The 67484-nt window shown below is 40.9% G+C and overlaps 3 protein-coding genes across 5 annotated transcripts in view; 2 read left to right on the top strand and 1 right to left on the bottom strand.

Annotated features, from left to right (window-relative positions):
- Positions 1–9065: 9065 nt before the first annotated feature.
- Positions 9066–17437, bottom strand: LOC124279491 (E3 ubiquitin-protein ligase TM129-like). Its single transcript, XM_046715314.1, has 4 exons — positions 17126–17437; positions 16139–16616; positions 14719–14878; positions 9066–9848 (listed from the first exon to the last, which is right to left on the bottom strand). Exons 1-4 carry the CDS (start codon positions 17349–17351, stop codon positions 9597–9599), a joined length of 1116 nt encoding a protein of 371 aa, XP_046571270.1. The 5' UTR covers positions 17352–17437; the 3' UTR covers positions 9066–9596.
- On the top strand, positions 17430–40504 carry LOC124279492 (histone-lysine N-trimethyltransferase SMYD5-like). Its single transcript, XM_046715315.1, has 12 exons — positions 17430–17549; positions 19627–19875; positions 21474–21595; positions 23766–23835; positions 24358–24462; positions 25427–25489; positions 30215–30285; positions 31903–32009; positions 33271–33327; positions 38121–38215; positions 38607–38677; positions 40025–40504. Exons 1-12 carry the CDS (start codon positions 17496–17498, stop codon positions 40152–40154), a joined length of 1194 nt encoding a protein of 397 aa, XP_046571271.1. The 5' UTR covers positions 17430–17495; the 3' UTR covers positions 40155–40504.
- Positions 40505–50348: 9844 nt separating this feature from the next.
- The window catches only part of LOC124279490, a 17218-nt gene continuing 82 nt past the window's right edge, over positions 50349–67484 (top strand). Inside the window, exons 1-5 of one of the 3 annotated variants that reach the window (XM_046715311.1) lie at positions 50349–50592; positions 57930–57987; positions 59986–60061; positions 60473–60648; positions 63652–67484. The exon at positions 63652–67484 is cut by the window's right edge and continues 82 nt beyond it. In XM_046715311.1, the coding sequence (XP_046571267.1) occupies positions 57948–57987; positions 59986–60061; positions 60473–60648; positions 63652–64577 (1218 nt within the window). In that variant the 5' untranslated portion in view covers positions 50349–50592; positions 57930–57947 and the 3' untranslated portion in view covers positions 64578–67484. The other 2 variants (XM_046715313.1, XM_046715312.1) reach the window with 2 other exon arrangements.

Below are 67484 nucleotides of genomic sequence, written 5' to 3'. Positions count from 1 at the left end.
GAACCACCTCTAGACTAAGCACTTCGTGAAAACTCCATGAAAATGAGTAGCGTATAGTCATCTGCCAGTCTAGCTGCTTCGGCCAAAGTATTCACTCTTTGTTCATCCAAGTACACTTTAACCTCAGTAGGACTACACCTTCTAAACTCCTCAACCAAGATTAACTGTTTCGTAATCATGTACAACCTCATTGGATGCACACCATCTATCCAATGCAGTCTCTTTGAACCTGGCTAACTCAATATATGTTTGATTGGCATATTTCTGTAATTCCTTAACCTTTGTCCGTAAACCTCTGGTACCAACTCATAAGCTTTCAAAATGTGTTCCTCAACCAAGTCATATGCGCTATCCTTCAAAGATAAAGCTGCCTACACCTCATGAGCCCTACCAACTAGCACACTTTCTAGTCCAACACTATCTTGGCCATTTCAAGTTAGTTGTAGTTTTCTCCAAATGATGAAAATATGTGTCCACTTTATGTTCTAAAAAACAAGGTACAAACCTATGAATTTGGAAAGATCTATCCCCTGCTGATGGTGTGAAGGTCTGTTTAACTCAAACTGCCTCTCAAGTTCTAACTTATTCAACACAAATTGTCTCTGTCACTCTTTCTCTTCTTGCTCATACTCTCGTTCCACTTTCATTCTCTTGTTCTAACTTTAACTTTTCCAACTCGAACTGTTTTCTCAATGTCCAACTGAGTTTTATCACATTTCTTCTCAACTTGTATGTCAGAAGTGCTATCCATTGTAACTAACTTGATTTAGTTAAGTCAGTCAAAACAATATTCTGAATGAAACCTCTCTTTGCTGACATATCCACTTCAATACCGTAATAGTCAACTATCTAAAACAGTTTTACTTTGACAAACTTAGAATTTTTGTCCAGGTCATATACCTCACAAACTCTGCAACTTCAAACGTCGATACTCCAGAAGAGATGCATATGCCCTGAAGAGATGACAAGCAATATGCAAACAGGACTGTTGTGCTTTCCAAAGATTTTATAACACTAAGCAAATTTATGATAAAATATAATCGAATATCACAAATGGAAATATGCCTCCAGCTTAATATTTGACCCCACTTTGTTACGAGTGGAGGTGTAGTAAAGCGGTAGACCACAAATCCTCTCGCACAATTATATGGATTACACAACAATTTCACTACAGTTAAGGAAAATTTATTAACACTATCCTAATAATCTAAGTTAGTCACAAAATACTGTTTTATAAGTTAAGTGTGCATAATGAAGGTCATTCTATCAATGATTGTTATGGGTTGCAATATGGCACTGCGTGTGTATATGTGTATGTGCAGCTGCTTGTACTAGCCAGACTGAAGCTGGTTTATAGTGCTAGCCCACTGAGATACCATGCGCGAGTGAAACATGAATATTTTCTCGATGTCCAATGTTTGAAAAGCTTCCATTTTATTTTGAAGGAACCATTAGCAAAGCCATATACAATATTTTACATATGTGGGTAATGTGGTTAACGAGATATTAGTCATCACAACACATTGGGGTATAATCTTTCTTAAACAATTGCAGAAAATGAAAAACGATCTGTCATTTGGTACCTCTTGGATAATGGTATGACCTCAGATAATATCATATAAAATATGTTCAGTATAGATTGGATGACTACCCGTCTTAATTAACATTCAAATATTTGGATTGCTTGGTTTATGTTTAGACAGACTGTTTTTCAAGGACACCCCCATTTTAATCTTTCAAAAACATTGTGTCCAGCTATTCAAGCTGGCCCTGTTTAAAATATATTGAGAGCTGACACTTGTGTGACCATTCAGTATTTAGTTTGAACCCTTGGCATCATGTATGAGTATGTGAAAACATTAGAATAAGTGATGTCCTTATGATTACGTCATCTGAAAGGGGGTGGGTAGTGTCTCCAAAACAAGCTCTTCAGTAAACATGAAGTGCTGGGGGGGAGGTTGTCACTTTAACAAGCGATTGTAGTTTCACTTTCATATCTAAGTTTGATTCTAGCAGACTTCTACCTATCTCAAACACTCAAAATGTTTCTTACATATTTTGTTTCCTGAAGTTTGTGATGCATTTATGTTGATTTTGCATTTTTGGGGGGTACCAAGATAAAAAGTCAAACAAAATGGGGATCGTGAGGCTGGAACATAGCAAAACCAATTTGCTTGAGGTTGACGAAAGACTCCCGCTCATACCTCCCCTTAAATTTCATTCTAGTCAAATCATATCACCTGAATATATATTCCTCATCTGATAAGGATGAGTTTTAACATATATCTCAACATATAGACATATAACAGATTTATTAAAATGATCTGGCCATCCCTTTGTACTCCTCTTACTAATCTATTCAATTTATCCCTAGAATATTGTAAATTCCCAACAGTATGGAAGGAAGCTATTGTCACTCCTATTCATAAAAAAGGTAGTTTTAATGAATGTAAAAACTATAGACCAGTTGCTCTTACCAGCTGTTTATCAAAGGTATTTGAGAAATGTATTTTTAAACATGTGTTTAACTTTTTTTTACATAATAACGTATTAACGAATTTGCAGTCAGGATTCATGCCTGGGGATGGAACTGTATACCAACTGACATACTTGTATGATTTTATACTACATGCATTAGACAATGGCAAAGAAGTCAGGGCAGTTTTCTGTGACATAAGCAAGGCTTTTGACAAGGTTTGGCATAAGGGAATCATAGCGAAAATTAGAAACTTATGGTATTAAGGGTAAGTTACTTGATTGGTTTTCCAGTTATCTTGACAATAGATTACAGAGAGTAGCTATAGACAATTACAATTCAGATCTAAAGAAAGTCACTGCTGGGGTGCCACAAGGATCTGTCCTTGGGCCATTACTGTTTTTAGTTTACATAAATGATATCATTGAGGGTATCAGTAGTAACATTCGTCTTTTTGCCGATGATACTTCGGTATATGTTATTGTTGATAATCATGTTGTTACTGCCGCTTCCTTAAAAAATGACCTAAACAGGATCTCTCACTGGGCTGAAATATGGCAGGTTAGCTTTAATCCTGGTAAGACTGAAGCTGTTTTATTCACTCGCAGAAATACTGATAATCAATTTCCAATTCCTAAGCTTAAAATGCATGGAGTAGACATTACTGGAAGTCGGCTACCATAAACACCTAGGAGTAACCTTGCAATCAGACTGTAAATGGAACTCCCACATTGGTAAATTAGTTAAAAGGTTCTCATCCATTGGTAAATTGTCTCACGTAGTTTTAAATATAGATTATCTAGAATATCATTAGAGCAAATGTACAAGTCATATATATATTACCAACGTTCGATTACTGTTCGCGACCTTTGGGATAACTGCACTAAAAGAACAAGAAAAACTTTTCAAAAAATCTACATTTAGACGCACTCATGGACGATTTGCGGGGCAGTTAGAGGAACAAGTCATGATTTAATATATAAGGAAACTAACTCTATGCCCCTAGTTGACAGTAGACAAATTAGCAAGTTATCATTATTTTACAAAATGGTTCATCATGACACCAGTTTATTTAACTGATCTACTGCTCGAAAAAGTATCACAATTAAGTGACCATAGATTAAGAAACAGTAATAACATTCAAACTATAAGATGTCGTAGTGATTTGTATAGCAACTCGTTTTTACCTGATACAATACGACAATGGAATGATTTGCCTGAGAATATGTAACGATATTGAAACCATAGGCCAATTCAAAAATGCATTCCAATCATCAAAACCACCCAATTTTAATATATTCGATAAAAACTTTGGTACACGCTTCTGCCAAATTATCCACTCCACTTCAGACTTGGGTGCAGTAATTTGAAAGCGACGTTTGAACGGCACATTTCAGTTGATCCATTCTGTTCCTGTGGTCACCCCTATGAGGATACTTTACATTACTTCTTTACTTGTCCTAATTATTCTAACATCAGACATCGTGATGTATTTTTACTTAACATGGATATAATTTAAATTGTCCTAAATGGTAATCCAAACAAAAATGTACTTGTAAATTCTTTTCATACTACAATCTGTCCATACTTTTATAATAAAATCGCATAGGTTTGATAAATGATTAATAATGTTTAATACGCAGGTTGCTTGCTTTCCTATCATGCTGCATATTATTTAATATTTGTTTTATTCATGTATTAATGAAATGGAGAGGTATTCAAATAAGCCATTATGGCTTGTTTACCAATCCTAGTTCAATTTATTTTGAATAAAATATGTTTACACTATATAGACATATCAAACTTCTAAAAATGCCACTCAAAGAAATTTGTCCTCATCATTAAAATTTAGTCTTACCGAGGTTGACAGATAATAGGTTGAAAAATAAAACATAAATATAGCTGTATTTGTATCATTTTCTTGGTGAGGCCGACTACTTTTTGAAGCTTGTGAGTCATAGATACCTTATTTCCAAGTCTGTGGACATCATCATGATTTCCCCTTGAGTCACATAGTGTATGATTCTCCTTGTTGTCACAGTCATTCAGTCCAGAGGTGAGGTTTGTGTATTATTGAGAACATCCACATCATGGATAAAACTACTGGCAAAGTCCAAGTATACAGACTACTTCCCCACAAGACCAGAATAACACTGAGCTTCTGTAACAAACATTCAAGTTTATAATGCTTTGTCTATAAGCTAGCCTCTTCCAATTAACTTACAAAAACAACTCACCTGAATCCATCAAGTCCCAAGCTGTACATTCAATCACATAACAATAGGTTCCCTCAAGTGAATGCCCCTCACCTGAAGCTAAGTCTAGTTGCACCAAGTATGCTCATCAATATATAAAAGTGTACATTATGTTTTCAAACATGTATCATCACCCATAACACCATGATACAACTTGAACTGTTCAGTTTGATGTTAAAACCAATTCACTCACTCACACACAGAAACAAATATACTGAAATAGACCGAAACTACCCCATGCACACTGTATACATTACAGAAACACAGATGAGACTGCACATTGTTTGCTATGAGTTTTACATCCAAAACAATTGTACCAGGAATATTTTACAATCTTGATGGTTAACAAAAATTCAACCGTTCATAAAAATTCATAACAATTTTTCCCTGTTTCATCAACTTCAGTTTTATTGCTTGAAAAAAACACACAGAACTAAATGTTTTTTTTGATATGCCTGTTTATTTCACATGTAAAATATAAATCCACTGACCACCACCATGTTTGTTGTATGACTTGTTTGATTTCATCCTGAAAACAATGAAAGCATTCAGAAATACTACAAACACAGCATTTGTCGAAGAAAATCTTAAAACTGCAGACTTCATGTCTGCTATCAGTCAAAAGTCAATAACTTATTTATAAACTAAAAATAATACAGATCGACTCTCAGCAAAAACTGAAGTAAAAATAATTGATGAATCAGAGACCAATGATGAATATATCTCTATACAATCAATAAAACTGAAGTAATACCTTCAATATCTGTTTGAATTTATCATGCTGCTGATCACTGGATTGTCTGTACCAGACTCGATTATTTACAGACCGCCGCCATATAGCTGGAATATTGCAGAGTGTGGTGCAAAACTAAACTCACTCACTCGCTACAGTGAACATGTTAGAAGAGCTGTCTTTATGGCAGTCCATTTGTGTGGCACTTTTCAATGTTGTATGTCATGCTCAGAGTGCACAAAATGTTATTATCCTCGACCATTGATCAGTGTGCAGTGTGCGAAATAGTTTCAAATTCTGCTAGCCAGTTGGGCTAGCTATGCCTGACAGTTACTAGCCCACCAAATAATTCTTTAGCCTGAAATCTGAATGAAGAAACTAAGCAAAAGATTACAAAAAGGAGAAAAAGATATTGTCGGCATGACAAGGGTTTCATCATTAAGCCGTAATATGATGAACATTTTTATCAGGCCATAATCTTGCATGATTTAAAAGTGTATTATAACTTAACAAGTCGAGGAGAGTGATATATTTACAAAATGACCCCATGAAAATTTACTACCCAGTCGGGCCAGTGACTGTGGAGGTTTACTGGACTGACTGGATTTTTACTAGCCACAGGCTAGCGGGCCAGTGGATATTTCGCACACTGTCATTGTGCACTTGATTTTCATTCTCAGCTCCCTGGGCTGTAAGCTATCTGAAGTGATGGATTATTACCAGTCCCATTGATATCCCATAATACCAGGTACCCATTCAATGCTGGGTGAGCAGAGAGATATTCTAAGTTAAGAGCCAAAGGAAACACCACATGTTGTATATAAACTTCAGTGTGAGGCAGTTAAACTGCCAAACATAATCACCCATCCAAGGGTTCTACACAACCAACATTGATGAACTTCATTTGTCCTGTGACTTAAGTCCATACACGGGAACTTGTTGAACAGGTTTATATACATTTGTGAGTGAGTGAGTGAGTTTAGTTTTATGCCGCATTCAGCAATATTCCAGCTATATGGCGGCAGTCTGGACCAGACAATCCAGTGATCAACAGCATGAGCATCGATCTGCGCAATTGGGAACCGATGACATGTGTCAACCAAGTCAGCGAGCCTGACCACCCGATCCCGTTAGTCGTCTCTTACGACAAGCATGGGTTACTGAAGATCAATATTCTAACCCGGACCTTCACAGGTCTTACATTTGTTTACCATCTTTTTATCCATGTTAACCATGTACCTCTTTTCGTAATGAACAAATAACTTGTGTATGTAACACTCAGTGTGAATTACAAACCCAAATAGTTCAAAGGAACACTTTGGGTTTGCAATCCATGTGTAACAGGGCGTGGAGTCATCCCACAGATGACATCCTTACCTTGTCAGCTTGCTGATGGGGTTAACCTCTTTGGTCATAAAGACAAGGCGTTTGACTTGGGATCAGAAGGTCCGTGGTTCGAATCCCAACACAGGACTCGGAAATTTTGTAGCCGCTAAACATGCAAGGAAAACCACTAGCATGTTGTTTGGGTGGCCTGGTGACTTGGTGTTGATCCTGTGTTATTGTAACCTAATGGTCAGGGATGTTGCTGTCTGGTTCAAATATTATTATTTACATCATATAGCTTGCAGCATTAAACAACAAACAAAAAACTGACAGTGTACATAAATTCCTGAGACCAATTAGTTCAATTTTATTTAATAATCGGTCTCAGGATAAATGACAATCTTGCAGATTTCATATTCTGCCAACAGTTTTCAACAGTCAAATATCATAAATATCATCATCAATGAATATTCTGCAACAATCAAATTCCATCATCATCATGCTGTGGACACCAATCCTAATTTAGAATGCCAGGTGCCTTGTGAAAAAGTATTCCTAATGCAACAGTGCAGCACGTCTGGATGCCATGAAATATATTTCTCATACATGGATGCCATCATCAACATCATCATTAATTCATATTCTGCAACAGCTTTCAACATCATCATCATCATCATCATCATCATCATCATGCTTTGGGCACCAATCCTAATTTAGAATGCCAGGTGCCAAGCCCAATGCAGTACTCTGGATGCCATGAAATATATTTCTCATACATGGATGCAAATGTTTCAAAGATAAGATGCTACAACAGGTTACATGTCATGCCATATGCTTAAACAGGGGGCCTAACATCCTTCTAACCTCATCATAATCATGCTGTCCAGCTTTGTCACTCTCAAACAGGTAACTCCTCCTGTCAGGGAATGAATACACAATCTCACGGACATTCGCGACTCAAATGTTTTTCAAAGTTTCTGCAGAAAGCACACTACTGATCCCAGGCATATATTTCCTACCAGTTCTGTAGATATCACTCCTGCTTCTGCCTTGGAATAAAATCACAATCCCACTTACATGCCTGACTTGAATGTTTTTCAAAGTTTCTGCAGAATACGCAAACTGATCCCAGGAATATATCTCCAAACAGTCCTGTAGATATCAGTCCTACTTTGTTGTATGTGGTCAGTTTAAGTTTCACAGAAAGCTCAGCTATATATGAACCCAAACATGCACATCTGTTCAGCATCCACATTGTGGACACAGATATATCTGACAAACAGGCCCCAGGAATACGCTTGTAAATACTTGTTACAGATATCCCACTCATACAGTTCCCCAGACAATGAAATGTTTACAGATGCCTGATTGACTTCAGGAAAAACATACTTGATCATCCAGTGTAATAATATTCTATATCCATCTACGATAAATGTCCAGACCCATTCAATACTGTAGATTTGTATCAAGTTTGACATTACCATCTCCATCATATTGCAAACAGATATGTCTTGGTCATCAGCTTGAAAGACTAATAAATGTAACATGAACTGAAAAAAATATATTTTCCACATTTGAAATGAAGTTAAACATCATTCAGTCACAAAATACGGGTTGGTGGAGTAGCCAAATAGTTAAAGTGTCCGCTTTTTGCTGAAGACCCAGGTTCGATTCCCACATGTGAACAATGTGTGAAGCCCAGTTCTGGTGTCCCCTGCCATGATATTGCTGGAATATTGCTAAAATCAGCATAAAACCATACTCACTGAAAATACACTTACACAGACTCGTGCATGATGAGTGTGGCTGTTTGTTTTAATCCAGACAAATCCAGATTGTATAGAGCTAAACCTGAGAGACACCTCTACACAGCTTGACATGGAACCACTCAGACCGAGTATACTGACTCTAAGCCAACAAGGTCCTTGTTGTATTCCATTATTGCCAAGTGATAGGCAGAGTGGCAAACATTGTGGCTTTTAGTATGATGCATTTAGGAAATAACCATGTACCTTTGCAGGCACTCTATAACCGTGTACCTTTGCAGGCACTCTATAACCATGTACCTTTGCAGGCACTCTATAACCATGTACCTTTGCAGGCACTCTATCAACAGGACTATGGAAGAGTTCATTTTCCTGAGTGTAAAGACAGGGAAGTGGCCATTATGTTACAGGCCAGAGTTCCCAGCTGAGATGATACACAAAAACACAAATAGTGTCCTAATGATATCACTGAAATATTTCAACTGGATAACTATAGGGCCTGTGAGTCTCGTGAGGCGGACTTTCGGTACTGAGCTGGTTCACGACACCCTTTGCACGCCCCAACTTGTTATATGCGAGACAGGGCCCAGCTTACTTCCGTTACCAGATTTCCGGTGACAAGCGTATATTCAAGAACCAGTTCTGGTGCTAAATTGGCATATGACTTTACTATACCGGACCTAGTGTACAACCATGCTTGGCTGTCACAGCTGTTGACAGTCATAATAGTTGGCTAATTTGGGAATGGTTAGATTGGAAATTTGTTATTCAACTGACAACCATGAGACCATTCGAAAAGGTATGAAACGTTGTTTGTCATCAGAAGTACTAAGGTCTCGTGAAGTGCCTTGACCTAAGTTATGGGCCCTATTATTTGGCAAATACCAATTTTATATTAAGACATTGAATGGGTCCAGGTATTGATCACAACAGAAGTATACAGAAGGATGCAGGAATACATTTGAACCTTTAGATGTCCAGCACACAAATGTCTCTCAGGTACTCAAGTCTTCACAGAAGTCTGTTGTCTCAGGAAAGCATCAGCTAACAATCTTGCAGACGTCCAATACACAAAACTTCGAACGGCATGTTGGACACGGTGACAAACTGCTCATCCACGTTTCCGGTTCGTTCTGGTTCTGGCGACTGGCAAACCACTTCCCCATACACTCGAGACACCACATGGGTCGACAGAAGCACTGGACGCAGCTTCCCTCTGTCGGGTTGTCACACAGCTTCTGCAGCTTGACGTTGGCCTGCATCTGCATACAGCCGATGCATGCCTCCACTTCCTGCCAAAGAGAAGTACAGGTCAGTTCACACTGGACATGACAGGACAACTAGAGAAATCATCACAACTGACCATTAGAAAACAGTCACCTAGGGACTGGTCATTTTCTATAGATGGGTGGAGGAGCTGGTGAGATTGGTTTGGGGTGAAGAGAAATTACAGAGCCTAACTGGAGGAGGTTAGGTAGACTGGTTAGTTTTCTAAATTTATCACAATGAAGTATATTATTGCAATAGTTTTGGTTTGGTTTTGGAAATTTTAACTATAAATTGTATATTCATATACTTATCCTAGCTCACGGTATGCATCTTCTTATTCTTCTTCGACCATGTGTGGAAACGTGCTATAGCTAAGTTCAATCAAACCTTTCTCGCCTCTAACCACCTGACCTCTGCCCCCACTCCGACATCGACACCTGTCAGTCATCTCTATGAGCGTTCATATCGCTCAGATGATCACGTGAAGACCTATGCCTGTCATTCATTTTCTTGTCACCACACCGTGTGGACGTGTGTAGCTCAGCGATTGTAATTGTCAATAAAGTATCATGGGTAAATCTAACAGGAATGTTTCCAAGAAGCGTAAACATTGTGACAAATGTAACAGCAATTTTTCGCGGCAGATCTGCATGCTCTTTGTGTGGATTGTTTAGGCCGCTGTGATTGGTCTCATCGCTGCACTTTTTGTGCTGATTTGGACGACGATGCATTCTCGGAATATCGTTGGGTAGCTTTGAGACGTCGGACAGAGACCGTCGTAGACCCTGGAGGATGCGTCGGATTCTTATCTTAGCGAAAACCTTCGTAGATTCGAGAAGCACGTTCACAGACAAAGTTATTTATTCATTAACCTGTGCTGTGCCGTCTCCATCCATTCTCGAACACCTGGCTGTCCCTTTCTCTGCACTCCTCCCTCGTAACAAATAGTGAACTGTGTCAATATTTTAATGATAGTTTGTTAAACAACTTTATTATTTTTAGGACAAAAATTCTGCAAAAACCTCACAGAGTAGGTATGATGTTTTGATTATGATCAGTGTTTCATTGAGTATGTTATGTTTATTAGTTTTCGAGTTAGATTGCAATTCATCGGTCCGCTTTTGAGCCAAACGAACTATAGTTCCGACTTCTGCAAGTTGACCAACCAGCCTAACTGGCGAAGTAGCCGCATCGTGTACTGCATGTGTTGAAGTAGAAGGCCACGATCGGACTGTGCCTGGTTACAAACGTCGATGTAAGCTTCGAACACTATCCCCCTTGCGATGTAGGAAACTGGTTATAGGCTTTGTCACCTGTGTAAACAGCCATGGGGCCAAAGAAATTCCAAATGGGAGGACACGCCACTGATAGTGGGTGCCCTCGAAGACAAACCGAAGGAACTTGCGATGAGCCGGAAATTTTGGGATGTGAAGGTATGCATTCTGGAGATCAAGACAGACCATGTAGTCTCCCGGCTTGATGATCGTTTTAAGAAGAGCCACAGACATCATACGAATGTGAGGCGGAGGTTGTAGAAACATTTTGTTGAAAACCTTCATATTGAAAATTAGTCTTAACTTGTCGGAATCTTTCTTTTCGCACCAGAAAGATTGGAGAATAGAACCCCGGGTCGGTCGGAGCCAGGCCCAGGGACTCGATCGCAAGTTTCTGGAGAAGAGTGTCGATCGTGGAGCGTAGAACAGCCGTCTGCCCAATGGGATACGTTCTGTGCTCCGGAGACAAAGTTAGAGGAGGATTGCCGATAACAGGAAGTTGGAACCCCCTTGAGAGTATGGAAAGGACGTAAGGGTCATCCAGAATGATCCAGTTCGGGGCATAAGTCCCAAGTCTTCCGCCTACTGGGGACGCCTGGATAGGCACGACTGGGGGCGGAAGAACCCAGTTGTGCTCTAATGTCTCGGAGTCACTGCTTCTCAGGTCTCTCAGAAGAGGACTGGTCGGAGGAGGCAGCTGGTCGAGAAGCAGTGAACGCTCTACGTTGACGGTGAGAACGTCCCCTGGAGGAACCTCTCCCTCGAAAGGAAGAAGTCGAACCTGAGCGCAGATCCACTGACACCTGTAAATTAGCGTCCTGCCCCACTCTAGTGGCAACGTCTCTGATAGCACCATTGAAAAGAGACTTGCCCGACCACGGTTGCTGAAAGAGATCAGTTCTAAATCTATCCTCCCATGAGGACAAATGAAGGGGCCCCCTACGCCGCATCGCCGTGACGTAGGAAAAGAAATGGGCCAACTGATCCAGAATGGTCTGAAATAGCTCTTGTATTAGCACCATTGACGCCCGAATATACACCTCTTGATGAGAAGTTGGAAAACAGACATGGCACCTGCTTCAGTAGTCGTTAAGACCATATTGAGCGGAGTCAAAATCTTCCTGATGGCACCATCCAAATGCAGTAGCTCCCGATCCTCCAACAAGAATGGTGAGTAAGCTCTCTGTTTCGATCCCAACAATACAATATCATCATCGACCGGAAGGGAGACAATAAGCGAAGAAAAACCATGCACATGGAAGGACACTTTGGCAAAACCATCCTTCACCTTCCTCAGGTTGTCAAACGCCTCATCCAAGGAAGCAGCCAACTGGGTGATGCAAGGACGTGGCGGAAACGTGATGGAACCAATATCACCTGGCTTCATGTCAAAACAAGACAACAAGTCTGAAGGCGAAACTACAATCCACACCAACAGCTGAGGTGTGTCCACCGCGTCGATACTAACATCCGAAGATGAAGTTCCATCTGAGGTGGGAGAAGGTGTAACCAATGCTGTACTTCCTCCAAATGTTGAACTGGGGCAGTCGGGTGACCAGATGGATGAGCAAGCGCAGAAAGCTCTGGAGCCTGTTGACGCAAAGCTGAAGCAACAGTCTGCACAATGGCATCAAAGTCAATATGTTGCGAAGCAGAAACATCAGATGCCGGGTTCCAAACTCCACAGTAGTTGATAACCAAGAACCCACTGAACTAATCTCACGAGAGACAACAGAGGAGTTCGTCGAAAAGGGCACATAAGACACAAGTGGTGTACTAAGCGTCGCACTCGGGACACACGGGGCACCAGGAACAAGCGTCGCATAAGATACAACCACTGACGGCAAGCGCTGCACTGAGTGTACCAGGAACAAACGCTGATCCCAGAACAGTAGTAGAAAGCGTCGAACCGATAGTGCTAGAAGTAAGCGCCGAACCAGGGCCCTCCGAATGAAAGCGCTGGACTGGAATCTAGCGGCGCTCTGAATGAAAGCGTTGAACTGGGATCATGCTGCGCTCTGAACGAGAGCGCTGAACTGGGATCAAATGGCGCTCTGGAGGTAAACGACGCATTGGAGTAAAGTGGTGGTACATGACCAAAAGGCACAGTATGGAGTATGGAAGTCGAAAAAAAAACACTAGCAGTCATCGTCAAAGTCGGAGGAATCACAGGAGGGTGAGAAAGCGCCAACCCAGTATGATCCACTGTACCAGAAGAAAGCGTCGCACTCGACACAAGGGTTGCATGGGTAACAGACGTAGACGCAACCACCGAGGTGGAAAGCGCCGAACTGACAGCAAGTGACGCTTGAGAGGATATGTCAGGTAACACACCAAGCGCCGCACTAGAAACAACCACAGAAGGCACATAATCATGCTGGGGCACAGTATCTACAGAGGACGGACGGGACTGAACAACAGTTGAAAAAAGCACTATCACTCTAGGTGGTGACGACTCTTCTGCAGTGACAGGACTAGACGGATGCAGACAGAATAATCTACGAAGGTTTTCGCTAAGATAAGAATCTGACGCATCCTCCAGGAAATCTTCGTTTGGAGACGGTGAATTAGAACGTCTAACCGCTATTTTCTTACGCCGATCCTTGGTCGTTTAGATGACGAGGGACCCTCACATGTTCTACGACGGTCTCTGTCCGACATGCGTCTCAAAGCTACCCAACGATATTCCGAGAACGCATCGTCGTCCAAATCAGCACAAAAAGTGCAGCGATGAGACCAATCACAGCGGCCTAAACAATCCACACAAAGAGCATGCAGATCTGCCGCCGAAAAATTGCTGTTCCATTTGTCACAATGTTTACGCTTCTTGGAAACATTCCTGTTAGATTTACCCATGATACTTTATTGACAATCACAATCGCTGAGCTACACATGTCCACACGGTGTGGTGACAAGAAAATGAATGACAGGCACAGGTCTTCACGTGATCATCTGAGCGATATGAACGCTCATAGAGATGATTGACAGGTGTCGATGTCGGAGTGGGGGCAAAGGTCAGGTGGTTAGAGGCGAGAAAGGTTTGATTCAATGTAGCTATAGCACGTTTCCACACATGGTCAAAGAAGAATAAGAAGGTGCATACCGTTTAATAGGATAAGTTTAAAAATTGTTGTTTTATGCTGCACTCAGCAATATTCCAGCTATATGGTGACTGTCTGTAAATAATCGAGTCTGGACCAGACGATCCAGTGATCAACAGCATGAGCATCAATCTATGCAAGTGGGATGCGATGACATGTGTCAACCAGGTCAGGAGCCTGACCACCCGATCCCGCCAGTCACCTCTTACGACAAGCATGGGTTACTGAAGATCAATTCTAACCCGCTTGCTGACTTGACTGACACATGTCATCATATCCCAATTGTGTAGATTGATGCTTATGCTATTGATCACCTGACTGTCTGGTTCAGACTCAATTATTTACAGACAACCGCCATATAGCTGGAATATTGCTGAGTACGGCATAAAACAACAAACAAACAAACAAACACTCCTATTGATGCTCTGTATTCATTTGTGGAAGTCTGTAGATGATCTAAAATTTGACATAAACATTCTGTATTACAAATCAGTCATGATACAATGTCCAGCACATACCATCGAAGGAGGTGGAGTAAAAGGGGGGTTTCTGTGCACTTGTTGTCGGAAGGCGTCCAGGAACTGGTCACTCAACGACTGCTTGATGACGATGTTGCGTGCATTTCGCACTGGTGATTGCAACTTCTCTTTCAGGTCTCCAAACTCTGTGGCATTCAGTCTAAAGACAAAATAAGTGTTTGATTACACATTTTAAGTGAGTGAGTGAGTGAGCTTAGTTTTACGCCGCACTCAGCAATATTCCAGCTTTAAGGCGGCAGTCTGTAAATAATCGAGTCTGGACCAGACAATCCAGTGATCAACAGCATGAGCATCGATCAGCGCAATTGGGAACCGATGACATGTGTCAACCAAGTCAGCGAGCCTGACCACCCGATTCTGTTAGTCGCCTCTTACGACAAGCATGGGTTTCTGAAGGTTCATTCTAACCCACGGGTCACGGGTCTCACATTTTAAGACCTAAGAATATAAGTAGAATGTATATTCTCCATATACAAATCATCACGTAACAAGGTGATATTATTCAGTATGTCTGTCAAATAGCACACTTCTTATTGCACAGGAAGAAGGAACAGAAACTTCTTGTTTTGACACCAGCAGTTTCCTCCTGCTGATTAGGCCAGACCAATTTTATTTCTTGCTTTACGGATTTTTGTCTTCAGGAGTAAAAAAAATAAACACTGAAAATATTTTACTTTGGGGAAATTTATGAAGTGTATATGGGGCAAAACACAATCTAGAAACACTATTCTTGTAAATTTACATTTTTGACCAATAAAACATTAGGATTTTATTTTTTGAGCAGGGAAAATTAACTTCTTCTTTTTTCTTATTCTTGAAAAAATATGAACAAGAAATAAAATTGGTCTGGCCTTAGCATGGAAGAGAAGTAGGCATTAAGACATTTGGCACAATCTGGTAGAAGATAACTCTGTTTTGAATTCATCTTGAAACTAATAGTTACAGAACACCATTTGGATTGACAAAGTGTGGTGAGGTCATTTATCATGTTTATACAAAATAGTAAGACTAACATTTGAAACATGACAATATTATAGTGGGGAAAATAATGGTGCATAAATCGAAATACATGTTTACAGCAATGGTGATTTGGGTCATCTGGTACATGTGCAAGAAAGATTTCAGGGAGGTAAAGCACATCACATGCAACAGTCAGCCATCTTATCCCTACGCAGATACCATAACGAAAGCTGAATAAATATATGAACCTGATTACGACTTGTGATATAACAGTTCAAGTTATCACTTTCAGGCAAGTATATTATTCAAGTTTACACATAGCCCAGCATAGGATGACACAGATCTTTTATGACCTAGAAACCCCAGGTAGAAACAAACATTGGTTACTGGGAAATATTCTGACTAATAATTGGGACTGTATGAAAATAAAAATAATTACCTGACATTAAATGAACCAATACGTGGGTTGACAACTCCCACAGAAATGTGCAGATATTGTGATGGAATGGTATTCTCATAGGATATCTCATGCTCCTCTGACCCCGCCAATGTGAGATGAATGTCCTGTTGATGAGCTACATTCACAAAGTACGTGGAAGTTTTCATGATCCATGCATCTGTCACAATAAGTCTCCTCCCATAGGGTCCAGTTGTGAATTTGTCAAACCTCCGAAACTCAACGTCTATGGATGATGCAACTGATCTCCAACTTGAAGAAGAGTCATTGACGAGGTATGAAAGCTGCCTGGAGATTGGGTGGTTATTCCACTTGCCTCTATACCAAAATAAACACAGCAGGCCTGTCACAGTTGGGAGAATTAATGAGAATGCTAGGAATATCTGACCTTTCCAGCCAATCAACCAAGGATAGAATAGTTCCAGTTCAGGTGAAAATAAACCCAAGGTGATGTAGTAAGCTGAAACAAAATGAAGAATATTGTCAGAATGAGAGAGTAAGTGAGTTTAGTTTTGATGAAGAATCCTTAAGAGTCAGATGGCAATATTGAAACAATCTTTTATGTAGTTTTAATTTACTTACACAATTCACAAAATTATGTCTGTAGTCATAAGCCGCTTCTAACTTACGTTCAGAAAGTTGTTTGTGACAGTAATCCATTTTCATAAATGTGTTGCCCTTGACCAGTGAAATTAAATATGTCAATTGTTTTTAGGTTTCTTGACAAACGTTGCTCAAAGTTCCTCCGATGTTTATCGATAATCAATCAATACTTGATTGCATTTATTGATCGCTATGATTTATACCGACAGCCAGCCTTACACAGTTCGTAGGCAGATACTGGTAATTCTGATTTACCCTGAATACAAACGGAAGATCTTCACAACACAACGGGAATGTTACAGTCACTATTTATCAATTATCAGTTAACAAAGTACTCATTTGATAGTCTTGTGACTACAATCTTACCAAGCGGAAACAGGGAATGTACAAGAAGTGTGGCAGTCGTCCTTCTGATGTGGTAGTACACAAAATTCATCTGCTCACTGCCCAGGAAATTCGATAAAATGTTTTGAATGGTGATCCCTGCTGATACAAACTCGGTCGGTGGAGCCACCAGCAGCAGGCAGAAGAAAAGAAAAATAAGTGTAAAGAAAACATAGACAGTTGACTCGTTTTCTGGTGTCATGAACATTTTCTTCTTTTACACTTTTTAACAGAAACATCAAATGAATTTGAGGTTGACGTGTCTCTCAGGCACTCCGGACTTTTTGTAACTCTTTCGTGTGTGAAGATACGCTTGCTGTTCACTTCCGGGTCCAAGCTCCTTTCCGGTAAAATGGCGACTGCCATGGCAGGGAACGTGGAAGTCAAACAAATTTGTGCTGTAAAGGTGAGAATGGAGCCAATCAAAGCTTGTATGCAATAATTACATCATTGGGAAAGAGTTCCTTCCGTTCCCCCAACTCTAAACCAAACTCTAAACCTAACCCTAAACCTAGCCCTAACTTAAATGTTGGACTTTTAATCATTTTGTGAGTTCTCTAGTAATTGTTGTGTTAAGTTTTGTATATAATTCTAGAATATTTATACATATTATTTGGGATGGGGGAACGGGAGGAACTCTTACCCATCATTGTCATGACTGTTAACTAAGTGCATTTCAAGTCTTTATGATCACCGAATAAATCAAGATTGTTGTTAAAATATCGTACATGTTGGCCTTGTCAAAATCTCCTACTCTCCAGGCATATATTGTTCAAGTTCTTGTTTTCATTTTTTTATACACACATAGAATAAATGTCAGCTCTGGGGTCATGATGGTGTGATTTAGTTAAAGTGCTATGTCAACAATCTGATCAATAAACGTTACAGTAATGCAGGAAGTCTGAGTTTTCATTAGACCAAACTATATGTTGCATACTTATTTTCCTGGTATGTTTTATTGTCTTTACTCATAAGTGATCACCCTTTACCAATTAGCTTCAAATGATCTTTCTGTTATCCACATGTAGCACTGATTCATTAAAAGTGATTATGGTGAAATTTGTTTGACATATCTGTTGTATTACTCTTGGAAATGTCTTCACCGTTTTTGATTCCACCACTATTCATAACTTTATTTATTTGAAATTTGATTAATCAGTTTAATTCAACTAGAGCTGGAAATCATACACATATTTTGGAACACCCATTTTGTATTCTAGTTCATGTCAAGTGTTTTGTTTTCGCATAAAAAAGGAATAAAAAGCTTGAATAATCAAAGAAATGCTATACTATCACTGCAGTTTGTTTCAGTAGGAAGAGTGTGAGCAGTCTTATGACATATGCCACTGACACATCACCTGTATTCTTCTGTCTCAAGATATAGCATATTAAGGCTGTCAGTGTAAGGACTTAAAGCAGTTTGTTATAAGTTAATATAACTAATAGAATATTTAGTCTGTTTTGTACTATTTCATGCTGTATGTTACAAAAAACACCAAACTGATCAACAAGACTGAAGGGATGCTCTGCTTCGAAGAAAACAACATACCTTGATTATACTGTAGCAGAGGCCCAGATAGGCTGCGTATCCGGGTAAAATACGCATAGAAAATTTCCAACCACGCATTGAAAAATAATTGTTTGCGCACCAATTCACGATTTTAAATGTTAGATACGCGAAAATGTTTACAACAAATGCGCATTTAAATATATTTATATAAATCGCCATGAATGAAAAAGACATCGATTGCTATCAAGTCGCATCGTTAGTATAGGACAAGTGTTGTACTGTCAGTATAGGATGAGTGATTTTTATGAAATCATTTCTATTATATTTAAGTTGGTTTTGATTAGGTATGACATAACTCAGAACATACCTGCTTAGTAAACTTACTCAATGACATAATACTTAGGTGAGTAAAATGACTGAAATAAGCACATATTTGAAAGCAGTGGGTAACGGAAAATGAAATACCCACTCAACATTCATAATACCCACTCAAAAAAAATACAGTGGGTACAGTACCCACATGAGCTAAATCTTATCTGGAGCTCTGCTGTAGAGCTGTGTTGATTGTACCATGTTTTACATTTCACCTTACTAAAATGAATATTGAACAATGCATGCAGCGAAAGGTTTTACGTGATACTAATGACACTGTCAAATCTTCAGGTAACTTTGCTCTACTTTGAAACTTTACCACAAACTCTTCTGGAAATGAAATGGGTTTTGCCAATCTGACAAACAAAGACAATGATTACACTGATTAAACAAAGTATGGTTCCACATGTTCAAACATTGTTTTTCCTACATCATCATGATCGTATAGTATTTTACCTACATCTTTCCAAGGCACTGAAAGGATTTAGAAAAGCAACTTCATGTGTGGACATAATGTGGATGTACTCGGAGAAGGTGAAACAATCGTTGCAAAGTTCAATTCTAAACCGCATCTCATTATTACCTTGTACATAATTTTCAGGGCAAAGGTGTGTTTTCAAAGACAGCTTTCAAGAAAGGTGATGTCATATTCGAAGAAAAACCCTTAGTGTCGTGTCAGTTTGCCTGGAATGAACTGTATAAATACAAGGCATGTGAGTTCTGCATGCAGGCATTGGAAACGGCGGAAGAAAACAGCCGACGCCTTACAGAAAACAAAGCTATAATTCTCCCTCACCCGGAGTGTTGTGAAGTCAAACCAGAGAACCATGTCGTGTGTCCTCAGTGCCAGGTTAGTTTGCTTTATTTCCGGCATGTGATATTTCTGTCTTTCATGTCTGAGTTTTGCCCTGACACTTTACATGATCTGCCATGGACCTGGTTTGGGCTTGTGGCAAGTCATTTTGCCATCCTTCTATCACACAGCTGTTTTGTTTTTCCCAGGGTGCCGAGTACTGGAAGACGCTCTGCAGAGTTGTGTCTCTTTTTCTGATCCTTATCATTCGTCATTCAGCTCAAAGACACCCATGAATTTATGTCTTTTGTCAGTGTGGTCAGTTTATTTCATGAATTTATGTGGCTTGGTGGTTTCACCCATGTGGTAACTGTTCTTTGCTTGTTCGGATCACATATGGGTCATCAAAGTTCCAAATTTTCTGTGAAGAGTTATTGTCTGGTCCAGACTGGATTATTTACAGCCAGCCGCCATATAGCTGGAATATTGCTGTGTGCGGCGTTAAACTAAACTCACCTACTGTGCATCCCTCAAATATGCCTATCACCTGTTATCATGAATATGATTATTGTGAGTTCATCAACCAGATTCCCTTTGATTATGTTTTTAGGTTTAGGTTTCTGTATACATAATTATGCTCATTGATTTTACCAAGAAAGAGACTTAAGTACTTAGGCCCTTCCCTATATATACCGAGCATAACTGAAATACAATTCAATGCTGCAAAAACACAATTCACTCACTCATAACCTGTTTCACTTTGGCCATGATCTTACAGAGCTCCAGATAAGATTTAGCTGATGTGGGTACTGTACCCACTGTATTTTTTTGGAGTGGGTATTATGAATGTTGAGTGGGTATTTCATTTTCCGTTACCCACAATTTTCAAATATGTGCATATTTCAGTCATCTTACTCACCTAAGTATGGTGTCATTGAGTAAGTTTACTAAGCAGGTATGTCCTGCCTTATGTCATACCTAATCAAAACCAACTTAAATATAATGGAAATGATTTCATAAAAAATCTGTCATCCTATACTGACAGTACAACACTAGTCCTATACGAACAGTACAACTTGATAGCAATCGATGTCTTTTTCATTGTGCAAGCGATTTTTATAAATGTATTCCGTATGCATTTGTTTTAAACTTTTTTCATATCTAACATTTTAAATGTGTAATTGGTACGCAACAATTATTTTTCAATGCGTAAATGGAAATTTTTTATGCGTATTTTACCCGGATACGCAGCTTATCTGGGCCTCTGATCTTATAATGTTGTGATGTGCCTTAAAACCACTGATAGTAGTGGTGTTAAGCCCAAATTGGTTTCTCTTTTAGGATCAAATTTATTACTTTGATTATCATTGAGCAGCCATGAACTATCATCGTCGTACCAATTCTTTGATTCCTTAAATGTCCAAGGTGACGTTTTTTTCATTTTGCAAATAATTAAAATAATTACCAGATAATTTCCAAGTTAGTAAACATGTTTAGTTTTTGGTAGTGATTATGGTGAGTTACTCCTTCAAAAGATATCTCTTAATGTTTACTGGACAAATGTATCAGACCTTAATTGTTCTTCAGCTTCTAAGTGTTCTATCTGTGTTCCGTGTGTTCCCATGATGTATATGTTATTGTGTGATGTTCTGCAGATAGAATACTGCAGTGCACAGTGTCGGGATGCAGCCTGGGCCCAGTACCATCGTGTTCTGTGTCTCGGGATGTCCAAGGAAGACCAAGACCACCCTATAAACAGACTCCTTGAAGCCTGGAGGTGAGCACAACCCAAACCTTTAGTCAAGTGTATCTACTCACCACACATACACATCAGGCGACACACCCAGTCCATATGTCAGGTGCACCCACTCACCATTCATCACCCATCACACACATAAGGTGTACCCATCCATTCATCAGGTGCACCCATCACAGTCACACCAGGTGTACCGACACACATAAGGTGTACCTATCTCAACCATTAAGGTGGTGTAGCACACATATCTATCTCATCCATTCCATTCATCAGGTGCACCTATCCACCACAGGTGCACCCACACCAGGTGTACCGGAGCACACATAAGGTGTCAGGTGCACTACCACTCACACCATTCATCAGTACCTATCTCAACCATTCATCAGGTGCACCCATCACATCCATTCATCAGGTGCACCCACCACAGCCACACCAGGTGTACCCGAAACACACATAAGGTGTACCTATCTCAACCATTCATCAGGTGCACCCACCACAGTCACACCAGGTGTACACACATAAGGTGTACCTATCTCAACCATTCATCAGGTGCACCCACCACAGTCACACCAGGTGTGTGTACCTACCAACCATTCATCAGGTGCACCCACACATCCACAAGGTGTACCTATCTCAACCATTTCATCAGGTGCATCTCACATTCATCCAGGTCCACACCAGGTGTACCCGAGCACACATAAGGTGTACCTATCTCAACCATTCATCAGGTCACACCAGGTGTACCGGAGCACAGTGTACCACTCAACCACCACAGTCACACAGGTGTACCCGACCACACATCCACACCAGGTGTACCTATCTCAACCATTCATCAGGTGCACCCACCACAGGTCACACCAGTACCCAGACACCAGGTGTACCTATCTCAACCATTCATCAGGTGCACCCACACATAAGGTGTACCTATCTCAACCATTCATCAGGTGCACCCACCACAGTCACACCAGGTGTACCCGGAGCACACATAAGGTGTACCTATCTCAACCATTCATCAGGTGCACCCACCACAGCCACACCAGGTGTACCCGGACCACACATAAGGTGTACCTATCTCAACCATTCATCAGGTGCACCCACCACATCCACACCAGGTGTACCCGGAGCACACATAAGGTGTACCATTCTATCTCCAACCATTCATCAGTGTGCACCCTATCACATCCACATCAGGTGCACTCCAAGGTGTACCCGAGCACACATAAGGTGTACCTATCTCAACCATTCATCAGGTGGTGCATCTCCCATCACATCCATTCATCAGGTGCACCCACCACAGCCACACCAGGTGTACCCGAGCACACATAAGGTGTACCTATCTCATTCATCCATTCATCAGGTGCACCCAGGTGCACCCATCACCCACCAGGTGTACCCGGACACACGACACACATAAGTGTGTACCTATCTCATCCATTCATCAGGTGCACCCACCACAGTCACACCAGGTGTACCCGGAGCACACATAAGGTGTACCTATCTCAACCATTCATCAGGTGCACCCACCACAGTCACACCAGGTGTACACATAAGGTGTACCTATCTCAACCATTCATCAGGTCATCAGGTGCACATAAGGTGTACCTATCCACCATTCATCAGGTGCACCCACCACACCAGGTGTACCCGGAGCACACATAAGGTGTACCTATCTCAACCATTCATCAGGTGCACCCACCACAGTCACACCAGGTGTACCCGGAGCACACATAAGGTGTACCTATCTCAACCATTCATCAGGTGCACCCACCACAGTCCCACCAGGTGTACCACACACAGGTGTACACATAAGGTGTACCTATCTCTATACCTATCTCAACCATTCATCAGGTGCACCCACCACAGTCACACCAGGTACATTCACCACACCAACATCTGGTGCACATACCCCATCCATACGTCAGGTAAACCAGTAAATCGTTCATCTGAATTGCTTGCGTACTATTATCCAATTTAACTGCTAATGCCACACACTATCATCTGCTTTACAAAAACATAATTACTGCTACGGTTATGAGATGCTGAATAAAATCAAAATGATTACCAATGCAATGCATTGAATGCAGTCTGTGCATGAGAGCAATGATAATTCCAGGGCTGATAGATATGTGTGTAGAGATCCTTCCGTCAACATGGTCTATGTTTAAATTGTTGTCTGTGTGATCTGTTTCAGGAATATCCACTTTCCCCCAGAGACAGCCACAGTAATGTTGCTAGCCAAAATGATTGCCACAGTCAAACAAGTAGGTAACAGATCCACTAGGATCACTTTCATTTTGGCAGTAACATTTCAGTCCAGTAAAATAACAGTTTTCTGATATGAATGACAACAGGATCGGGTGGTCAGGCTGGCTGACTTGGTTTACACATGTCATCGTGTTCCCCATTGTGCAGATCGATGCTCATTCTGTTGATCAGTGGATTGTCTGGTCCAGACTCAATTATTTACAAACTGTCGCCATATAGCTGGAATATTGCTAAGTGCGGCGTAAAACTAAACTCACTCATTCACTCATATAAAGTTCTGTTGAAAGTCCTGGCCAAAAGACTCCCTTCATCCCACTGATGCAGTTTGGCGATGCAGTTGATGCAGTTCTATCCAAAATTCTTATCTGATGGTTAAAAGGACATCAGTTAAAGTTGTTCATATATTATGTCATGTCATCTGTTTGGAACACCTAGTTCACCTTCAGATGAAAGTATTGGTGTCATTGTAAGCATGGTTACAGAACGTGAGTATATCATTATTATTTCTTGATCCTCAGGCTGAAGACAAAGATGCAGTTCTGGGTTTGTTCTCCTCATTTGTGCAGAGCACAGTTAACGAAGAGGAGCAGATAGTACACAAGCTGCTAGGGGAGCAGTTCCAGGTGTGTGCTTTGTTGTTGTTTGTTTGTTGTTGTTTGTTTGTTTGTTGTTCAACTGCCGCACTCAGCAATATTCCAGCTATATGGCGGCGGTCTGTGAATAATGTAGTCTTGATCAGACAATCCGGTGATCAACAGCATGAGCACCGATCTATGCAATTGGTATATGATGACATGTATATACATATACCCTACCCTCGTCACTGTTCCCATGTATAAAGCATAATTTCTATGTATACACTGCTATTACTTTCCATTCTATACATTTATAAATACGTCTCTATACATTTCTAAATCAATCAACAATTTTGTATAAGTATCTGCACAGTTCTAAATTGATCCATTAATTTTGCAGTAAAAGACATCTTATATATTCATAATAACATGTATTCTATTAGCCATGTCATCTGTATCTATTGACCACCTCATGTATTGCGTCGTCATAGCATTGTGACGTCATAAGCATTGTGACGTCACGGCCAGAGTTAACAGTTACTGTTCAGTTTTTACCTGATGATGGGGCCAGAACAAGCCCTGAAACGTTGTACTCGAGAATAAAAAGAAGATGTAACCCAGAAAAAATCTCTATGTTCATCGTGTATCAACCTAGTCAACAAGTCTGACCACACAATCCTGTCCGTCGCCTCTTATGACAAGCATAAGACAAGCATATGACCAAACCTAACCCTGATCTTCACCGGTTCCAAGGTTTGTGGTAGCCACTTGCCAACATCAGGCATATAACTGACTGAAAATATGAACACACACCACTGGCTTTTGGACACTGCTGACACTATTTGAGGCTAATAAATGTGTAAAATTTAGTAAATCACTTTGATACAACATACATCAGCAAAAGGTTTTGATTGTCATATGGGTTCTTAGCATTTTATCACAGGTGCATAATGTTGAATGATTCAGTGTCAGAAATGTATCCACTTAGTGTGAATGTTGTGTGTTGACTCAGGATCCTTTGGAGTTGCTGTGGAGACTCACATCTGAAGCATTGTATGAGGAAGCAGCACAACAGGTGAGTGTCTAGTACAGCAGGTGAGTATCTAGTACAGCAGGTGAATGTCTAGCACAACAGGTGAGTGTCTAGTACAGCAGGTGAGTGTCTAGTACAGCAGGTGAATGTCTAGCACAACAGGTGAGTGTCTAGTACAGCAGGTGAATGTCTAGCACATCAAGTGAGTGTCTAGTGAGCACAACATGTGAGTGTCTAGTACAGCAGGTGAATGTCTAGCACAACAGTGAGTGTCTAGTACAGCAGGTGAATGTCTAGCACAACAGGTGAGTGTCTAGTACAACAGGTGAGTGTCTAGTACAGCAGGTGAATGTCTAGCACAACAGGTGAGTGTCTAGTACAGCAGGTGAATGTCTAGCACAACAGGTGAGTGTCTAGTACAACAGGTGAATGTCTAGTACAACAGGTGAGTGTCTAGTACAGCAGGTGAATGTCTAGCACAACAGGTGAGTGTCTAGTACAGCAGGTGAATGTCTAGCACAACATGTGAGAGTCTAACACAACAGGTGAGTGTCTAGTACAGCAGGTGAATGTCTAGCACAACAATTGAGTGTCTAGTACAGCAGGTGAGTGTCTATTGTTTGTAAACAAACTCGCATTTTCTGAAATAATAAGACCATCCTTATGCAAGGCTTTCAATAGGCTTTTCATATTGTTTTGCATAATTATATAGATATGCTGCTTCAATATAGGTGCATGACAATATATATCTACAGGGTTTTTACATGACGTGCAAATGTGCGTCAAGTACGCACAAATGTAGAGAATGGACACTGAAAAATAATTGACTGCGTCCAGAGGGACTCACAATATTATTCACTGTACCTTCAACACATCTATGACTTTGCTAAGTGTTTGGTTGTTTCTTTCAGAGCAGTTACTTGCATCATTTCAATGATTCATTCCAAGCTCTAAAGAAATTATTTGAACATACAGTTCTCTAAATTGTTACTTCATAGGACCCTCATATTGCCTGCAAGGACCTTTAAAACTAATGACTAGGGGTCCATGTTACTGCAATATTTATGAGTCACGGTAAAACCCTGCATCTATTAATCAAAGTGACCCTATTGCTAGGTCTTCATAGGGCCATGATGACAGGATCCGGTGAGGTTGAGGTGTCGGGATCGAGCCCACCTGTGACCGGGTGTAAAAACCTTGGAGTCGACTTTGTGTTCAGACTCTTTCAGCTTTGTCACAACCCCTAGTGTACAGAACACAACCCTGTACACTTAAAAGAACCCACAAATCCGTTGGTATATGACCAGATGGTGGCCACATGAATACGTGCAAACACCTAGTTGCGAGTACAGCAATGTGCAGTGATCTTGGACAAAGTACTGTGACTATGTGTCCCAGTCCACCATGTGTACCTTGTTAGGATGTGAAAGCCACAATAACTCTGTGCGCCTAGTGGCTGCAAGAGTTGTATACTCCCCAGGGAGTTGAGATTGATAATACGATGTGCTGTTGAGTTTGACATCCAATGATCGAGGGAAAAAATACCAGCGCCTTGAGCATGCACTAGTTGCCTGGATATGTGCGCTATATAAATATCCTATAATAATAATAGTATAAATAATAATATTAAGGACTTGATGATGTACGCCTCTCCGTGGTGGGCCTAGATAGGGGAATTTTATTCCCTGAACTAAACGATACATCACCCAGTTAGGGCTGACCCCCCGAAGCTGGTTTTCTTGCTGGGTTACAGACAAACAAGGAGCAAACCATCTTTTAACTCCTCAGCCCAGTCAGCCTTCCTCCGGTAGTGAAACCAACCACACTGGAGATGGGACTTGCCCCAGGGAAGGCACAGAACCCGGCCAAGAATATCTTGGTCAAACCATCTTAACACCACACTACTTGAGTGTGTGAGAGCAACAGGCTGGCCTGCAAATCCATGCATCAATGGCAAGTTGCTTAAGCTGCATTGGGACAATGCCATGCCCATGTATGCTTTCCTAACGGAGCAAAATCTCCGAGATCAATTCCCGCGGCTTAAAAATCTCATGCCCCGTGTAGCCCGTCAGGAACCTTTGCATGAGCAGAATGCTCAAGTGGCAGCAGACCCAAAACTTCTGATGGACGTCCGCGCTAACCTCTCTCCTCTTCCTGATGGAAACTCTTCTAGTACAGAGCCAATTGGCCCCGGAATTTCGGACCCTCACTCTCCCTCTTCCTCAGTTGCAGATCTTCCTGAAAATCCTGTGGATGTTTTGTTTCATTTTATTTATGATGAAATATCTGACATACCTTTAGAAAAACGGAGGCCAATCAAACAAACAAGTGAATCTTTTCCCAAAAATGAAATTAATTTATTAAATGACATTATTTCTATGACACTTTCTGCGGACTGTTCATTACATGAAGTTAATTGCTGTGTCTATGCTGCCGCTCGAACCTTGGAGGAACTTCACACGGTTTCCAATGAAAACTCATCTAATACTAAGAACAATACACCAAAAAAACTGGTTTCAAGTAAAACTGACGGAAACTAGAAAATACATTTCCTGGATAGAGCTGTGCCTTAAAATAAGATCATCAGGCAATCCCATGTCTAAACGACAAAAGTCAATTTGGAGAAAATTAAAATTACAGTATAAGACAACCAAAGAAAGCTACTTCTCCAAATTGTCCATTCCCTTAAGGCAAAAATAAAGGTTTGGACTGAGAGAAAAAAAATGGGAAAAGAAAATTAAATTCATCAAACAAAATAAACTTTTTAGAAATAATGAAAAACACTTCTACAGGCAACTGAAACAAACGGTGATGGTGAGCATGATAAGCGGCCTCCCATGGATGCCAATGAGAGGTTCTGGAAACAGTTGTGGTCTGTACCCGGCAACTGTAACCTTGAGGCACCATGGGTCCGTGATTATGACCATGCAATGCATGAGAAAATAACTAGGTCGTTTGTCTGCTACATCTCACCAGATTGCCTGAAAAGTGTTATAAAAAAGTCCAAATCTAATACAGCTCCAGGGCCTGATGGCATTCGAAACCGGTACTGGAAACTATTTCCCTGTGTCCAAACACCATTACTTCACTGTTTCAATTCTCTCGTGGACACAGGTGATGTTCCTCCATGGTTCTGCAAAGGTCGCACAATACTCCTTCCCAAAAAAGGAGACTTGACTGATCCCAAAAACTTCCGCCCAATCACATGTTTGAATACACAATACAAATTATTCACAGGGTGTTTGACAAACCTCGTGTCATCATACTGCTCTGCTAATGAAATAATTTACAGAGAGCAGAAGGGAGCAAGAAAGGGTTGTTGGGGGTGCAAGGATCAACTTCTTGTACAGAAAATGATTTTGGAAGAGGCTAAAACATATCACCGCAACCTCTCCATGTGCTGGATTGACTACAAAAAAAGCATACAACTCTGTCCCTCATGAATGGATTCTGAAGTCTCTTCATTGTATTGACCTCCCAGAGCGACTCTTTGATTTACTCAAGTCTTTAATGAGTTGCTGGTCGACTCAACTTGAGATGTACTCTCAAGCGCAAGGGCAGGTGCAGACTTTGGAATCTATTCCAATCAGAAGGGGAATTTTCCAGGGGGACTCCTTCAGTCCTTTGCGTCCCTAAATCCTTTGAGCTTTCTGCTCAACAGAGAGGAGGGTTACCATCCCAAGACATCCAGAGTCTTGACCGCCTGACCAGAAGGATCATGTCTGATAACAGAGCCCACAACCCACGTTTCTCTCTTAACCGTTTATATATGACAATCAATTCTGGAGGTTGGGGTTTGATTAATGTGGAGGCTCTTCATGATAGAATTTTATTGTGTACTTTTGCACATATTTATTTATCGGATGATCCTCTGGTGATGCATGTCAAGACTCATGATGAAAGCAAGCAATTCCACAGCTATTTTAAGCCTGCCAAGGTTGTTGGACAGAATCAGAAATATGAGGTTGATTTTGTTGATGGCGATGTACTGCTGGACGGTACAGCGATGGGAGCAAACCAGGTGAAGTCCTTCACCAAGTCTGCCCAGAGTCGGTCTTTTGTGGAGAAGCTTTCTGAGAAACCATTGCATCGTGTGTACATGCAGTGTGTGGAACAGAATAGCAATCCCATTGACTCCTTTGCCTGGATGAAGTCGGCTGGTCTTAAATGTGAAACTGAGGGCTTCCTTTTTGCTGCTCAGGACCAGTCACTTCCCACTGTAATCGCCAAAATGTGATTCTTAAAGAAAATATCAATATGAAATGTCGACTATGTAATGAATTTACAGAGACTGTCCAACACCTTGTCAGTGGATGCCCTTCCTTGGCACAAACAGCATATCTTAAACGACATGATGGCATGGCTCGCTGCTTCTGACTGTGCCAGGATCACCCAAACCCTCTCTGCTGCATTTTCATCTTTAATCTGTAAAACATAATAATAATAATAATAACTGTACAACCAATATAAAAGATAACAATGCAAGTGGAAATAGTTTAAGGGCATATTATCAATCAAAGTTAGACATTCTCATACTCCTCAAATGTAGAGATAACATCATTATCATGTGGTTATCTTGATTTTTGGACTTATCAAAAATAATGCCGAAGAAAAACTTATGCAACAATGGACTGTGTATGTTGTGACTAAACATCACATTGCAGGTTGCCGCTGGCAGAGGCACTATAACATCTCTCTGGTACTAGAGCTTAGAGATCCCTTAAATGTCATAATAAACTTTCAGTGGTGTTTCCTGCTCTGTTCCAGTGGTTCACACCGGAGGGGTTCAAGTCTCTGTTTGCCCTCATAGGGAGAAATGGCCAAGGCGTCGGCAGCAGGTGAGTGAGGACTAAACGTTCTCTTCGTGATAAGGCTTCCTCAGTCTTTAAAAATAAACCTAAACCTTTTAATGCTATCATATATATTTGTTTATTAACAACCCCCAGCACTGATTATATTTTTAAAGTATTCAGAAATAGTCAAAAACTTGGATATGTTTTGAGCAACAACTTCCATAACACTGTTTGTGTTTGCGGTCCCAAACACGGCAGTCTACCCATGTTTTGATATGATAATGGTGTAGGTTATTTGAATGTGATCTGGTTTTGAATATGTACCTCAATGCAATAAAAGTATAATTGTATATCTATACTTCCTTTCAAAAGTTTAGACTCACTTAAAACACTCACTATATGTTATTTATATATATATGGTTACATCGAAGATTAATTTCTCAACTAACTTGGGGGAACCAACTGCAAACCTTATGCAGATGAATTGCACGAGGATCATGCATCAAATTGCTGAAAAGCATCTGCAAATATCGTGCATGTGAACAGCTGCGTTTTGGTGTAAAGTTTTGTTAAGAATTTGCCAATTTTCACTGATTTTTATCATTTATTGAACTCATGACAATAATCTTTACAACGTTACGAATTTGTTTTACAATACATCTGTTCATGTGTAAACAGTACCTTTAAACAGTATGGAATATGAAGAACAGGTGCCTGAAGTAAGTGGCTATGTTTACACTAGTGAGTCTAAACTCTTGATAGGAAATATATATTAGAGATAAAACAAGCTGCATAAGACATATACGTATTGATAATCCACAATACATGACTGTACCCCACCCTTCTACTCCACTACCCCACACTTCTAAAAATCCTACCCGTGAAGATCCGGGTAAGAATTGGTCTTCAGTAACCCATGCTTGTCGTAAGAGACGACTAATGGGATCGGGTGGTCAGGCTCACTGACTTGGTTGACACATGTCATCATATCCCAGTTGCGTAGATCAATGCTGATGCTGTTGATCACTGGATTATCTGGTCCAGACTCGATTATTTTCAGACCGCTGCCATATGGCTGGAATATTGCAGCGTTAAACACCAAACAAACACTTCTAATCCACCACCCCACACCTCTATGCCAGCACAGCACTCTCCCAGTCCGCCTCCGTGGTGTAGAGGTTAGAGCGTCTGCCCGGATAGCGGAAGGTTGCGAGTTCGATCCCCGACTGCATCATACCAATAGACGTTAAAATATGGTACTTGTTGGTCCCTGCCTGGTGCTCGGCATTAATGGGTACAACAAGGACTGGTCGGCTCGGAGTCAGTCTAATGTGTCTGAGTGGGGTATTCCAGCTTAACTGCGGCATGGTATCTCAGTGAGCTGGCACTATAAAAAAAGCTTAAGTCTGGGCTAGTACAAGCAGCCACACATACACACATATGCAAGTCACCATATGAGCAAAATAATCTTAAGTACAACGTAAAACCCAATTTCACCTCACCTCACCTCTTCCAGTCCACCACCCTACCCTTCTAAACCACCACCCTACCCTTCTAATCCACTATACTATTCTTCTAAACCACCACCCCACCATTCTAAATGACGACTGTGCTTAAGGTATCTACTACATGACGAGGAGACATTGTGTTTGTGGTTCGCAGTTCAATCAGCGTGTGGGTGAGGAACTGCGAGGCGCTGGACCACTCCGCAGACGAGAAGGAGAAGATGGAAGAGTACATTGATCAGCTGTACGAACAACTGGACCGAGGTCAGTACCCAACATAAAATACAACAGTCGTACACCTCACCAGTCAGTAGTCGGTGAAACATACCTTTAAAAAAGGGTGCTTTGCTTTCACCACTCTTGACATCAAATACCTGTTACATGACTTTGGCCATTTATGAAATGATGCTGATGCAGGAAGTGGCATCCTTAGTTATCCAGTGTATTATTTCTCCTTACTGTAAGTCTGGGAGGGTAGCCAAGTGGATAAAGCATTCACCCATCACGCTGATGACCCAGGTTTGATTCCCCATATGGGTACAAGGTATGAAGCCCATTTCTGGTGTTTTAAGCCATGATATTGCGAGAATATTGCTAAAAGTGATATAATACTCCACTCCACTCCACTCCAATCCGCTCATGAGTACAAGTGCAATCTGATTTAACAGAGAGTGTTAGAGGCATGAATTCTCCCTCCACTCCACTCCACTCCCTCCACTCACCTCCCTCCACTCCCTCCACTCCACTCCCACTCCTCCACTCCGCTCCCCACTCCTCCACACTCCACTTCCTCCGCCTCCCACTGCTCCCTCTCTCATGAGTACAAGTGCAATCTGATTTAACAGAAGTGTTAGAGGCGTGGATTCTCCGGCTCTGCTCCACTCCACTCCTCTCCTGAGTGCAAGTGCAATCTGAATTAACAGAGAGGGTTAGAGGTGTGGATCCTCCAAGAGGACAGGGTTTCTATCCCAGCAGAATGGAGATTTAATACACTAGATACATGAGAGTGAAGGGAACATATGTCACTATTTCTGAATATTTTGTGTACATGGTGCATCTCAGAAATATAGTGAGTCATTGAGTTGGGTTTTACACAGCTTTTAACAATATTCCAGCAATATCACGGCAGGGGACACCAGAAATGGGCTTCACACATTGTACCCATGTGGGGAATCAAACCCGGTCTTTGGCGTGACGAGCAAATGCTTTAATCACTAGGCTACCAGGCCGCCCCACAGAAATATAAATAGTTCTTATGTGTGTGTATTTCTGTATCATTAATATCATACGTTAGGCATAAAAATTGTTTTGTGCAATTTTGGGGGAACCATTTAGAGAGTGTTGTTGGATGTACAAAAATATAATGATATTGAAATAAATGAAAAATTAGCAATATTTCTGTTTGTAAGTACACTTGGTTTATATTTATACCTTTAAAGTTCCATAAATCATTCTGTTAAGATTTGGTGGCTCAAGCCTTTTATGAACACTATGTTATTTATACAGTTTCATTCATATTTTACAGTGGCTGGAATGTTCCTCAATGTTGAAGGGTCCGGACTTTACAAATTACAAAGCACATGTAAGTCATCTATCTTAGATCAGCCACAGTTTTCTTGACAATTAGTGGCCTCTGGCAATATCGGCCTCTGTAAACACCGGCACTCTGTCTACATTGGCACAAAGTTTCAGTCCCGGCAGAAATGCACTTAATTATCATTTAGAAACATCTGCAAACATCGGCATCTGTCTACTCAGGATATCGGCATTGTTTTTCAGTCCCAAAGAACAAGTTGTTAAGAAAACGAATCTGTAAAAACCGGCACATGAAGGACGGCGCAACCCTTTGATGCAGTTAGGTCCAAATGATGTAACAACACAATTCGCGGTTACTTACGAGATTATTCAGAAATGGGAAGTGTCAATCAGTTTCTTGTTAATTAGTGAGTGATACGTGTCACTTACATAGAGTAATTAATAGTGGGCAGTTTGACTGTAAAAACGAGCAAGAGTTTACATGTAGTTGATTCGAGGGTATTTAAGGTAAAATCATATGATGTAACAACACGATTCGCGGTTACTCCCGAGATTATTCAGCCCTGTATCGTGATTGGTTGGATCAGGAAACATGTCTTCTGTATCATGTGCAGAACTTAGAAAGTGCAGCTGAGGACAGTGCACTCGAGGCATCGGCACACAAAAGACAAAATAAGATCAGTGACTTTTTCACAAAGTAAACAAAATATACCTTGTTTTTATTTGAACGAATAAACATGAATGTGCATTCAGACACTGCCTTGTTTCTTATTCAAACATGTTGTTAATGCTAACGTGACAGTACAACAGTGAACTTCCCGTGTGCGCCGTTGTCATAAGCGAACTTGCAACCTGCCTAAACCAGCACTCTGTCAAAACGGCTTTTTTATTTGGTCTAGAGTGATGCCGGTATTGACAAGAGTACACTGTATTTTCTAATATGTTGCAAACTGTGCTATAGTCGTATTTTAATTCCCCTTGTACGTCTTGTACAGATTCCTGTTATAACAAATCTTCAAAACATACACTGTTTTGGTAAACTTTAGTCATTGACAGATTACAACAATTTATAATTAAATTAACAATGTCTTTATAGTTTTAACTAAATGTTCATAATCCAATGCTATGTACCACCATACATGAATATACAGAATTATGCCCATTGGCATACAGTAATAACTGAAATAAACAGATGTAATACATATTATTAAAATTTAGCACCAGACAATAACAACTAGTCAACGAGAGATTCCCAATAAGGGAAGGGAGATAACTCTGTGTAATCTGCCTGACTACAATTTATGGGATATTTTGATCAGGTGGTCAGGCTCTGTGACCGGGCTGATTGTTACTGTACCCAGATAGTTTGCATTGTTGTTCTTAATATCAATCACTGTTTTATCCTGGTCTATTGTTTATTATATTAATTATAGGCTGATATTTTAAGCTGGAACATTGCTGAGTGCAAAGCTGAACAACAATCAAATTTGACCAATGTGATAAGAAGTTATGCCATTCCATTGCTATCACACATAGAGACACTTTGATAACAAGAGACATATAATATCCCAGTGTCAGGGGTTTTCGACGATGTAAGACAAAAACGTAATTTTTATCTGTAATATCATTTAAAGTTTTTATTTTACCAACCTCAACTGATAAAGGATAAATTCATCTATTTCACACAAACATATCAAGTGTTTCCTACATAAATAGCGTTGATGACATCGTATCGGCGAACTGTTGCCGCTCGTAACATCCGGGTATTTTGTATGGTAACATCCGGGTATTTTGTATGGGTTTTCGACGATGAGCCATACTTTTTGCTCCGCACTGCGAGGGAGTGTTGTGATCACGTGGCTTCCTATTTATATATTGCCTGTCACCAGCAGACGACTGATCTTACTGAATTTTCGCTTGCTATTTTTTGTTATAAAGGCAACTGATTTTGCATCTGAAGTGGTATTAACGATCTCGGGTAAATAATATTGATGTTTATTTGCTATTTATATAACTTTACTTCCCGATTTCCATTGTCAATAAAACTTCTCACGACAGCGACTGGCACCCGCCCTACCAGTGAAACTGTTTGTGCACTCCGATCGCACACATACTCACCCGATATAGCGCGAGAAATGCAATCGTCGAAATCACCAGAACGTCGAATTCAGCTCGTGTTGGGATATTACACAGATAGCATGGGTTGTTGTTCATCATATCAATCACTGTATTTTTTTCTCAGTTTTTTAATTTATTTGTATGCTGGCATTCAGATCTGTAACTTTGCTGAGTGTGGCATTAAGCAACAAACATCTCTCTTGCTGGTTGAAACTAGAGCCAAGAAACATAAAAAAATATGGATGGCCGAATAAGAGACTCATGATACTGAACAGATAGCGTTGATTGTTGGTCGTAATATCAATCACTATTTTTCTATGCGATTTTAAACATTGAATGTTGTTCTTCTTTGATTGGCATTCTAGAAGTTGGGTAGATGAAGAATGACGACTATTTTTATGGATATACAACCATATTCTCCATCTACGCAACTTCTAGATAACCAATCAAAGAAGTCATACGTAGTCTACATGGAGATGTGGCAGTCACAACACAGAATAAAGAAGCTAACATCCATAGAAGTAGTCCTCATTCTTCATTGTTGTTGTATTCATTGAAAGAAAGAAACCCTGTATCAAGGACTTATACCCCTGCCTTGCTATACAGATAGCTGTCTCACTGTCCCTGAACCACATTATTTATTTCAACATGTCCTTTCTGCAATGCTAAAGCCCTAAATGAAGTATGTCTACATTTCCTAAGGTTCAGGATTCTCACTGGGACTACTTTTCAATTTAAATTTAATTATTTATTTTCTTATAAACCTCCAGTGACATCACTCTATTGAGTCACCAGGTTCTCCTTTAAAGGTCACATGCAACCAAAAAATCAAACATAATTAAAACACAATTATCACTTATTCATGACATATAATATACATTGCTGGTTATGAAAAACATATAAACAAAATTATAAGCGTACAATCACAAATCAAAAGTGCAATATTGTGTACTTGGGTTTACTTCCCAAGAAACGAAGCAGCCGGGATGCCGAACCCAGTCAGAGCGGGTGGGTGTGCACTCAAGTGTAACGGCTGGTTCATTAGCATATGCTGCCCTCACGGCTCATTGTGTGTGTATATATAGAGATGTTCGGTTTTGTAAATACATGCTCATTTTTTGTGTATAACATTTTGCAATCAACAGACATCATAACATGTCATGTGTTCAAGTATCCCACCTGCCTGTCTGTGTAATTACATAATGTGACAGAGACCGAACTCGGGCCATAAATCAATGCATTTTGTTTATGGTGTATAGCCTGATTGGTGTTAAGTTCAAATTGCATGTGGTCAGTGATCGCAGTTGTGTATTGAATATTGTCATTAGCAGACAGGCAGACAGGCAGACAGGCAGGCAGACAGGCAGACAGGCAGGCAGACACACAGGTGTCAATAAAACAAGACATTGAGTTTTGTCTGTGACAACGACATATCTATATCACAGTTAGAAATTCTGTCAACGCTAAATAATGACATTGCTTTTAAGTATCGAACTGAGAAAGTGACTCGGTAAGAAGAACGTGTGGTGAAATAGACAAATGAAATTATACAAACAGTTTATTTACTTTCATAACATATAAAAAGCTCGCGCCTGTGAGATATCAACAAAACATTAGGAAAATAGCTCACACCAAAGCCTTCACCGAGTATTCACCGGACAGCCCGCTTCCAAGTTGCGCGAACCTATTTCACTGCACAAGTGCTATGAGCGCAGCCCAGCTGTTGAAACCAGTTTTCCCCCGAAAAGTCGGGGGAAAATTAGTGAATCATTTGAACTCCGATTTCGCGCGGTTTTTTTCATTGCGTTATTTTTCAACTTTATAAGTTGAATTTGCATTTTTGATGATTTGTTTCGGTAAGTCCATACCGAAAGGTATCAGAATCTGCAAAGTTGTGTTTTACGTTGCATGTGACCTTTAACCGAGCACACCTCTACAGGCAGTTTCGCAGGCCTTCTCCAAGAAATCCCGGGGATTTTCTTCAGAATTGCCCGCAGACTTTCTGAGGAATTGCCCTTGACTTTGAATTATTTTACTTGCACAAGGTTTGAATACGATAATAAAATATCACATTATTGAAAACTTCCAAGACATTGTGCCGATGCCTGGTTTCGAACCTGAAACCCTTCGCTTACTTGCTTGGTGGTTTTATCCACTAAGCTATGAAGGATCGTTGTGAAGTAGGTTATTGTTTGTCAGCATGAACCGTGTGTTCCTCACAAGACGGGTAGTGCGAGCAGTGCATGTGCAGGACACGGGTAGCGCATGCAGAGCACCTGCATTGCGCATGCAAGTCAAGGTATCGACTGCTTGTCGCATCCCTGTTGATTTCAACAGTAAATACATACTTTTTAAATTATATCTAAAGTATATCTTCAGTCGGTTCATAAGTTGGATCAAAACCTCGGAGTCGGTTTTGATCCTTCACATATATTGTATATATAATCAGAGACTAAGAGTTTGTCTACCATACAGACACCTTCAAATAATACTGAACAGAAGAGCTCACTGAACAGGCCTGATGGGTGTTTCTTGCCTTACCAGTTTACTGACATGCTTATCCATGAGACACTGGCAAAACAAGTTATTCTTCTGTACATCTGCAAATGTTTTCTCAGGGCTGGCTGTAGTAACTGGTTTAAAATTAAAGAGTCTCTCTCAAATCAATATAAAACTTGCTTAGAGGGAGCGACACACCTAACGACTATGCTATTCCACCAGGTAATCACAGCTGTGTCCCCAACGCTGAGATAACATTCCCCCACAACAACCACACCCTGGTTCTGGTTGCCTTGGAGGCAATAGAGCCTGAGCAGGTAAATGAAATCATTCTGTAATATCTGATGTTTAGCTTGTCTGGCTGAAAGGGAGTGAGCTCATTTTGTGGCCTGTTTTTATGAAACATCTCAAAACCACCATCTATATTGAAAAAGCTATCTATGGCCATTTTTGTCCAAAACAATGAAATTTGATGTATTATAGGTATTAGTTGGGCTTAACATATTTGTTCTGCTTTTTGTGTTATTTTAGGCTTTATTTTCAAGGATTTGATTTATTTATATTTGAACAAAATGTAAGGAATTAGATCATTTAGATCAATGTTGCACAGGTGTTAGATATCAAACATATTTTATGACTGAAATTTAGATGGTGTTTCTAATTAATGAAACAATTTGTTCTAAGATCTGCATTGTCTGTGTATTTCAGGAGATTTGTATCAGTTATCTCAGTGAGTGTTCTCTGGACAGGAGTAGGCACAGCAGACAGAGGATCCTCAGGTGAGTGTAGAGCGAGTGAGTGTTCTCTGGACAGGAGTAGGCACAGCAGACAGAGGATCCTCAGGTGAGTGTAGAGTGAGTGAGTGTTCTCTGGACAGGAGTAGGCACAGCAGACAGGATCCTCAGGTGAGTGTAGAGTGAGTGAGTGTTCTCTGGACAGGAGTTCTCTAGGCACAGCAGACAGAGGATCCTCAGGTGAGTGTAGAGTGAGTGAGTGTTCTCTGGACAGGAGTAGGCACAGCAGACAGAGGATCCTCAGGTGAGTGTAGAGTGAGTGAGTGTTCTCTGGACAGGAGTAGGCACAGCAGACAGAGGATCCTCAGGTGAGTGTAGAGTGAGTGAGTGTTCTCTGGACAGGAGTAGGCACAGCAGACAGGATCCTCAGGTGAGTGTAGAGTGAGTGAGTGTTCTTCTGGACAGGAGTAGGCACAGCAGACAAAGGATCCTCAGGTGAGTGTAGAGTGAGTGAGTGTTCTCTGGACAGGAGTAGGCACAGCAGACAGAGGATCCTAAGGTGAGTGTAGAGTGAGTGAGTGTTCTCTGGACAGGGGTAGGCACAGCCAATAAAGGATCCTAAGGTGAGTGTAGGATAAGTGAGTGAGTGTCTTCTGGGCAGAAGTAGGCACGGCAGACAAAGGATCCTCAGGAGAGTGTTGAATGAGCGAGTGAGTGTTCTGTGAACAGGAGTAGGCACAGCAGACAGAGGATCCTCAGGCAAGTGTAAGATGAGTGAGGGTTCCTTGGACAGGAGTAGGCACAGCAGACCGAAGACTCAAATGTGTGTAGCTGGATTGAGTGATGGAGCAAGGAAGCTATCACACATTATATTTTCTCAGCACTGCAGACAACTGGTCATGAATTCATGAATTTAAATTACTTAAACCATTGGTTTCAAGTATTACACCAACCAGCCTTTATTGAGTAAACTGGCTCTGGTGAATGGAATAGATCAATTGTCATGTTGTCACTTTTACGATGCAAACATGCATATTCTATGAAAAGAACCATTCCTAAAATGCAGGGGATTTAAGACAGAGGTTTCCCGTCAAAATATAAAAAGACACCACACATGTGATAAGAGGCATTGATAGTAGTTTTGACCAATTTGGTTGCAGGATCTGATAATCGTAATTGTGAAGTATATTTGCCTGATTATGATCCCTGCTTCATTGGTACCTGTTCCGTGAATTTCACCAAAGTGAACTTCTACGACATGCATCATGTTGAGCTTTCCTAAAACCTTTCAACCTTGAAAGCATTTTTGTGTATATCCTGTATATAAAAGATCCTGAAGACCTCTGAAAGTCTTGTCTCCTTGATGACCAACATTGACCTTGCTGGTTTCAGAGACAACTACTTGTTCAGTTGCAACTGCCCCAAGTGTCTCAGTCAGGTTGATGACCCTGATGTGACATCCGAGGAAGAGATGGATGATGAAGAGGAAGAGGAGGAAGAAAGAGGAACTGGCGCTGGCTAGAGTAGAAATCTTAGAATAGACTTCTTTTAAATATTAACGGCAATAAATGTCTTTCTGCTCAAAATCGGAATTGTATTCTGTGTCAGCTGGTCGAGATATTAGAGAGGTGAAACGGACCAAATACCCTTACTTCAATAAACAAAGTGCTTTGCATCCTGATCCACAAGGAAGGGTTATTATACTCTAAATTGTGTGTACAATATTGAACAAACTTTAGAGTTTGTGGATAAAAACTTCTTTTACTTCTTGTACCGCTGTCAAGCAGTTATGAAAAATGAGGAGGAGGGGATGTATATATACTGAATGTAACAGAGAAACAACATAATTAAATAAATATTTCTAAAATGCCATTCAAGGAAGTATTGTGTTCATATATTTTTGATATAGCGAGTCATTACAAAGATCCAGAAACGAATGACTTTTCTTTTAAGCCATAGTTGACAATGATCCAGCCATATCAAGATTGTAAATGTTCTACTCTTGGCAATATCTTCAGAGACGACCAACAACGTACGTGGAATAACGGATCATGCCCTTCTGAATGAATACTGTAATGGCTCACCAAAGCCAAAGATTGTCTGTCGCGACTGAATGAATGGTTTAAGTCTTGAGCCTTGGCAAGCATACAGCATTCATTCACAAGGCAGATAATCCATATAGCCAACATACGAGCAGGTTCTATTTATCATATAATGGATGTTGTCGATACCATAACTAATCCGATGAACTTGGTATCGCGGTCCGATAAATATGCAAATAAGATCACGGAGCAATACTACTTTTAAACTCTATACATCAGCGCGATACAATGTCTTCTTATCAAATACATTAATTGAATAACGTTCAGATCGGTTCAGACTTGATTTTGCGGGTATTTCTGTTGTATTATATTCATACGGTTTCAAAAGTTACTTCTTGGAGTGAAAATACGTTTTATGTTTGGTTTCCTATGTTGGTACTTGTTCAATAAAAGACCCAAAGAAGTAACTTTTCCACATATAATCTAAAATCATTTGGCTCAAGAACCTTTTCATATGCAGCAGCTTCTCTGTGGGACTCTCTCCCAATCGAGTTAAAATCATCTCCTTCCCAAAGTACATTCAAAACAGGACTCAAAACTCATCGATTTCTCCGCTACAAGTGACTTCCAATCATCTGTACCTGCCAGCTGTATATAGTTTTAACTTGAGCTCAGGAAGCGCTTTGAGCATATCCCTGTGACGTGGAAAGACGCTATATCAATGGCATATTATGTTTTACAGATTAAAGATGAAAATGCAGCAGAGAGGGTTCGGGTGATCCTGGCAGAGTCAGTCTGGTAAGGCTCATCATCAGCTCAGGGCCCTTGCCCCCTCTACACGCAGCCCAGACAGCGAATGGGACTTCTCCAAGGAAACGCTGCCTAGCCGAACCCACCAAGAACTTTCCGGAGAATATGAAGGCTCCCCAACACTGCAGCCTTCTGCATTACCCAGAGTGTCAGAAGGGCTGTACTCCCGGTGGAGAACCCGGGCACTCTCCTGATCTGCGCCAAGAGATCAGGAGGTACCAAACCAAGGGCACCGAGAACAATGGGGAGCCTGACGACAGTGTACTTGGAATGCAAGCAAGACATTTCAAAGGCGAGGACCGCATACTTAGTATGCTTTTCCTGAATCTTGCCAATCACATTGGTGTCAAAAGGGACAGAAAATTCAATGATATAAATAAATTCATTGGCTTTATCAAAAAGGACAAGATCAGGTTTGTTGACTGGAATTCTTCTGAGGCTGTATATGGGCCTATTCCAGAGAAGTTTGAAAGCATCATTTTCCATGACGCCCTGGACATGTTCAGGGTCGTACCATGGATGGACCTCGGAGTCAAAGCCACAGGCATGTCGGAGACGGTAGTAAAAGCAACGAGCCATGCCATCATGTTGTTTGTGCCAAGGAAGGGCATTTATTGTTATTATTATTATTATTATTATTCCTCTGGCAGCTTACCATCAGGAGGTCAAGGAGGAGTTGTGGGGTAGTCTAGAGGATAAAGTGTTTGCTCCTCATCCGGAGGACCCGGTTGACCCACATGGGTACATTGTAGTAAGCCTATTTGTGGTGTCATGCCCTGATATTGCTGAAAACTTCCCTGGATATTGCTGCAATATTGCTAAATCAACCCAGTCTCTTTAGATGCCTTATTTCCCAGAACAGAACTGCTTCTCTGAGGCATGCCAGAATCCTGTGACCCTGGGGTTGAATACCACACACACACACGCACGCACGCACGCACGCACGCACACACACACACACTCACGCAGACACACACGCACGCACACACACACACACACATCTTATTATGGTTCTTGAATTTTCAGGACAATACGTGTGGATTTCGCGGAGGTGGTAAACGTCGAGGGCCTTTATTTCCCCCTATATTAACCTAACACGCTGTCATGTAACTGAATAAAATTATTCAAAGCAAACCACACACACACGTTCATTTTTCCCACAGTACATCTCTCTTAATGCTTAGATACAGTAGGATTATATCTTGTATTTTCTACCAGTATAGATTTATCTGATCGACCATCATTACGACTTAATTGTGTGAGGTCTAACATCAACTTCTTACATGAATATTGCGTATACATTTTACTAAACTGGGTACATATTGTCAGATATTTGTCGCAAAAATAAACAGTAAACTACATTTATAAAGAACATGATTTTAGTCCCGGTTATTTTTACTATATTTTAGTGGAAATACGTATAGCGAACTACTTACACTAGTTGTCTCTTTGAGTTCGCCACAAGCATCTATAGTTACATTCTAGACCATAGAATAGACATTTTAGCTGCAACTGAAACCTGGCTGAAGGAGAATAATGATGTGGTCATCAATGATCTTGTACCTGTGGGATACAACATTCAACAGATTTGTAACAGATTTGATCGACAAGGAGGCGCATACACAAATTGTGCCTCGATGTGCAGCCCTCAATTCAGACTCAACATACTTTCTACAGGCTGTAATATTTGGACTTAAAAGATTGTAATCAATGGCCTAACAACCAAACTCATAGTTGTGTACCGACCCGCAATCAAGCAAGAATAACGTAACATCGGATGTCATCATAGGAGATCTTCGTCTACTGATAGACACTACAATGTGTACCAAATAACACGATAATGATCGGTGACTTTAACATCCATGTCGACGACAACTCCAACGCATTATCATCTAGATTTGCGGATATTCTGTATGAACTAAGCCCCAAACAGCATGTCACATCTGCTAAGTACAAAAGTGGTCACATTTTGGACTGGTCATCACCAAACAATCATATGACATTATAACCTCTGTAGCTGTCACTGATCATGGCATATCGGACCACAGTACTGTGATCTGCATCTGCGCCGAGGAGAGTCATCACATACAGAAACACCAGAACCATTAACATCGATCAATTTCAGAAAGACATTGATGCTAGTGAAATCCCTCTCCGATCATCATCGACGTCGACCGATGTGAGCGTTTTAGCCGACACTTACAACCAAGTTCTACAGGAACTCCTGGACAAGCATGCTCCACTCAAGACTCGCAGTGTTGTAGTAAGACCAGACACCAGCTAGATGACCGATAAGTTGAGACTGCTAAACACGAGCGTCGACGTGCTGAGAAATCGTGGCGGCAGACTAGACTAGAGGTCCATCGTCAAATATTTCAAGCTGCCAGGAACAAGGCCAACATCCTCACCCAGGGGGCTAAGATCAACAATATCAAGCAGTCAGTTTCTGAAAACAGGAACAATCCAAGACAACTCATTGCTATTACCAACCGACTTACGAAACCAAGAACAGCAATCAAGGAACAATCCACGAAGCTATCAGAGGACCAGGCAAATTCCTTAGCAGACTTCTTTACAGCCAAAGTTACGCGACTTCGACTTGAATCCCTTTCCACATCAGATGTGTCCTACTCGGCTCTACAGGACGATTTACCATTCTCAGGGAAGCCACTTCGGAGTTTGCAAAAGTCAAAGTTACAGAGGTGACTGAAATCATCAAGAAAGCACCTGCTAAGTGTTGTGTCCTGAATCCTATGCCTACATGGCTTGTCCAAGGATGTCTTGGAAATCTACCTGTGACCATGACCATGCTGATTCCTTAACAATGGGGAGGTCCCGTCATGTTTCAAGAGAGCTGTCATCACTCCAATCTTGAAAAAAAAAAAACCTTGGATCCAACAGTGTTGAAGAACATCCGCCCTGTATCAAATCTTCACTTCCTATCTAAAATCTTGGAGAAAGTTGTGCTGAAGCAACTCAATGGCCACCTGTCTAGCTGTAGTCTACATGAGGCGTTCTAATCTGCATACAAGGCGAAGCACAGCACCGAGACTGCTCTCGTGTGAGTGCAGAATGACATCCTTCGCAGCATTGACAATCAGGAAGTGATGTTGATGGTTCTACTTGACTTGTCAGCAACATTTGACACGGTGGACCACGAAACGCTCCTCTGAAGACCACAGCACACCTTCGGTATTCGCGAAACTGCTTTCTGGTGGTTCAGGTCTTACCTGTCAGGTCGAGTCATGCAGGTAAAAGTGCACGAGGCCTACTCGAAGACACACCCTTTCAAATTTGGCGTGCCCCAGGGATCAGGGCTTTCTCTATCTACATCTCACCACTAGGGAACATCATCAGGAAGCACGGCCTGCAGTTTCATGGATCGATGATAACCAGTTGTACATCAGTGTGAAACCAACCGCTGTTGCAGGATCCAAGATGAGATGACAAGATGTATTCAGGACATTCGCAAATGGATGTCAAGCAACTTTTTAAAGTTGAATGACGACAAGACCGAGTGCATGGTCATCGGTACCAAACAGCAGCTGAACAAGGTCCCAAGTCAAGAACCTAGGAATGATGTTCACGAACACCATGTAATCTAACCAGCAAGTGCTGAACACCTGTAGAGACGCTAACATCCATCTACGCAACATCGGCATGATACGGAGATTCCTAGACACCGAGACAACTAACCTGTTAGTCCACTCCTCGAGACTTGATTATTGCAATTCCCATGTAAATCATAATATCTAGAAGTGCAGTGGAGCTTCGCATATATAGTATGACCAGAAAATATTGAGAATTTTAGGAATATGTTTAATTGGATTTCTAGTATAAACAACCTTGACCAGCTATCAAGTGCTTGGTTTCATTCAAGAGAGACAACTCCGTTAATCCTTTTTCATTGGTTTGTGAAGGGTTATCCCCCTTTGTTTACTTGCTAGCAGACGACATTTTCAGTGATCCTCAGTATGGATGATTTAGAGAAGAGGAAGTTGATTTTAGAGTATTATAACAAGGACATCAGATCAGCTAAAATGATTTCAAGTAGAACAGGCATCCCTTTGTCCACTGTTTATTGTGTTTTGAAAAATATTGCAAATGGATATGGCATTGAGCACCAGGGAGGCGCAGGTAGGCCCAGAAAATTGACTTTCGGTGATAGGAGGCGGCTTGGTATTCTTGTTTCTAAAAACAAACGAAGACGTTTAGAAAACTTAAGGCTGGATATGATTGATAGAGGAACTGTGGCTGTCTGTAAGGAGACAAATAGAACTGAGCTGCATGCAATGGGTTGACAGAAAGGTCGAGGAATTCCATCACCAATCATGAAACCTGAACAAAAGGAGCGAAGGTTGAATTGGTGCTTACAGCATAGAAATTTTAACTGGGACAATGTGATTTTCTCAGATGAAAGTTCTGTGTGGCTGTTTCCTAATACACTGAAATTCTGGACCAAACAAACTGAAAAACCTTTGTATCAGCACCCAAAGTACAGTCCGAAATTTAACGTGTGGGGTGGCATATCTGTGTTAGGGGCAACGCCCTCTGTGTATTTGAAGGGAATATGAACAGTGAGCGGTACACAGATATTCTCGATGGACATTTACTTCCATCTGCTCACGTGTTCTATGGAAATGTTTGGATTTTCCAGCAGGACAACGACCCAAAACATCGTTCAAAGCATTCACAGGCCTGATTTCGGACTCAAAATATGACATTATTAGATTGGCCAAGCTATAGCCCTGACCTAAATCCATTAGAAAATGTTTGGGGACTTATGAAGGAAAGTGTCAATAAGAAAAATCTGACAAATATTGCTGAAATGAAAGAAGAGGTGGTCCGATATTGGGACAACATGGACCACGACTTTCTAACTTCTTTGATCAGTAGTATGCCCCGCCGCATTGAAGCCTGCATTGCTGCCCATGGTGACTTGACAAAATACTAACGGTTAACCTGTCTTTGAATCTGGAGTTATGTTCTGCTAATATTCACATTTAATACGTGAGTAATGAGTGAAAAAACAAACAAAAATTACAATCTTAAATTCTCAATAATTTCTGGTTGTACTGTATATCATATGGTTACTATGTTAGAAATCCCGAATGTTAACAATCCAATGAGTTAATTTCCTGAAGTATGACAAAGTAATCACTGGTTTCAAAAAGAATTTCCAGTGTTTGCATTATATATAACGTTTTTCTTCCCCTTTCCAAATATAACGATAGCGCAAGATCAGCAAATCCATGTTGAAATGCTTAGATTTGTTTCACCGCATGTTTCCATTCTTTGAGCGAAGTCCTTTTAACCGATGTCTGATATAGCTGTCCAGAGTGAGTGAAAGGCGGATTGAGGGAATGAGATATTTTGGATTATCGTCATGTTATCAGTGTTTTTTGTGTTTTTTTGTGTTTTTTTGTTTTTTTATTGGTCATGTTATCAGTTATTTCTGATCCATCACTGCATGTCAGCTTGAGGTGGGAGAAATGCTTGAAGTTGTGTTTCAAACTGCATCACTTTGGGGAAGCACAGGCATGGTGCTAACAACCCTGGACCATGATAAAGCCAAATGTGGTATGGTGTGCGTGCGTTCGTGAGTGAGTGACAGAGAGAGTGTGTGTATGCGTGCGCGCGTATGTGTGCCAGCCGAGACACCGGGCCATCCGAGACACCGGGCCACCCGACCCCCGATATAAGTGTATTCTTCCAACTGTGACAAACGAAAGACCTGACTCAAACCTGTTTTGACTATATCCGTGAATTGCGGAGATGATCCGATACATTAGGCCTGATCCGATTACCACGACGAACAAACTTACTCATTTTGATATAAAGTAAAGTGGCCTTGAAGTATTGTTATATGAATGAATACATCCGGAGTGTAGCCTACAATTGATCGACTACTCCAATCCCATGCATTGGTCGATGTGTGTGGGTGTTTGTTCAGCCCCTGTCACTACGCGTAACAGGTTGATAACATTCACTGAAAGACTGACTGACTGACTGAATTTGGTTTAAAGCCGCTTTAAGCAATATTCCAGCAACATCACGGCGGGGGACACCAGAAAGGGGCTTCACACATTGTACCCATGTGGGGATTCGAACCCGGGTCTTCAGCGTGACGAGCCAACGCTTTAACCACTAGGCAACCCCATCGCCCCTTCATTGAAAGAACGTGGACAGGGTCATTATATCTGTGCAAGTCATGCATACATTCCCATACACTAACGACTAGTATTTGAAATATATAATTTATATTCTTTCTTTTCTGAATTTTGTAAAACAAATAGCTAAACGTTTAATTGAAAAATAACACAACGACAACACCTGCGTCATCAAGGGCTTTGACGGAAGATGATATAAGATGGTTCAGGGACTGTGAAACATTCTCGCAGTGCACTGATTGAAACTGTAAGGGTTGTGTAATAAATGACATAACAGCAATAAAAACCCTGCATAAGTCCCCAACCACAGCTTCTATGGGCGCGCCACAACGTATGTACATGAATCACAAATGATCTCTACGACAGGCCTGTATTATTACACAGACATGGAATGTTATTCAACAACCCGGTCTGTGTACACACGAGATGTGTTCATTTGAATGCACGACACTCCTTGCTAATAATCGGCTTTCAGTTTCAAAGCCGCTGATGCAAACAGAGATATTTTTCCAAGCATGGTTGATATACCCGTTTGTAATTTTGTGTAGGCCCACAAAACAGGTAGAAGTGTGAGTTAGCAACCTATCTATAGAATGTAGATTTAGTGATGTTGCGGTGTCAGTCTGAAGCGTGGGTCACGGGTTTCGTTGTTCCAGGGACACGCCTTACTATAGACTGATGTAATGTTTAAAGTAGGTGTTTCTCATCTCAGCTCATGCTGTTGATCACTGGATTGTCTGGTTCAGACTCGATTATTTACCGCCGCCATATAGCTGGAATATTGCTGAGTGCGGCGTAAAACTAAGCTCACTCAGGTAGTAGTCTAAGGTAGTAGATGTTTCTCATCTTAGGTAGTAGATGCTTCTTATCTTCGGTAGTAGATGTTTCTCATCTTAAGTAATAGATGTTTCTCATCTTAGGTAGGACGTGTTTCTCATCTTAGGTAGTAGGTGTTGCTCATCTTAGGTCGGAGGTGTTTCTCATCTTAGGTAGTAGATGTTTCTCATCTTAGGTAGTAGATGTTTTCTTCATCTTAGGTAGTAGGTGTTTTCCTCATCTTAGGTAGTAGATGTTTCTCATCTTAGGTAGTAGATGTTTCACATCTTACCTAGTAGGTGTTTCTCATCTTATGTCGTAGGTGTTTCTCTTCTTAGGTCGGAGGTGTTTCTCATCTTAGGTTGGAGGTGTTTCTCATCTTAGGTAGTAGGTGTGTCTCATCTTAGGTAGTAGGTGTTTCTCATCTTAGGTAGTAGATGTTTCTCATTTTAGGTAGTAGGTGTTTCTCATCTTAGGTAGTAGGTGTTTCTCATCTTAGGTAGTAGGTGTTTCTCATCTTAGGTAGTAGATGTTTCTCATCTTAGGTAGTAGGTGTTTCTCATCTTAGGTAGTAGATGTTTCTCATCTTAGGTCGTAGGTGTTTCTCATCTTAGGTCGTAGGTGTTTCTCATCTTAGGTAGTAGTTTCTCATCTTAGGTAGTAGTGTTTCTCATCTTAGGTAGTAGATGTTTCTTCTCGTAGGTGTTTCTCATCTTATGTTTCTCAGGTAGTTAGAGGTGTTTCTCATCTTAGGTAGTAGGTGTTTCTCATCTTAGGTAGTAGGTGTTTCTCATCTTAGGTAGTAGGTGTAGGTGTTTCTCATCTTAGGTAGTAGGTGTTTCTCATAGGTTAGGTCGTAGGTGTTTCTCATCTTAGGTATGTTTCTCATCTTAGTAGTAGGTGTTTCTCATCTTAGGGTAGTAGGTGTTTCTCATCTTAGGTAGTAGGTGTTTCATCTTAGGTAGTAGATGTAGTAGATGTTTCTCATCTTAGGTAGTAGATGTTTCTCATCTTCGTAGTAGATGTTTCTCATCTTAGGTCGTAGGTGTTTCTCATCTTCGTAGGTGTTTCTCATCTTAGGTAGTAGGTGTTTCTCATCTTAGGTAGTAGATGTTTCTCATCTTACGTAGTAGATGTTTCTCATCTTAGGTCGTAGGTGTTTCTCATCTTAGGTAGTAGGTGTTTCTCATCTTAGGTAGTAGGTGTTTCTCATCTTAGATAGTAGGTGTTTCTCATATCGAACGATTTTCCATGAATATCGGAGACGAAACTTTGAGTAAAAATGCCAAAAAATAAAACTTATTTCTATCACAAAAGTTAATGTACGATGTTATGGATAACACAATTTTCATATTGATAATGATTAATGATCTTTCCTATCGACGATCTTTCCGATTATCGATCGATTTAGACCTGTCCTAAAAGGGGTAATATTCTTGTATCAATGTCCCTGTTGCTTCCAATGTCCGGGGTGGTTGAAAACCCAAGCGATCAAAGTATTAGTTCCGCAGACCCAGGTTCGATTCCCCACATTTGTACAATGAGTGAAACTCAGTTCTGGTGCCAAATATCATCATTTGAACATTTCCTATAACAATATTCCAGCTACATGATATACCCGATCACAAACGGCCACTTGTAAGAATCTAGACCAGTTGGTCAAAGTTTCGTTATGCGTATGAATCACCTGTATACGCATATTATACTACCGATTGAAAGTTTTGAATAGTGTCCTCTACGCCTATCTATACCCGCAATAGAATCAGTCTAAGAATAGACCCTTTTCTCAGACCTGACAACACGACTCTGGCTTTCATAGGTCCGGGGATTTTTGTGTTACACCCAAGTACATACATTATGATATGCTACGAAACAATTCATAAAGCCCACACACCTCACACAACTCATTCAGCTCACCCGGAGCTGCTCCTTTGTACCCGAGGGTATTTCGGGTGTGTTAAACCGAATAGTTCAATCAGGCGTCAACAAGCCCCATGAGAACGGGTTCTAATGTCAGACAGCTTTAACTTGGAACGTATTTCTGTAGCTAATGAAGTGTCGGTGAGACAATGAAACGTGCTGGGATATACCTGGGATAAATTGTTGCCGGAGAAAAGTCAAGGTAGGTTAGAGTGGAGGTTGTGGACTTGTGGATTCTGTGTTATGCTGTTGAGAACTACATACACATGTACTGTTAGCCTGTTAGCTCGGTTGAGTCAGTCATGTCGTTACGCGTTGTTGGTAAAAGGCCACACGTCGTGCATTTAAGGTTAATATACTCGATTTGTCAGAGAGAGAGAGAGAGAGAGAGAGAGAGAGAGAGAGAGAGAGAGAGAGAGAGAGAGAGAGAGAGAGAGAGTTCGGAGAGAGAGAGAGAGAGAGAGTTGGAACAGAGAGACAGGAGAGAGAGAGAGAGAGAGAGAGAGAGAGAGAGAGAGAGTTTGGACAGACAGGAAGAGAGAGAGACACACAGAGAGAAAGTGAGAGAGAGTGAGATGCAACGGACAGAAAAAGAGAGATATGAGAGAGGGAAATAGAACGGACAGAAGGAGATGAGCAGAGAGATAGAGATAGAACGGACAGAAAGATGGGCAGGGGAGAGAAAGAGAGAGGGGGAGGGGTGGTGGAAGAGGAGGGGCATCGGTAGTCGGAAGCGGACAGGGTAAGGGAGGAAACTGTTCGTTCCACATATTCTTAAGCGACTTTCAATTGATTTAAAATTGCAATTTATGTTTGTGCTATCCAACTCAAGATCTTCATATAACGCTTTACTCAGTTCCACCCAGACAGCACATTTTTTTTCTCCACGCCAACATTCAATTATGACATGCAGTGTACACAGCTCGCCAGTCATGGACCGTTTATCTTTGAATAGCCACAATCCTGTGCACTTTTACTGTACAACGCCTATAAGGGTGGGTTCTACGTTATCGGCCCACGCCCACAAAGCTAGCAAATATGTGTATTATCATTTTATAAGTAAAGTGCACATCATCTGTTAAATCAGAGCCCATTCAAGGTTATGCTTGAGACGTCACTCATGTCTGTTTTGAGTTACCCTGCCATGACAATAAAACATACACCATATTGTATAGGACTCCGCCGGTTGTATACATGCTCTAACTAAATTTAGGCACGAGACTGATGTATAGGTTTTACCTTACCTTTTACCTTAACAAAGAGGATGCGTTTTCGAGATCGAGAAGTGTTCAACAGTATCTGTTCCTACACACAATCAATAACACGGTTCACATATCTCGGAATAGGGAAAACCGATGGGAAACATCAAGAACAAACAACAAATAAGAGTTCACTTCAAGTTTGGAGCATCGTTTACTAACGTCAAGATAAACAAGCTAAGAGGTGAGGTGAAATTGGGTTTAACGTATTTCGCTCATATGACGACGTGCATGCGTGTGTATGTGTATGTGCGGCTGCTTGTACTAGCCCAGACTGAAGCTGGTTTTATAGTGCTAGCCCACTGAGATACCATGCCGCAGTGAAGCATGAATACCCCACTCAGACACATTATACTGACTCCGAGCCGACCAGTCCTTGTTGTACCCATTAATGCCGAGCGCCAGGCAGGGACCAACAAGTACCATATTTTAACGTCTTTTGGTATGACGCGGTCGGGGATCGAACAATGACCTTCCGCTCTCCGGGCGTACGCTCTAACCACTACACCACGGAGGCGGTCAACAAGCTAAGAACAACTAAAGATAAAACGGCGAGCAACCCCATCTGTGAACTCTGTAATTATAACCTTAATGAAGACGAGACCCACGACTGTTTGTGACAAGTATAACCAAGCCAGAACTCTATATCTACAGAAGCTACAATCAATCTACAGAGTCCCACTAACCATTCAGGCAAATTTCATGTCTCAAAACATTGATGTACAGCATCTAACAGTTATGTTTCTTTATCAAATATTTAAAATAAGATCTGTATGAAATTCAAATGTTTATGATCACGTGTAATTTATATTGTATATGTCAACTTTATTATAGGCCTTATGGCCCAAATGCTGCTGAATTGACTTCTGTTCTGTTTTGAATAGGGACACTTACCATTGTGACACAGAGCAACTGATAAATATTTATTACTTTATAAGCTTAAGGCTATTCCAAAGTTTGCAAGGAACACATTATCATCTCATTGAAATTCTATGCATTTTGTAAATAGTCAAGTCAGCGTTTCTAACATATGCATGACGGTTCGATATCAAGGCAGTTTCTGAATAGGCAAATCTATGTTTGCAACTCATGCGTATCGGTTCGATATCAAGGTATTTTGTAAACACATAAATCAACGTTTGTAACGCATTCGTAACGGTTCGATATCAGGGCAATTTGTAAATAGGAAATCAACGTTTGTAACGCATGCTTAACGATTCGCTTAACGATTCGATATCAAGGCAGTTTGTAAATAGGAAATTAACATTTGTAACACATGCTTAACGATTCGATGTCAAGGCAGTTTGTAAATAGGAAATTAACGTTTGTAACGCATGCTTAACGATTCGATATCAAGGCAGTTTGTAAATAGGAAATTAAACGTTTGTAACGTATGCTTAACGATTCGATATCAAAGCAATTTGTAAATAGGAAATTAACGTTTGTAACGTATGCTTAACGATTAGATATCAAGGCAATTTGTAAATAGGAAATCAATGTTTGTAACACATGCATAAAGTTCGATAGCAAGGCAATTTGTAAATACTCAAATCAACGTTTGTAAACAGCCATGACAGTTCGATATAAAGGTATTTTGTAAATAGGCAAGTCAAGGTTTGTTACACATGCATAAAGTTCGATATCAAGGTTGGTTAATTTTCTGAGTTGCATCCCTTGAACACGGATCCGAGTTCCTATTTCAGAATCTCCCCAAATCTGCAAGATCTTATGGTTTTCAACTGCATCACATTTGTAATGCCAAAAAACGGGACAGAACCCTATGATCCTTGGTTCGCATCCCAGATTCACCGTTATCATGGTTGCTCTGTCAGTACCATACCAGTGCTCACGTGCAACTAAACTGTTTAACGTCTTTGGAATACATGACTTGGTAATTTTCCTCACATCAGGCCGTGACAAGAGCTGCCACCTACAAAAGTCATGTCTGAATGGGTGCATGAAAGAATCTGTGATATAACTGAAGTTCAGCTCAAAGGGGTGTTAAATATGTGTGAGGGGTAATTGAAGCCTTTAAAGCTTAAGTTGTCATAAGCGTGTTCTTTTCTGTAACAAGAATGCGGTTCGCAAACAGAGCTGGATAGTTACTTTGTACAATGAACGATCGACCTCGACCGAGTGACCATTATCTGAAGCCGGTGGTGCGTGATAAGACACCCTTGGATGAACAACACGGCCTGTGCCATTCAACTAGTGCCTATATTGGAAACCCCAAAGAGAAGAACTAAGTGCACTCTATCCGCCTGATCCAGAATGTGTATTGGGTGGCTGCAGCGGAATCTTCTCCTTTCTCCTCTGGATATAGCGGGGCGACCCGTGAAGATCTGGGTTGGAATTGGTCTTCAGCAACCCATGCTTGTCATAAGAGGCGACTATAACGGGATTGGGTGGTCAGGTTCACTAACTTGGTTGACACATCCTATCATATTCTTAAGCGACTTTCAATTGATTTAAAATTGCAATTTATGTTTTTGCTATCCAACTCAAGATCTTCATATAAAGCTTTACCCAGTTCCACCAAGACAGCACATTTTTTCCTCCACGCCAACATTCAATTATGACATGCAGTGTACACAGCTCGCCAGTCATGGACCGTTAATCTTTGAATGGCCACAGTCCTGTGCACTTTTACTGTACAACGCCTATAAGGGTGGGTTCTACGTTATCGGCCCACGCCCACAAAGCTAGCAGATATGTTTATTATCATTTTATAAGTAAAGTGCACATCATCTGTTAAATCAGAACCCATTCAAGGTTATGCTTGAGACGTCAGGGCACTAACTTGGTTGACACATCCTGTCACAATTGCGTAGATCGATGCTCATGCAATCGATGATTGTCTCTGGTCCAGACTAGATTCTTTACAGACCGCCGTCATGTAGCTGGGATATTGCTGAGTCAGCAAACAGACAAACTGACAACCAAACTACAGAATCCCCAAAATAGGATTATGCTGGATGTGGTTTTGAAACAGTATTCACTTTAGCTGTATCTTTGTATTGAAACTTGTGGGATGATTAGCCTAGTGGTAAAACTGCTGTCCCATCAAGGCAAATTCCAGGGTTCGATACCCTATGTGAGCAGATTGTTCCGGGATACACCTTGGCACCAGGTCGCTAGCAAGGGTAGCTGGTGTTCAGCAACCAATGCCTGACTAACGGCATCGGGTGGTCACATTTGCTGACATAGGTCATGTATGTCACGTAGCCCGTGCTCAGATCGAGGCGCATGACGCTAATCACTGGATTTCTGGGCCAGACTCGATTATATACTTACCTCCGCCATGTAGCTGGAATAACAGTGTTAAGCAACAAACACACACAAACAAACAAGCACTTCAGGTTAAAGTGCATCCTTGTTATTTGAGGCTTGTTTTTTTTCAAAAGGCTCTAATGCTAAACAGCAGCATAACCTGTTCATCGCTGATCCTAGAAACAATGAAACAATGTTCACGGATGTTATCGATTACTGCGTCGCCGGAACACGGCAGATCCCGTCACACCGGTTTTTCGGCGTACTTTAACAAACTCATTCATTATAAATATATATTTGGCACATGTCAGACAGATGTAAAAGTTCAGTAATAATCAATTCCCGCATTACTATAACCTGCTTGACATGCGGGTGACTGGAACGCACAGTCAAGGAACGACATACCTACAAGCGTCGCTTTAGTCTTAAACCACTGATGCTTGCAACATTCACTCTTGGGCATAGCGTCTGACAATGCTGCCTTGTCTGTGTATTTCTTGTAATGAATACGAGTTAGTGATGATTCACGGTGTACTGCTCGCATTGTTTTTTATATGTTGCTATGGTAACGTACTCATGACTACACAGGTGAGTACATACATGCATGAGACGTTGTTGGTTGCGTTGCTGGTAATGAACCAGGAAGTAGAGTGTGTCTGGCGGATGAACTGAGGTAAAATGGGCTCATCGCGGCTCTTATTCCACTTAAACCGCGACACGCAATCATGTGTTTACGTGTGTCTGTTGGTACTGGTTTGGGCCAATGGTCGTTTTACAGTGCCAGTCTACTGAAATGTAATGCCTCTGTTCAACATGGATACCTCACCAAGAGTAATCCTTTAATGCCGAACGCCGGCCAGAGTGACAGATATCCCTACACATTTGGTATAACGCTGCCAGGGATCGAACCGCAGACCTTTGGTTCTTTGATCATCCGCTGTACCACTGGAGGAGCTGTTACGCAGAGTGTTGCTGAGCACGACCAGATTCAACGTGACTGGATGTAACATACCTTTGGAAATCGCATGTGGTGTGGACGTGTGAGTGTTTTCAGTTTAGTGTGGGGCAAAGATCGATATCATCTGATTATGTGTGTTCTGTGGATGTCAAACAAGTAAAGTGAGTGAGTGGGTAGGGTTTGACGCCGCTTTGAAAGTATTTTACTTAAAACTTACAGTTAGGTTAATTATGATAAATACCACATTGACGAGCACAGGTGTGAATTTGGCAGATATCGAATGATGACGAATATGGGATTCAAACTCACGTTCATCATATGCTACCAAGGGATAACAGGGGGCGGTAGGGTAGCCTAGTGGTTAAAGCGTTCGTTCGTCACGCCGAAGACCCGGGTTCGAATCCCCACATGGGTACAAAGTCCATTTCTGGGGTCCCCCGCTGTGATATTGCTGGATTATTGCTAAAAGCGGGGTAAAACTAAACTCACTCACTCACTCACTCACTCACTCACTCACCAAGGGATATCATATGTTACCAAGAGTGTTGCCAAGGGACACAACTCTAGAAGACTTTCTCTTTAACTTATTCTTCCGGGTTGTTTCCGTCAGCTACGGCATAATTCAACATTCACTCACTACAACACTCCCACCTCAATGATGTGTGTAACTAGTGTGTCAATAGGCATGTGTTGTTTGTAACGTGTGACTAGATTTTCATGTGATGTGAAACTGTAAATGCTTAGTTTTACTCACTAAGTTAGTGAGTGAGTTTAGTTTTACGCCGCACTCAGAAATATTCCAACCATATAGCGGCGGTCTGTAAATAATCGAGTATGGACCAGACAATCCACTGATCAACAGTATGAGCATCGATCTGCGCAAATGGGAACCGATGACATGTGTCAACCAAGCCAGCGAGCCTGACCACCCGATCCCGTTTGTCGCTTCTTACGATAAGCATGGGTTACTGAAGATTAATTCTAACCCGGACCTTCACGGGTAGTTTACCACGTACGTTGTAGATGTATGTGAAATCTTAGGTTGTGAAACACAGCGACGATCGAAGTGTGTTCTGTGCGAATAGACATAGCATATGATAATATCATGATGGGACTTACAGGGTAAACAAGTTATCTTTTACATTTTAATAAATCTTGCAACAGCCTATTTGTTCGCCAGGCAATTCATTTGTATCAACAGTTTGAAGCATATTTAGTATTTGCAGGATTTACTGTGTCATTTAATGTGGTCGGTTCATTTTCCTGTTAAATTCGGTGCTGATAGTAGTGAATGACTTGGGCTGAGTTTGTGTCTTGTTGAAGGCCGTGTGGATTTGTTTGTTGTATAACATTTCATTTAGCAACAATAAATCTGTTTAATGACGGCCTTTAAATGATCGAATCTGGACGAGACAACAGAGTGAGTGAGATCATGAACAACTGACACATCTGTGGTAGGAGGATCCGGTGATTTGCATCAACCAAAACAGCGAACCTGACTACAAATCTTTGTGTCTTTGATAGAAGGTTTCTAGATCAATTCTCACCACGTGTATCTATCCATTATCACATGTCATTACACGTGTAAAGATATGTAGGATAATGAATGTATGACACTTGTGATATAAACTGATTTATAAATGTTCAAGCAAAGACACAATTTAAGGGTTGTACCTCGTCTCTCAGACCCTAGAGAATAGATTTTATAGGAGTCCTACTCAAGTCCAGACTGATAAGGCACATGTAGATTTCTCTGCTTTAGAAATTAAATATTGTTTTAGCCTCCATTTAGATTTGTTTTGGAGATGAATATTTCTTATATTACAACATAAGATAATTTTATTTCTGTGATTAAATGTCAGTATGTTCGTCGCGTTGGTTGCCGAAGGCCAATTCTAACCCGGATCTTCACTGGGTGATGGTATAAATTGCTTATTGACATCATCAAAGACATAAGGTAAAGTAACACATATCCTGATTTGCTTGAATGAATTGCTCGTTCTGTTCGAGGAAGTTTCAAAACATTTACACTATATAATTAATTTGTTTCAGAAACTATAACCACTGGAAATGGATAGCGGTAGTAGAACAATTGGAGGTGTGAAGCTGGGTGAGTATGTATATTGATGCGAGATGTTCCCTCTCACTCAAAAGGATAATTTTGGTATTGAAAGTGTTCGACAATGGCCAAAATGTACAGTTTAGTAATGGTAAATATAGTGAGATATATCAATATTAAAAAGCTAGATTTCGAACCTTGATTTTGACGTTCATAGTATGATTGTCTGTATTTTAATTTTTATTCGTAAGACCATGTTCAGGAATTCAAGAGGATTGATGAAGGACTTCAAGGGAAGGGTGTCAGTCCAGATCCCACATTTCTAAACTGTCTTATTTATTTGTTTTTGTTTCACTTGAAAGCATGTTAGCATCTCATAAATTGTGTCGCTTTATTACACTGCATTCTGAGAATGCACACGATCATGTTGTGTATATAACTGTGGCGGTCCGAGTTGTCGAATGGTCATAGTGAAAAGTTGTGTTCCTTATGCTGGCAAGGATCCGCTTGCTGAATCACAGGTTTCGTGTTGGTGTATAAGCACTATCTCAGTGCTCAAGGACTCGGTCGCAGTGTTTCCGATTTCCAGCTGTCTTTAATCTGTCATTTAGCCACCCTGTGTTATATAACTGACTGACTGACTGAGTTTGGTTTTACGCCGCTTTTAGCAATATTCCAGCAATATCACGGCGGGGGACACCAGAAATGGGCTTCACTCATTGAACCCATGTTGGGATTCGAACCCGGGTCTTCGGCGTGACGAGCCAACACTTTAACCACTAGACTACCCCACCACCCCCTGTGTTATATAATGTCAGCGTTGCGTTGAACCGTATCACTCATGAAATCGGATCAGCTGTTTTATAGACGATTATGATGATACGAACCTCTGCATTAAAAGTAGTAAGACCAGTTGTGATATACATGCTAGGCATTTTACGGTTTAGGGGAGTGAGTCAGCATATATCTATTGAATACCACTGCAGTCGACAACAACCTCGAATCGGCAGCTTTGTGTTAGCAGAGCGGGGCTTACGACAATTCAGCTGTGACCCACACCGTTCGCAACGATCCATGTTGCTTGGGTACGATTGTACTCACCGATGTAAGCCTCAGTTCAATGGGCTGTCATCCACGTACCAGGTGATGAGTGAGTTAGCCTGGTTTGACGCTGGGGGCGGTGGGGTAGCCTAATGGTTATAGCGTCCGCTCGTCACGCTGAAGGAAGGCCCGCATTCGATTCCCCACATGGGTACAATGTGTGAAGCCCATTGGCGTTCCCCCGCCGTGATGTTGCTGGAATATTGCTAAAAGCGGCGTAAAACCTACACTCACTGGTTTGTGCAGTGTTTAGTCATATTACGGTGTGTCAGTTTGATGTGAGGACTTGATTCAGATCTCAGTTCACCCACGTTGCAAGGAAACTTAATCAGGGTAAATCTTGGGATTCGAACCTACAATCATATTCCTGGGACGCCTAACTGACGACTTGGGCATCCGCACCCTGCCGACACTGGATCACACACAAGAGGGACGGACAGACAGACAGACAGACAGACAGACAGACAGGTGGACAGACAGACAGACGGACGGACGGACGGACATTTTACTGAAGTCTCACCTTAACATTTGATGCATAAAACTATACACATACTTACTTCAAAATATCGCGCAATTCCATACGGAATTACGAGAGACTTTGATGTATAAAACAAACTATAAACAGTGAATATTACATAAAAACCAAAACAATTACATTACAGTACATTCAGCAGGAACAAACTAAATGACAGCACGTGGTTTATAAGATATCATGGCAGGTTTTGTCAGTTAAATGGGGCAGTTCAGGGAATGACAATATAAAATTAACCTTATTATTATCGTTAAAGGATATAAAACCTTCCTCAAATTATTTACTATTGTCAAAAAGATGAACACGACAGGGGTAATCGTGCAGTGATCCTTAAGCTGGTATGTATTTAGCATCCCAACAATATCCCCAGATCCAGGAAGTTTCACAATTCATCAAATGTTTTCTCGGTCTTCCAGAGACAATCGTGTACATTGGTATAGCTGCTGACATTGTCCTGGCTGTAGTGGTGGGTGTTCTCATCGTCTGGTGGAGGTAAGTTCTTTTCTAGTACCCAAATGAGAAGGAAGGAGATCTGTTGAAATGGTTTCAGTGTATTCCCCGCATCTATGGAAGCTCGACATATGGACACTCGTGTAATCTTGACTTGATATTCGTAGTAAGGAACAAACTGGATGTGTGTTTGAAGATATTATGCTGAAATTAATACAAAATACAAATGGCTCCAAAAAGCTTCCTTACAATACACATGCCTATCTATGGATGGCCCTAAAAGGCTTCCGTACAATGCATCAGCATTCTCAGTGGGTGGCCCTGATATGCTCCCGTACAATACATCAGCATCCTCAATGGATGGCCCTAAAAGACTTCCATACAATACATCAGCATCCTCTATCGGTGGCCGTAAAAGGTTCCGTACAATACATCTGCATCATCTATGTTCAGGAACAAATCGAAGAAAAGACAGGAAGCGAAGCTGCAAGCCGCTCGGGATGCTGCGGCCGACTCCAGATCGGACTGGGCCACCGACGGGTCAGTGACCCCGCGACAGGTGGACAGACCCACTGGCCAGGACCAAGTCAACCATCGACTAGCTTCGGAGCGAATGGTTTCCCGGTCAGGTAAGTGGAACTGAACCGTTTGTTTCATACACTATCAACAATGGCTTATGTAGATGCATGGTGCTCCCAGGTCTGTGATCGGCAAACTGGAAAATAAACTAACAGACCATTCGGTGTACGGAGACTGAATATCGGTTTAAGATGTTGAGCCTATACAATGCCTCAGCACCCCTTGGGTATTTTTCGAGACTATGCATAAAGCAGATATTTGATTTTATATCCACATTAGCTTTACGGAGAGTCCCTCATTCCATCAAACCTGGTTGTAACAGTTTCTTAACGATTTTGGCCAAATATGACAAAAAATTACGTTTGAAACTAGTTCTAACGACGTGAAAATTGTACTGTACACATTTCACTAGAAGATCTATGCAAGTGTGATTCCTTTATATTAGACAGTAAAGCTCGATAAACAGCCAAAAAATTGGTCATTATTTCTAAGTCACTTCTCCTATCTTCCAAATATTTTGCGTTCATATTGTCAATGCTATAGTTAGCACAATAGTGCAACCTTTGTCTGGAATAGACAGCTCTTGACATAAGCGGTCGACGAATGTCTTTAACAAAGTAATGACGGACCACACTATTAACACGTCTCCAGATTTGAACTTGTTTAACATGAAGACCTGATGTGGGGTCTATAACGTCGTTATCAATGGTTTAAACATATTTGGGATGAACGTTGCATGACAATTGCATCGCTCGTTGTTCAGTTCAGTCACTAAAATATTGTGCTGGTCATGTTTGGGTCCGTCATCAGGAAAATCTATAATATGGATATTCCAAATAATCTTCCAAAGCTATTTTAGGGTGATAATTTTCTAGTGCATCGAGACATGCGAATCTCGGGCTCCAAACATGGCCGTTTTCAAAACGGAGCAATGGCGTGGTCTTTGCAATGCATACCCTCGAATGAAGGTGAGTATAGTAGCTGCCGTGTTTCTTGGACTACGACTAGGACTAGGACTAGGTATGGGTATAGGAGTAGGTTTGGGCCTAGGCCTAGGTATAGGGGTAGGTTTAGGACTAGGTATAGGTATAGTAGTAGGTTTGGGACTAGGCCTAGGTATAGGGGTAGGTTTAGGACTAGGTATATGTTTAGCAGTAGGTTTAGGACTAGGACTAGGTGAAGGTATAGTAGTAGGTTTGGGACTAGGACTAGGTATAGGTATAGTAGTAGGTTTGGGACTAGGACTAGAAGTAGGAGCAGGACTAAGACCAAGACTAGGACTAGGTCCAGGAGTAGATCAAGGCCTAGGACTAAAGCTTGGGAAACTAGGAGTAGGGCTAGGTCTAGGTCTAGATCTAAGTCTTGGTCTAGGGCCTTCTTTAGGACTAAGACAAAGACAGGACTATGACAAGGTAAGACCTTTTGTTTTTTGACTTGTTTACACTTAACTACATTATTCTTTTGAAATAAATCAGGTAATTGTGTTTAACTACATCAAATTGGGACTGTCCCGAGGTTATTTCCAATATTTCCAACATATCCTATTTAATATGTGTACCCAGTGTGGAATAATGTTCGACAAGCATGACATCGTTATAATTGCTCTTGTCAGTTGATAAGCGTATGTTTAAATTTCCCTTGCAAGTATACAGACATGGCTGTCTGTCGTCGTACAGGAACCGTTAAACATTGCCGAAATAGTTTGTGATGTGTATACTTTGATTGGATTTACTGTGTTAGTAAGTATAGCTGTAAGCAACTTAATATGCTAACATATACGTGTGCCATTAGAGAGACCTGCTTATAGACGTACTCTAATTTATCCTGCAGTTCTTAGGAAACTAGTCGCTTGTTTTTCTTTTCTTGTGTCCCCAATTAGAATAACGTAAATAATCAAATAATATCAGTGTGTCTTAGCTTTCATTGAGAGGACGAGAGGTCAAGGTGTAAATATGATAATTATGTAAATGTGATTGATATGTATTTAATCTAAAGGTTCGTAAATAGACCACTGAACCCATTCACATCCACATCTAAATCCTTGCACAGGACCTTCTCCACCCATACATCAAGACTAGTGGGTCCGTTTTACGCTTGTCGTAAAAGGCGACTAACGGGATCGGGTGGTCAGGCTCGCTGACTTGGTTGACACATGTCATCGTATCCCGATTGTGTAGATGCATGCTCTTGATGTTGATCACTGGATTGTCTGGTAGAGACTCGATTAGTTACAGACAGCCCCCATATAGTTGGAATATTGCTGAGTGCGGCATTAAACAACAAGCCAACAAAACAACCGTTATATGAACGGGTCGACACATTCTTATCTTTGCTTACATTAGTTTGAATAATAAAATCGGCGATGGGATTGAAATTATCAAACAACAGCTGTCTACACTCAGCTGATAACTTGTTTGCCCTGTAATATTATTCCATCCATTTCAGGTGTGAAGGAGGATTTCCAATTTCTCTAACAGAATATGGCTAATATAGTAACTGTCTTGTATCTCGTTATCACCTAGTACTTTGCAACATGTATCTTATAAGTGTGATTATATTAAATATTGCTGCAATCAGATGCAGCATTATTTCATTCGGAGACCTATCAATCTCCTTTCAAAGATTGCAATTCGTTAAGGTACCTGTAATGTGAACTCACTGAAAATAGATTATAGTTCTAACTTTCGGGCCGGTTGGGAACCTGAGTGGTTAAAGCAGTTTTCGTCACGCCGAAGACCCGGGTTCGATTCCCTAAATGATTACCATGCTTGAAAGCCATTTCTGGTGTCCCCCGTTGGGATATTACTGGAATATTGTTAAAAATGGCGTCAAACCTTAATCACGCACTCACTCACTCTAAACTTGGCAGAAAGATTAAGACGCACATATCAACTGAGAAACAAAATACTTTCTTTTTACATACTTTTAGACAGAAACCGCCTGATCAAACAATTCTTAAATTCTGATCTGTGTACGTGAAAGATCTTTTGGATCTTAGAAATAGCTTTCACAAATCAGATATTAATTTTAACTTGCTGTTTTTATGTTTGTAGTTCGTACAGAATACACAGACGTGGAGGCAGACTTCGGGTTTCTGGACGACAACCAATCAGGGAAGAGTCAAACCAGCGGCCGCGTGGTGTCTGGACCTCCACCCCACGTGGTCGGCGCTTCAGAAACACGTGTGTCCTTTCACGACGTCGTCAACTCAGAAGGTCAAGGAGGCGGCGCGTACACGGTAGCCAATGATGAGAGGGTGGTGCATAACCCATTGTCAGGGTCCCGTAAGATTGTGGGCACTTTTGAGGAAGAACCAACAGATGAACAACAAGTAGCAAAGTCGGTTTATTACACCTACAACGACCCACCAACGCTCCAGCCATCACGAGACGACCATGCGGAGGCTTACGAAACAGGTGTGTCATCTCCAGAGTACAGTCAACCACAGCAGACTTCATCAACTTATGAGAGGGAAGTTGAGGAGAGGCACGGGCATGCTGTTGTCAGCGAATCGGTAACATATGTTGAAACCCGTAAGGAGGAAGAAACAGATGAACACCATGTAGCGAAGTCGGTTTACTATCATGCAGATGTTGATGAAACTGGTGCCCCACCATCCCCAGATTATCTTCAACATCTTAACACTTCATCAGCTTATGAGATGGAAGATGAGGAGAGGCACGAGCATGCTGTTGTCAGGGAATCCGTGGCATCTGTTGACTCCATCCCTGCGTCACCACCACCGCCGCCTCCACCTCCACCACAGCAAGTGGAAGAGGCGGTATTTGTGCATGAGGAGTTGAGGACATCGACCACCAACCACTACTCTACCCTTGACAGCCATGTCAAGGTCGTTCAAACGGAAGGCGATGAGGTCCTGGTAAGCGACATGTCAGAGTGGGCCAAGATGAACTTTGGTTACGAGGAGCCTGAAAAACGTTATATCATTCAGCTTGAGGAGTGCACGGAGGTCATGTGAGATACTGACTCAATGAACATTATGGTCAATAACACTTATATACTCTTTCAAAAAAGTTGCGGAACGTCAGTTGTAATTTACGATTGAAACAGTTGGGAGATCGGAGTCAATCAGTGTTGATATGATCACAATGAATGTTTAGAGAGTGCATCACCACTTGCACTTCCTTATGACCATAGTTGTTTGTACAGTAATCGCTCTTGAAAGATTATTGGTGTATGACGTGAAATTTGCATGTGTACCATTTTCATTTTGAAACAAAAAAACCGGCTAGAAACAAACACTAACAGCCGTGTGATGCAAGATAATTGTCAAAATTAATGGTCTACAGTGATTTATCAACTTTCTTGAAAACCGTTAAAATCAAGAATGACACCCCATGTACGTGTGTGGGGTTATTGCGTTATGCACGTGCAACCCATGCATTGTGTTTACGGGTGGCGTTAAAGAGAAATGGTGGTGCGTTCATAAGATGCCTGTCTTTGAAAAGTTTGTTAACGCTTATACTTTCTATCCAAATTGAAAGTTCAGGTTCCCCTTCTTTTTTTGAAGAGTATATAAACCACGTCACTCCATCATACGTACGCTCCTTTCTGCTTTAACAGTGAAGTGTGTCGATATACGTAAACGAATGAAATGAGACCAGTATAACCCGCCAAAGTCAATTTTGTATTTTGGCCACATGTGATGGAGGAACGTAGCATCTGCAGGATGAATGATCATAGGTTTGAGAGTAGATGATGCTGTGTGTCCACACAGGACGGTCGTATTGCCAAACATTTGTCAAAGCGGACCCATTACGTCACAGCAAAGTAATGTCTTAGGCTACATAAAAACAATTTATTGTTTCCAAACTATGGCCCGAACCTAATTTTTGTATATATTTTTTTGCACTGGTAAATTTGCGTGTATAAAGCCGGCAGACTTCCGAAATCCGTCTCAGCTTCCGGCATTCCAAGTTTTCGACTAACATTGTATAGAAAATCAGAAACGAAATTATTTAAAAAATATAAATAAAATCCGCCCTACCTTCCCCTGTGATGAGAAAAAATGTGATCGTGATCGTGAAACTCATTTTCAGATTGTTCTTTAAAACATTGCCATAAACATTAGCACTTCTTTTGCCTGTAAATGTCTCGTCGAGATAAAGAATTTATCATGGCTACAATGTGATATCTGTGCATAAAAATGAGTTGTAGTTATCACAGAGGTAAAACAATTAAATGTACCGAATGTGTAGAACTTTATGTACTTAGAGCCGATATTTTATATTTAGATTGAAATGCAAAGTGCTTGTAGCCATGTAAACTCTTGGCAGCGTACATCTTAACAGGATATTCAGGTAACGTTGCTTCTCTGTTTGGAGTCGAAACTTCCTTGCCTGATTCCATCACTGGCGAGCGTACGTTTTCTGGTACACCGCCGTAGTGCTGAATATTATGAACGATTTATAAACGTCACTGACCAATTAATTCATTGAAGGTAAGCTAAAGATGCTTTCATGCTAAAAATTATAGTCAACTTCTGATATAATGAAGTAATGTATTGAAAAAAAAACCCGGATATACCGAACCCAACATTTGTCCCGTTGCCGCGTTAAAGGGTTCTCGTTGAGATTCTACGAGTGCCTCCAGGAATCTGGGTTTTGGCGCAGGTCTGGGACTACAAGGGACAGGGCACTACACTGTAATAACAGTGAAAGTATACCTGTTACAGTAGGGATGTCCATGGCAAAAATTCCGACATAAAATCTTCAGAGAATGAAACTTTATGGAAAAATAATATAACCTCTTGTAGATGATAATGAGGCTTTAAAGGATTGTGGTGAGAGAATACTTCAGATCAGATCATATAGCTTCCATGTAGCATATGTATACTTCGTTATTTTAAATTATAACCATGTTTGTGTATATTTGTATATGACAATTAAAAGGCCCCAGAAGATGACCTTCAGTCAACCGTTAACTGAACGCAATTCACAATAGGTGTGTTGTTAACTATCCTTGTACGCTTTCATTCTGGTTGTTGAAGAAATATCCAGCGTTTATTTCTTAAATGAGATGAATGCAGTCAGGTATTTCTGAACTTTTAATTACCAAATTATTAATTAGATTAAACAATAATAGTTCAATAGTCTATTGTGGAGATATGATATAGAACCGGAATTACAGGTAAATTTATTTTTATGTTTCTGATCAAATGCGACCCTCTCAACACCCTCATGGTTACATTGTTTTAAAATAGTTCTAGAACGGTCTGTTTTTATTTCATCATGTTATGGATCGTTTATCACTTTTCCCCACTTAGCCAATCAGGAGCAGAGCCACTTTCCTTCGGCATACCAGAGAATTTTGATCATGGGTTCAAACCCGATATAGCCCTAATTGTTTGTTCTAGGTTTGCAGCACCATACTACCATAATTGTTCAAAGCGGTGTTGACCGACTCCCGCATTAGACAATTGAAGCAAATCAGCAAAATCGCATTTTTGTACATGACATTGTGAATTCTCTATACCCTTTCAATGTGCTTTCATAATTATCTGATGTCGATTTCCTCTTACCCGAGGCTCATCTATATAAACCACACTAGGAGGTTTTAGTGTACGAGTCTTTCAATGTACATACATTAAACATATATTTCTAGATTAGTATGTAAATGTATTAGTACCCAGCTTTGGTCAGAATTTCTACATTATTTTAAACTGTAATCATGCAAAGAAATTTAATGTTTTTCTGTTCATATTATTTAAAACAAATTTTATAAACTAGCATTCGAAAGTTCTCAGGATCGACCATTCGATATTCTGACGGCTGATTATTTCGGAAAATACTAGACAAGGATGTTGATTCCCCATCTTCTGAATGGTTGCCCCACTGGCATTTGTTCAGCTAAGAGACTGGAGATA

This window comes from Haliotis rubra, unplaced genomic scaffold, assembly GCF_003918875.1.
Source record: "Haliotis rubra isolate DU_JTF1 unplaced genomic scaffold, ASM391887v1 Scf250, whole genome shotgun sequence".
In the NCBI taxonomy this organism is placed as follows: Eukaryota; Metazoa; Mollusca; class Gastropoda; order Lepetellida; family Haliotidae; genus Haliotis; species Haliotis rubra.
Note: the sequence above shows the minus strand (reverse complement) of the source record. Positions and strands in the feature narration are given on the sequence as shown.

Bases quoted from the DNA above. Each gene is read 5' to 3' on its own strand.
- LOC124279491 (XM_046715314.1), bottom strand. From the start codon at position 17,351: ATGTTCATGACACCAGAAAACGAGTCAACTGTCTATGTTTTCTTTACA. The intron at 14,879-16,138 runs GTAATTATTTTT...TTTTGTCTTTAG, and splicing joins ATTGGTTCATTTAATGTCAG to ACTGAATGCCACAGAGTTTG. The intron at 9,849-14,718 runs GTATGTGCTGGA...TCTCTTTGGCAG, and splicing joins TTACTCCACCTCCTTCGATG to GAAGTGGAGGCATGCATCGG.
- LOC124279492 (XM_046715315.1), top strand. From the start codon at position 17,496: ATGGCGACTGCCATGGCAGGGAACGTGGAAGTCAAACAAATTTGTGCT. The intron at 21,596-23,765 runs GTGAGCACAACC...GATCTGTTTCAG, and splicing joins AGACTCCTTGAAGCCTGGAG to GAATATCCACTTTCCCCCAG. The intron at 38,216-38,606 runs GTAAATGAAATC...TGTGTATTTCAG, and splicing joins AGGCAATAGAGCCTGAGCAG to GAGATTTGTATCAGTTATCT.